We start from the raw sequence: 72089 nt of genomic DNA on the forward strand, positions 1-72089 counted from the left end.
AGGCTTTTAGATGAACACAAGCAATATTTGAGGGAAAATATGTAAGTGCTTTTAGTTCAAAGATCTCAGAATCATTAAATGACTTTAATACCTGCTATTTATAGTGGAAGAATGGGTAGTTACCTCGATTATCACACCACCTACTAAGTCGGTTTATCATACTAGCTTCTGATGACTTCTCGGACACTCCAAACCCAAGTGGTTCTGACGGATTAGAATGCCTGTATCGATCACACTCGAGTGTGGTGCAATTCTCGAGGTGGCCTGGGTAGTTGATTACCTGGGTACCTGTATGAGAGACCGGGTGGAGGAAAAGTACCCGGGCAGTTGGCTTCTGATCCGGGCTATTCAACCGATAACCCGGGTTATCATTAACCCGGGCCTTTTCAGGGGTATCAGGTAGCATCCACGTCTAGTCGAATATGACCAACTGGGGGAGCATGCCATTGAGCTGGCAAATTCGTTGCGGTGGAAGGTCGAGAGATCAACCCTGCCCTCTTAACTAGACGATAATCCTCTAGGAGGCTAGCCACATTGATGTTTGGACATCTTAGTTCATTGCTGTCACTGTTAAAAACATTTTATTTTCGGTAACTCAGTTGGGCTTTGTTCGACTAATTCTATGGGCGAACGACTTTCCACCCTGCCCCCACGTAAATTCGGAAGGAGTTTTAGTTAGGGTGTAAGCGAATCTACCAAAAAGGTTCGCGAGTTTTCGAACTAGATAAAAAAATTTTGATTTATTTTTGAAATTATCGAATTCAAACCAAATTCGAACATGTTAAAACTTCTTTCGACCCGAACTCGAATCCGAAATTATATTGTTCGAGCCTTAATATTTTTTGAAACTCTTCTCCATTACACCATTAGTCATAGTTCATATTGTCATACACATACTTGGAACGGACTCTTATACAGTTTTTTTTTATTAAAAGTCGACTATCACGTTCTAAATGTGGACATGAATAAATTACTTTTGATTAATGGTCGATAAATTCGATTTTTTTCTCTTATCTAACAATAATATTTAATATTGGCAAAAACAACGACAAGAAATTTATTAATCAACAACACACATACGACAACGGTTTTCACTAAAATCGTTGTCGTAGAGCGTGGGTAAAAAACAACGGTTTTTAGGGTCAATGACAACGGTTTTATATGTTGTCTTTGAGCGTTTATAGAACCGTTAATGACAACGGTTCTATACGTTGTCTTTTAGCGTTTATAGAACCGTTGTCTATTAGCGTGTTTTTTGGACAATCGACAACGGTTTTAGAAAACCGTCGCTAAATTTAGCGACGGTTTAAAGGAAACCCGTCACATGTTTTAACTTAGCGACGATTTTCCTAAAACCGTCGCTAAATATAGCGAGGTTATAAGGTAAATTTTTTGGCTTTAATTTTTAGTAAATTTTTAAGTGTTAGTTAAGATCAGGAATATTGTAAGTTTTAGTTAAGATCAGGAATATTGTAAGTTTTTTTAGATTTATTAAATTATTAAAAGTAATTTTTTTTATTTTACCTAAAATATTAGCGACGGAATTCATGAAAAAACCGTCACTAAAATTAGCGACGGACATTATGTGATACCGTCGCTAATTGTAGCGACGATTTAGTTTTGCACAAATCCGTCGCTAATTTTATTTGCGGCGATGTTTTAAAAACCGTCGCTAATTTTAGCTACAACAACAGTGAAAAAACCGTTGTCTTTGAGCGAATCCTTTAACAACAGTTTTAAAAGGGATACGACAAGGGATTTAACAACCGTTGTCGTTGGGCATTTTTTGTAGTGAACTTGTGTGAGACAGTCTCGCAGGTCGTATTTTGTGAGACAGATCTCTTATTTGGATCATCCATTAAAAAGTATTACTTTTTATGCTAAAAGTATTACTTTTTATTATGAATATCGATAGGGTTGACCCGTCTCATAGATAAAGATTCGTGAGACCGTCTCACAAGAGACCCACTCTTGTATAGAAATGTACAAAGTTGATAATACATGAATTTTAGGAATTTTCGCAAAATTATCTACTAGTTCCCGTTAAAATAATACTAGATAAAACAAAATTTCTTCCCTGTTTATCTCATTTTCAGCACTTTGCAATTTGTCAGTGTTTTCTCGCTGAAGAAGGGAAAGAGACGAGCTGCGATCACATCGAGGCCCTAATTGGATCATTGTTGAATAAATTGGAGAAGGCTCACACATCACCTCTAAAGTCTTGCCCTGGTCCGATGTAATCAGAAACCCGTCTGATTCGTCGTTGCTTCTTCTACAGTTCCGACGAATATCCGTCGTTCTGCCGTCGTCATATCGCGCCATTTCAGTACTGCTTCTAGTGTGCCTCTAAACCATAATCTTTATGTTCTTTTCATCATGATCCTTAAATTCATGTGTGAGGCTTAAAATGTAATGAGATGTTGATGTGTGGGCGTTCTGTTTCTTTTTGTTTGTTGAATGCGTTTGGAATTTGGTTTTGTCGTGTCCAAAATATTGCGAAAGTTTTAAAATTTTATTTGAAATTCAAATAATGTATTTGGACAATCGTATGATTTAAACAAATTAAATATTTATAGGGTGTTAATAATTATAATTATTCACTTGACACAAACTATTACGATGTTAGAGGAGATAGCTCTTGTATTATTCCCTGCGAACGTTGTTTTTGAAATCTTCAATCTCCAATCGAGTCCACGACTAGAGTGTTTGTTCATCTTCTAAATTACACTAGAAAATTTAGAAGAAAAATTGTTTTGAGATCAGAAATTATTTGACGGCTCAAACCCTTAATTTTTTTCTTTGAGGTGGCCGAAATATTTGGAGAGGAGATGAGAGTTGTAGTTTAGAAAATATGGAGTAGTGGAGGCTAGGGTTAGTGGTCTCCATACTATATCCTGAACCCTTTACCTAATTTCCTTAATTATAAGTTTAAGTTCTTTAATTAACATTAATGAGCTTATTAACTAATTTTAGTCCAATTAGTTTAATTATTTAATGTATTAAAATCCATTAAAAACTTTAATTAATTAGCATGTTGGAGTTATACTTCTACAAGTACATTATGCATTCTCCTATTACGTTTAAATAATCTTTAATAAACTCAACCTTTGAGTTTAATATTAAATTATCAATTTTTATAAATTCAACTCCTTAATTTAATATCTCCAAATTTTAATTATCATAAATTCAATTCTTTGAATTTATTATCTCATAATTTTATATAAATTCAACTCCTTGAATTTATTTTCTCAACAAGAACAAATGATCTAGTGCTTGTGTGATCCTCGATTGTTCAGGGATACAACTAGCCGTGGGTTCACAACTATTTGTGATTCAGGACATTTTTCTTTATTCGAGCTTACCTTAATTTGACCCATTCCATGCACCAATATTTGATCATGAGAATGTCAGAAACTATTTTCTGATTAAACCATCGAATTATGGTAAGAGCGCCTAGTAGCATTGCCCTATGATTCCTTGGGTATCACTAATAGTGCCTGCAAGAACCAATCAATAATGATTAACGTACAATACGGTCCCTTCATCTCATGTATCCCGATCATATGCAACAATTGGTTCATCGAGGGTTTCATGTTAGATTCGATATCTATATGATACATTCATGAAATAATCATAGTGTCGTCGTCTGCACAACTAGAGTTTCCTTGTCCCTAATGCATATCTTACACTCTGGCCAGAGATTTCATGCACTACTATTTCGTTAGATCACATATGATATCCACACTCTTAGGTGAGCGGTGAATTTCCGACTACAATTCACTGGCTCCTAAACATGTCGTAATTGCACCCAACCTCGCCAACTTGTGACCCTCGCGGAGTTGGTAAACGAGTCAAAACGCAATCCTAGTATGTAAAGCCTCAGTGTTGTCCCAAGTGGTAAGGACTAATGATGTACAATCACAACCACAGAATTTTCCTCTCGATGAATGATAACCACTTGGAAAGTCCGATGGAAGGTTTTTCAGTACAATCATCATATGATTACCCATCTGTATGATTGGATATCTGCATGCCCTTAACATGAAACACGATACACATCATCACAGATGTCAGTCTCAAGCCCAAGCGGCCTTTATCCTTGTTTTTAGGCGGTTGAATCGACTAGAAACAAATTTAGAATATACAGTGTTTACAAATGAATTTCAAGATCGAAGTACAATTCATTTATATTAATGTATAATCAAGGTCTTTATCTATGCCGTTTACATGAGTAAAAAAATAAAGTAAAACGAAATCATGAAACATATATTATATTAAAATAAAGACTGTTTATTACAAGTTAGTCGTTAAATTATTTAGTCGACTGTTGACTTACATATACTCTAACAGGATGTGCTTAAAATTGGTGCAGGTGCGACGATAATAGTCGATGATTTAATGCCGATTGCTACTGTTCATGAGCGTGAAGAGCTCCAAGCTGCGATTACCGTGAGTATTTTTTTGTTGAATTCGGCTTATTTCTTGGTGTTTAGTTATTATTTAAGTCAATTTTGTGTGGTTTGACCAATATGTGCTTGTTTTTATCGCATTTATTTGATTAGGGAAAGGACGTTCTTGAAATTAACTACCCTTCTGGTCCATTTGGAACAAAGGTCCGTATAAATTATCTCGCCATTACGTGTGGATAATAGTCTGAGACAGTATGTACCCTGAGCTATTGAATATATTGTAATTACTCACAGTCTTTGTCGTCAGTGACAAGCTTCAAAAGTGTGTGGTGAAATGTATGATATGATTGCTATAAATTAAATAAAAATGGATGCTTGCGTGGTTTTGGGGTAGGGATATAATTACAATGGTAAAGAATATATAATATGCTGTACAAGTGTTCTTTTTGACACCACACCCTTAACTCCATTTTGCTAACAGATGGAGTGCATTATTTGTTAGTTTTGCGATTGAAACATGGTCGTCCCTTCATGTGATGAAATTCCTAAGGATTTGTATTTAATTTAACATTCCAGAGTTTTCATCTGTCTCCATGAATTTCTCGTAGCTTGTATGTTTGATTAAATATATCATGCTGACCATACAACTGCGGCGTGGCCCAGAGTGTTTTAGCTGCTTCTGCACTGCTAGGCATCATAGCACAATGAAAACGAGTACAAAGGCTTTTACGTGCCTGTTATGTTCGTTTTTGTTTCTCTCATGTACTTGGCTTAGGAGTAGTCTTGAGATCCATCTTAAGAAGCTGTTTTTACGTAACTTAAGTTACTGGCGGTCTAATGTAAACGAGCTGCCACTTAAAAGCCATACCAGGTGTCTGTTTGAGCATGATGTTCATTATGTACTTTTCGATCACGTAGATCTCGCCGTGAATACTGTTCATCCTAGATAAGATATCTGAATGAGCATGATGTGCCTTCCTGTAAATTATTAATCTATTGGTTCTTACTGCGAAGACATCTCATCCTCCCCATTGATACCCAACAGAGAGCAATAGGGAGACAGAGAGAATGAAAGAGGAACCTGAGTTAGGGGAACATGAATCAATGCTCAGTATTCAAGTATTAAAGTGGAAGGGACCTCATGTTATATCATTAAATGAAAGAAAGGAACTAGGGGCAGATGTGTTTCTCATCATATGAATCAATTAAAAGTTTACGTATGATATGACTTCACCGTTGTTGCAGTTCAATCAACTATATCTACTCCTTTTTTTTTTTTCAATAGGAGATGTTATACAGTTAAATTTTTCATGTAATGGCGGTCTCTACATCTGCATCAACATCTTCCGATAGCAATTTGTCATTATTTTCCTGCAGGAAGAACCTGCTGTGGTCAAGTTTTATTATGACAAAAGAATTGTGGGATGCCCTGGAGTTGAAGGCGGTAAGTTTTTATCTGCTGTCATATGCATGTGAAACCATTTTACTTTCTTGTCCATTTAGTTTAGACTTTATTTTAAACATTTGTTCTACACTCCAAAATTCAACAGAGGATGAACACGACGTTGTTTGGTTCTGGTTAGAGAAGGGGAAGCCACACGAATGCTCAGTATGCTAACAATACTTTGTTGAAAGTAAAGATAACTTTTAAATTTTGATAACTAATACATAAATATTACATACTGAACATGGTCAATGACCAATCTTTGTATCGATTGAAAGGTATATGCGTGGTCGTGGTTCTTGAGAAATCTATTCGTTATTCTTCTTTCAGTTCTTCCATGTGTAGTGTAGGGTCCTCTATTGTTTTTTAACATATCTTGTGGAAATTCACTTGCATGAGGTGTGGACACTTTTACAGGAACTCACGTTTTTCAAAGGCGATAAAAGTGTTAATGTGCATGAAGATTAGTTGACTGTGTAACTATAGCGGGATACCTTGTAAATTTAATTGAAAACTACATGAAATATTTCTCTACTTCTGTGAGAACCTCATATTCCAGCAGTAGCAGCAGCTAGCAGATTTCAGTAGAAGCTATCAATTCCAGCAGCAACTCATATTTCAGAAGATGATATTTTCCAGCAGACAAAATCCAGCAGCAGAAGAGTTCAGTAGCGAGATTCCAGCAGATAGCTACTGGTTCTGCTCAGGACTTGTAACTGAAGCATTTAACATGTAATAAAGGCTGTTAATGGCAGATTAATTGGAAGGCTAACAGTCAGATTTTGGCCTATAAATAGCACCCTCAATATCTGAAATGGTTGTTACCAAAATCTTGAGATCACTTGAAATTAGAGCGAAGAGAGTGCATTTTTCGGAGCAGTAGAAACCAGTAGCAAGAACAAACAGATTTCCAGACTTCAACCGAAATATTTAGCAAATTACTGTAAGTGGGCTTATGTATAAATATCTTGAATCCAGTTTGATGATTTATGTTTTAAAGCAAAGTTTCTGTATGATCGATTTCTGATATCTGAATTTTGAAGCACTGAAACATAGTGAACTAATGGTAGGAATATATATTCTGAACATTACTGGTTACTGATTACTGATTACTGGCCTCACCCCTTAGAGGAGAGAACATATAGGGGACTGATATCAGTTTAGCCATGAAATTCACGAACGTGCTTAGTGCTTACTTGTTAAACTTCTGATTTCTGATTACTGAATACCGATTACTGATTCCTGACTACTGAATATTGATTTCTGTTATGAAAATAAGAATTTTTGTATATTATTCGTATTACTGTTTCTATATGAAAACGATTTCGAAAACTGGGAGTTATTCCCGCCCCCGCTTACTGAGTGACAATCATATCACTCACCCACCAAACCCATCTCAGATAAGAACGAGGAAAGTTGTTAGAAGAAGGGGAACAACTTCAGTTTTGAGGCTGGTGATGAAGATCGTTGTTCTTAGTTCTGTTTTGTAATTAGATTCCGCTGCATCTGTTAAGACAGTATTATGTTCGGTTTTACATTTCCGCTATAAGACATTTGTATCGGACAATGATTATTATGAATAAAAGACTGGTTTCTGAATTTTGTACTTCTGAGGCTTGTTGTTTTCGAATGTAAATTTGAGAGCAACGCCGGTGTCAACTAACCTCCGTCCCGGGGCGTGACAGCTTCTAAATGCATGTGTTTTTCCTTTGGTAATGTCAGGTAATATTTTTGACGATATTGTTAACTGTAATGAAGAATAGTCACAGAGAATACTTGGTTTGTCCTGAGATGGGTTTTCTATTGTATTAAATGAAGTTACTCTTATCAGTTTTTAAAGCATACTGATCCTTTGGCAGTGTTGACAATTAAAATCTTTTGGAAGTTAATCAGGCTTCTCTCTGATTATTTTGTTTTGGGCTTAATAAAAGATGAATGATGGATGAATCATTAGCAAATGTATCTGCCTCTGATGTTGAGTGGATGATTCATTTTATGATTAATCTACATAATCTGTTTCTTTTAAATCTTTCCGATTATTTCTATCAAAGGTTAACCGAGCTTTCTTTATTGACAGTTGGAAGTTGTTGGCCCCCGGCGGACCTCCTGAATGGTCATGGAGACGACCATCATCACTAAATCCATTTCTTGTTTGAAGAAAAAAAATTCGAATTTGGAATTTTAAAATTTTACTAAGCTACTCTTAGAAATCATATAAATATAAATAGCCAAAGAAGTTTATAAATTAATAATTTTCTCTATTATTTGTGTTTGTAAATTCAAAAATTAATTATTATTTATTAATCATAATGCACATAAAATAATAATTAAAAAATCATCAAACAAATTTAAAATATGAAAATTTAATTCCAGAAAAATTATCAATAAAGAAACCAAAACAATCTAAAACATCAATAAATTCATCAACAAATCTAATGCATAATCAAATTTATATTTTATCTTAAGATGAGTTGTTCATTTTTCAATTCAACCAGTGAAGACGAGCATGACGTGGAATTCTCAAGAAAAAATTAGCTGCAGTTGGAGTTGATGGTGTAATAAAAATTAAATAGTTGATGGTGTAATAAAAATTAAATTCATTTCGTATGTTTGATAAAATAGATATTGCACTTGAATTGAAATCAGTTGAATTGAACTCTTGAAAACTCAATTTTATTGGAATATGAATTGATTAAAGATCGCATTTATAACAAGACACGCTTTCTTGATTAGGGTTTAAGCAATTATAAACCCTCCCTCGTCGGTTTCGTGGAATCAGTTAGACATGAATTACAGATTCCAAAACCTGGTTGGCGCTCCCTACCGCGGGGGAAACGTCGTCGTTGTGAACAACACCTTGCTCATCTCACCGATCGGCAACCGAATCTCCGTCACAGACCTCTTAAAATCCGAGACCATAACCCTGCCATGTCAGGCCTCCACCAACCTACGCCACATCGCCGCCTCATCGGATGGTGTGTTCGTTTTCACCGTTGACGAGAACAACCGCTGCCTCTTTATAAACGTTCAACGCCGGGTCGTCCTTCACCGAATATCTTTCAAACACCGAATATCCGTCGTGAAATTCAGCCCTGACGGGCGATTCATAGCTGTGTCTGCGGGGAAGCTACTCCAGATATGGCGGTCTCCTGGTTTTAAGAAGGAATTTTTCCCATTTGAGTTGATTCGAACATTTGCCGATTGTAATGATAGAATTACTTGTCTGGATTGGAGTCCTGACTCGGATTACGTAATTGTAGGGTCCAAAGATTTGACTTTGAGACTTTTTTGTTTGAGAAAGGTGAAGAAGAGTGACTCTAAGAAGCCGTGTTTGTTGTTGGGTCATAGGGATGCAATTGTGGGTGCTTTCTTTGGGCTGGATAAGAAAACGAATGGAGTAGCTAATGTTTATAGTTTATCACGGGAAGGAGCGGTTTTTAGATGGGGGTTTAGTGAAGCAGAACTGGATTCTCCAGGAACACCAAAGCAGACTTATGAGCAGGATTTGACAAGTGGGAACGAGACAATTTTGAAGAAAAGAAAAGAATCTGATGGAAAAGATGAGTTTGATGGAGGGAATGGGGTTTTATTGCATAAAATAAAATGGGAACTGATGAAAAAGGATTATTTAATGCAAGCTCCTGCGAAGTTAACATCGTGCGATTATCATCGGGGGCTTGATATGCTTGTTGTAGGGCTTTCTAATGGGGTCTTTGCTCTATATCAGATGCCTGATTTTGTGTGCATTCACTTGTTATCTATTTCAAGAGAGAAGATCACTACAGCTACATTTAACGGCCTGGGAAACTGGTTAACATTCGGGTGCGCCAAGCTTGGTCAGCTGCTTGTGTGGGAGTGGAAATCAGAGAGCTATATACTGAAGCAACAAGGGCACTATTTCGATGTCAATTGCCTTGCTTATTCATCAGATTCACAGCTATTGGCTACAGGAGCAGATGATAACAAAATCAAGGCAAGTTCAACGCACAATTTATGACCACATTAGTTTTTTCCATTTGTTCCTCTGTGCTCGAGCTCCACTATATCGTCTATTTTTCATTTTGTCAGCAACACAACCAATTGACTCTAATTATTCATATATTTTTTTGTTCTGAGTACATAGTACTACTGCTAACTGAGCAATTCTGATGAGGCTTGGATCAGAATTCCTTTAAATTTTTTCGTTTCTGCTCCATTGTGTCCTTGTATCTATTTTTTTTTATAAAGATCAAACTTGTCCTAAGGACAAAGGCGTTAATATATATATATATATATATATATATATATATATATATATATATATATATTGTCTTGCCTATTTTTGTTTTCTGGTATTTCAACAACATAAACGAGAAATTTAAAATTTGTTGGTACAGGTGTGGACTGTTTCAACAGGCTTCTGTTTCGTCACATTTTCTGAACATAAGAATGCTGTTACAGCGCTGCATTTCATGGCTAGCAAGAATTGCCTCCTGAGTGCATCTCTGGATGGGACTGTTCGTGCATACGATTTGTTCCGCTATCGCAACTTCAAAATATTCGTGACCCCTACACCAAAGCAATTTGTTTCTTTAACATCAGATCAGAGTGGTGACATCATCTGTGCTGGAACTCTGGATTCATTTGAGGTCTTGATAACTGCTATTTTTAAGACTTGATATTTTAAATGATACGAAACATATGACTATATAATTTTACTGATAAATTGGTATTGGGCAAATACTTGTAGATATTTGTTTGGTCCATGAAGGATGCACGACTACTGGATGTTCTAAGTGGCCATGAGGGTCCTGTTCATGGATTAACGTTTTCTCCTGCTCAGGTAAAGTTCTTTATGGGAAACAATTTTTCTAACCTACCACTTTTCATCCTCTCGTGATTCATTGAACTCATCATTTATCTTAAATTTCAGCTGTGAATAGATAATGTTCTTTGACGGTGTTTTTTATTTGGAGCTTAGATCGATGGATTGTTGGTAATTGGTCCCTGTTAAGAGTTTTCTAGTTACCCTGCAGGCTATTTTGGCTTCCTCTTCGTGGGATAAAACCGTCCGCTTGTGGGACATTTTCGAAGGAAAAGGTGGAATTGAAAAGTTTGATCATACGCATGATGTCCTAACAGTTGTTTACCGTCCTGATGGTAAACAGATGGCTTGTAGCACGCTAGATGGTCAAATTCATTTTTGGGATCCTTTACAAGGCCTGGAAATGTTCACAATTGAAGGGCGTAGAGACATTGCTGGTGGGCGTCTTATGACCGATCGGAGGTCAGCTGCAAACTCGACTGCTGGAAAGTGCTTCACAACTTTGTGTTATTCCTCTGATGGTAGCTACATATTGGCTGGGGGAAATAGTAAATATATTTGTATGTACGATGTAGCTGACCAGGTTAGTTTGAATTCAAGCCACGTGCTTTACAGGAGCTTTTGTAGGATAATAGTTTATCTCGCTGCAATTTTCTTTATGTTATTCAGTGACATGATTGTGATGAATTATTTTTGTAACAAAATGACATGAGTTACCACTTTCTCTGTAATATACATGCTATATATTATTACATTTAATTCTTGTAAATGTATCAGGTCCTGCTGCGGAGGTTCCAAATCACACACAATTTATCACTAGATGGGGTTCTTGATTTCTTAAATTCGAAAAAAATGAGCGAAGCAGGTCCACTGGATTTGATTGATGACGATGATAGTGACATGGAGGAAGGCGTGGAAAAGCAATCACGAGATAAATTGGCGTATGATTTACCTGGTTCAATGCCAAATCGTGGAAGGCCTGTTATTCGAACAAAATGCTTGAGAATTGCACCAACTGGCCGGAGTTGGGCAGCAGCAACAACTGAAGGAGTATTGCTGTATTCTATGGACGATACCTTCATATTTGACCCCACGGATCTTGACATGGATGTCACTCCTGAGGTTAGTTTCATATTCAAGCTCAATCTCAAGATTTGAAAAAATGAACGATTTGAGATCGATTTAGAGTTTGAATTAAATCATGATTTGTTCAAAATTTAATCATCGAGCTCTCTATCAAGAAATGTTGTTTGAACATCGAATTATACTTGAACATGTTTGTTTTCTGTTTTAATTTGATGGCTTATGATATGAATCAGATAGTATTCTTAGTGGCATTAAAAGCTCACGAGCCGATTAATTTGCACTCAAACCCAGTCCCGTTTCTTTACATTGTACTGAAAATCCTTTGCAATTCATGTCAGTCCTTTGAAATACTCCCATAACAGACTTTTCTGATCCCTGTCTTGTCTTGTTGAGTAGGCAGTTGATGATGCACTGAAAGATGATCAGCCGAAAAGAGCATTATTTCTCAGTCTGCGAATGAATGAAGCTACCCTAATAAAGAAGTGTATTCTCACGGTCGCCCCAACAGATATATCAGATGTCGCCTCGTCAGTCCCTGTAAAATATTTGCAGAGATTAGTGGAAGCACTAGCAGATCTTCTGGAAAATTGTCCACATTTGGAGTTCGTTCTTAGATGGTGCCAGGTTATATAAAAGCTCTCATTAATCGTATATTTATCTGGCAAATGAAAAAACAGCAATTTGAATTGCAGAACAAATGGTGACTGTATTTTTGGCTTTTTTTAGGAACTGTGCAAATTCCATGGCACCGTAATTCAGCAGAATTTCACAAACCTGCGACCTGCTCTTAGAACCTTGCAAAATTCAGTTATTCGGTTGCATAAAGATCTGGCTGATACCTGTTCCTCAAACGAGTATATGCTTCGATATTTATGCTCCACAAGCAACAAAAGATAGCGGTCATCCTTGTGATATCAATTTCCCGTGATGGTAAGAAACTTCTGTTCAATTTCTTTTTTTAAACTTAATATTTCATGGTGGGGCTATAGGTGATCCGACCTTGGAAAGGATACAGGTTTGTGGTGCTATAAATGCCAGCAGCTAGACCCTATTATGTTTCTGTTCGACGGTTCGTTTTTGGCTTGTAGAAATTAGAAAAGAATTGAATCTGAAACCGAAACCAGAATTGTAAATTCATCTTACATTTTAAGGTGGAGCACATATGCGGACAGCTTGATCTGTAATTAACCCACTTCATTTTCACAGGGATTACTGTCCACGAATATTCGAAATCCTTTATACGAGATGTTTTTGAGACTCGTACATAGCTTGAACCTGATGAAACCTGATAAGAATGGCGGCCACAATGAGTATCAGCTTTGTTTCGTTTAAAGATTTTACCGCGCAAAACCATTGTACCTGGTAGAATTGATATGTGGGTGGACTCATCAAACTTCCGAAGTTGTAGAATAATTTACAACCTTTCAATCATTTGAACAGGCTGAAAAGATGTGGTTTTGTCACACAAGATGAACATTATTTGCTGTTCTTCTCTTCAGTTTTCTCAGTATGCCGTGGCAAATTGGTTGATATCACATTGGCGGAAGTTATATCGACGACTTTTTTTTGCTGTCCAGCTAAAATTATTGCATATGTTATGTATGGATACTCTTAACGTGATCCTATATTAAGGCATCGATTGCTGACAAAATTCAATATTTTTGTATCATCTCTTGCATTTAAAGTCGTACGATAATTGAAGTTGATCTCGTGCATTAAAGTTGTATGATAATTGAAGTTGCCAATGATTATGTTATCTTTATCTTTCAATTTATCTTTTAATTATTCGTGATATCATCCCAGTCACGGGACGTTTAACAAAATATCTGATGACTGATATTATTAACGGTTGTGTTTTGATTATATTAAGTACGATAGATTATGTTTCGTATGATCGATAAGTGTCCTGATTAAAAGGAAAGTTTAGAAACAATACATGTTAACGAATTTGATCATTTGCGCATAGAATTAAAGATATTTCAAAGCCGTTTTGTTTAATTTGGATCAGTGGATAAATAATTTTTGTTATAAAATGTCGGAATACGCATAATCCTTTTCCCCATGAGGGAGAGACGTGTTCTATTCTGACGCTACTAAAAAATAGTCCTGATCTCACTCACATCCCAAGTAACTGTAAGGCTACGTGTGGTGGGAGGATAAAATTATGAAATGATTAAAAGAAAAATGATAAAAAGAATGATTGAACTAGATAATGATAAAATAATATTATATTTGGTATGATTGTTAAGAATGAGATAATTCATAATTTTTTGTTGAATTGACAAAATTGCCCTTCCACTTTTGCGGCGGTGGTGGTCGGTCGACGGTGTGATTGCCGGCGGTGAGGCGGTCGGCCGGCTTGCGGCTGCGGCTGCGGCTGCCGCGTCTGCCGGCGACGGCGACAGAAGGAGGGGGTGGTCGGATGCGGCAACGACGGCGGTCGGCCGGCAGAAGGAGGGGGTGGTCGGCAGCGGCGGCGGTGTGGTCGGCAGCGGCGGCGGTGGTCGGCCGGCGACAGGGTGGTCGGCAGCGGCGGGGGTGGTCAGCAGCGGAGGCGGCGGTGGTCGGCCGGCGACGGGGTGGTAAGTCGGTGGTCGGTGGGCGGCCGGTGGAGAGAAGTGGTGGTTAAAAATCCTACCGTGGGTTAAAAATTCATAAACCAATCTTATCCCCGACCAAACACAGCGTAATAGTATTAAAAAAATTTCGGAATACGTTTATCTTTATTATTAAATGAGTAGATATTTTTTAGATGGTCTCACAAATCTTTATTTACAAGACGACACAATCATGTCCATATTTTACAATAAAAAATAATACTTTTGACATAACAAATAATATTTTTTCAAATAAGTCTTTTGTGAGACGGTTTCATGAATCTTTATCTCTGAGACGGATCAACTCTACCGATATTCACAATAAAAAGTAATACTCTTAACATAAAAATTAATACATTTTCATGGATGACCCAAGTAAGAGATCTGTCTCACAAAATACGACTTGTGAGACCGTCTCACACAAGTTTTTACCTATTTTTCATAGATGACCAAAATAAAATATCGATATCTTGAAACATCTTACAAATTTTTTTGCGTTTAATAATACCTTAACCCCATATAAAAATCACTTTTATAATTTTAATAAGTAGATTTAAATTAGACAAAATATAAAGAATATTAATGTAATATTAGCAATATATTTTAAATTCAACTCCTCAACAAGATCTATTTTGGGTTCTATAATTTTTATTTTTTCTACATATCATTTTGTTTTCAATGTTTACGTAAAAAAAAAGTTGAATTTGAATATTAATTTTTAATAAAAATAATTTTTTGATCTACCATTATATTTACATAATATTTATATATTATATGACAAGATGCTAATCTCGATAACTCTCACTCGCTTTTATCTCGAGAGTTCATTAAATTTGTTTGCTTCCCACTCGAAACACGTACGACATTGGAAATAACTAGAACATGAACACTAATGCACCTTTATATATATTAAGTTTACGATACTTAAAATAACTAACTTTTAATGTCATGATCTGTTTTAATACTTATATATATTTATAAAATATTAAAAATTTAATGCAAGTAACATTTAGTTTAACGGATATAGTCTTTGTTACCTAAATTTTGTAGGTTGAATTCCTATTTAGGTTTTTTTTCTATTTTTTATATTTATTTTTTTAATCATATATCAAAATTGTAGTGTAATTTCTAATTATTTCTTATAATTATATTTTGATCTTCATTTAAATATAAACCAAATAAATTGTAAAAAATATTATACTAAACACGCAACACGTACATCGATGCACTAGTATATATAAACACTCAGCAATTTCTTCAATAAAATAAATAATACCAAGCAGATTATTAAATAAATAGATGTCAATGGACTACCGGAATGCCAAATGGAATACGATATCAATAAACCAAACCAAAAGCTACACAAGTATCCAATCGAAAGACATCTTGAACTCAAACCCCATCACCGAAAAACAACAAAATATGCAGTTTTGGTACAATTTTAGATAAGTTCTTCAAGGTTGAAAGTGCAGCAAAGTCCTTAGATTCAGTTCGTCTTGCGAGAGGGGCGGCTTCTCCTGTGCGACGACTTGATGTATTGTGACGGCTTGATCTTGTTCTTGAATTTACTGGCGCATTCCCCACTCTATAACTTTTTTATCCTGAATATGTAGCGTAATTTTCTCTTTCATAACTTGATCTCCATCTTGAATTGGTAGGATCATTTTCTCAGTCATACATACCTCACTGTTGACCTTGAAATCGAGAGGGAATTTCCTCCTCCATTGTTTGACCTATGACTCTGAAATGGTTGGATTGTTTTCTATGGGATAGCTCGATGTTGATCTTGACATCAACAAGGGATTCCCTCATTGACTGTGTGATGTTGGACTTGACTCAGAAATGGTTGGGTTGTTTTTTCTGTGATACATCGATGATGGCCTTGAACTCGACGACGGACTTTCATCGTTATAGCTTGGACTTGAATTATCTGCTGTTGATCTCCTATCGAGACTGTCATATTCTCTTGAGAAATCAGAATCGCTCCCCTCTGTTTCCAGAGATGAGAACACAGAGGCATCAGATAGAGGTAGGCTACCAAATATGTCATCGTCAAAATCAGACATTTCTTCCATAGGGAAATCAAAGAAGGTTCCATCACTCCAAAAATCAGCATCCCCCAACTCATCCCAGCTAGGCCACCCATCCCAGGCATCTTCAAAATCCAACTGGTGTACAAGTGCATCATTGATATCTAGTTGTCGCTCCAATGCTGTCCAGTTTGATTGCCGGATTGCAATGGTTTCCGATGGACGATCAGAGGGATGTTCAAGTCTAGCATGCTTCCTTAGCTCGGTATAATTTCCACTGATATTGCATGTTTCTAGAGAACAGCATCTTGTTTTCGAGTTCATGAACCTCCTTGCAGGCGCTTTGACAACCCACCCTGTGATACATCCACGACAAAGGGGGCAAACGAGGTCAGACTTCTGTCCTGTCGTTGTTGAATATGCAAATGATTTTCGAAATTGATCGAGGCAATTTGAGTGTCGGTAGCTCGTGTCGCACATGAAAGGACGACAACCTTTCTCCTGGGAGGAACATAGTAACAGGACAGCATTGTGTGGATGCTCCATGCAAATGGGGCATCGGGTTTCTTCCCATTCTCTTTCATCCCCAACAAGAGAGGACGAGCTTCCATCATCCTTGCAACCTGTGTCCTTGAAGCTGCAAGAATAAGGAGATACCCTAGCCCGATCAAAAGATCGAGAATTCAACCTTCTTTCTTTTGGCATTTCAGAACTGGAGCAATTTTTTGGAACTTAGTTTGCTGAGCTGGCTGGGGCTGCTAAAAAAATTCAAATTACAATTTCATGAAGAAGTTAGTTATGATTTGTTCATCATTTCAATGCATAAAAGAAACAATAATATTTCATTTCTGTAAAATTCAGACAGTTCAAAAAATTCATTTAGTTAGAAATTAATAAGCCTACATAAGCCGAAGCCAACAAGCAAATTCTAAAAATGCATAACTCGAGAGGTTTAAAAGATTTACGAATAACCGTGTAATTTGAATTTTCCTTGTGCTTCGTTTGGAAAGAATCTCGTTGCAAATTGAACTCCTAGGTTTTATCCATGTAAACAAACAAAACAAAGAATTTTCCTTATTTCTGATATCATTCAACTAAAAACAAAAGAATAAAATTTCTTCGAAATCCGGTACCGGAACACAACAGCTAGTTTCATTTCATTCCGTTCCTCGAAGCTATAATTAATTTCAGAATTTTAACTTTACTGATATCAGAATCGAACAAGAACGAATCATGACGAGTCAACCCTCGAAAATCTTCTCCATGCAAACAATCAAAGCCCAAATTCACAAAGAATTACCCAAATCAAACCACCAAAAAAACAGAAGAAGAAAGGAATTACTCGAACAATTAGAACCCTGAAGAACTAAAAACAAAGAGTAAATAAAAAAATAAAAAAACAGAAATCAACTGAAAACAAATCAAGTACCTCAAGCCCTAAATCGCAAATTGATCGACCTCCGCCGACTAAAACACCAGCGTAACAATCCCCGGCGATTAAATTTCTCAGATTTACACTTGCAGAGAATTAACACGAGATAAAGTAATAGGGCACCAGGATTTGAGAGATGGGAAATCCATACAAACCAGTGAACCGACTCGGTAAGCGGTCCAGTCGGAGGAATTGATAGCTGCGGAAACCAGTGCCCAAAAATGACACCGTAAGACCAAAGGAAGTTCTTTTATAGTTTAACAATGAATGTTTCTACTTGAGGAAAAATACACGGAAAAGGAAGAAATATAGGCAAAATGCTAATTCCTTAAATAACAATATATTGATTAAATTTGAAATAAAATTATAAATTTCTTTTTCAAGAATTATTTAATGAATGTAAGTAAAATTTATACATTAAAGATAATATTCTAATTTTTTATGTAATGATTTGATTGATGTGTGTTAAATAATTAATATATTAATAAATAATAATTGCTACGAACATATCTAATTTTTTTAAAAAGAAGATACGTTGTTTTGATCATGGCTAATTCAATGGGCTTTTTCTAAAAATAATATAAATTAAAAAAATATTTATTAAAATATTGCAAAAGTGAAATTGTTATCAAAATATAGCGATCCGGAATATATTCTTTCGGATTCTAATTTTTTTTAATATATTAATAAATAATAATTGCTACAAACAGATCTAATTTTTTTCTAAAAAAAAAGATGCATTATTTCGAACGTGGCTAATTCAATGGGCTTTTTCTAAAAATAATATAAATTAAAAAATATTTATTAAAAAATTGCAAAAATGAAATTGTTATCAAAATATAGCAATCCGGGACAGATTCTTCTGGATTCTAATTTTTTTTTTTTTAAAAAAAAAGAGGTCACAGATTCAGAATCCGTAACAGAGAGTCACAGATTCTATGTTGCTTTCAATAATAAAACAAAATTATTTCAATAATAATAAAAATAAATTAATACGTTTCAAATACTTCAAAATTACTGATGCTCGATAAACAAACACAACGTAGTCGAAAAACACAACCGAAAACAATGACAACCTTTAAGAATTTTGCGCAAATAAATAGACGAAATGAGCGCAACATAAAATCCGTGACTCTCTGTCACGGTTCCATGACCTCTTTTTATAAAAAAAAAAAAAACAAAGTAGAATCAAGAAGAATCTGTCCCGGATTGCTATATTTTGATTACAATTTCACTTTTGTAATATTTTAATAAATAGTTTTTTAATTTATATTATTTTCAAAAAAAAGCCCTTAATTTAATGTCATCCTCAACAAGAAGGCACCACACATATAATTATAGGATCAGATATTTGTCGTTTTACCAGAAATTATAGATTGAATACTAATATTTTGGCCGTATGGTATTTATGTCATATAAACTTTGCATTTGGAGTAAACATTTGATTTGATTTCTCATGATGTATGTTATAATTTGACTTCAAATTAGATTTTGAGGTGAAAACATTTGTATGAATTTTTTTGTCACTTGTGGTTCAATGCTTCGTCCATGCATCACAGAGCAGAGGCAGCGAGGAATTTAAAATAAATTTACAGACTTAAACATGGTCAAATCCTAACAGTTCCGTGGAGGAATCAGTCACCATTGATCTGATCGGAGCAATAGTCTCTGGCATCAGCAGTCGGCTCTATTTGAATTGAAAGCGGGGTCGTTCCAGAAATTCTTCACGTCGTTCGCCATTATTGTACATGTATGTAACGCATGCATAGAGTATCATTTATCAATATAATTATATCACATCCGTGCGGCATGCATGCCTGTCCTATGTTCGTGTTTCTGATTTCTTCTTTTAGAGGTGACATTTTACGGCAAAAAATAAATAAGAAGACACATGATATAAACTACTAACATCATCATCAAAACTACCGTAATAAAAATTTAAAAGAAAGACCAATCATGGACAAACCAAGCTAGAAAAAGATAAACATCATATGGATTTGAACCATCATGTTGGGAAAGATATAAATCAGGTCCAACCATATGAATCATCGTACAATCCTTGATGCAAACCAACTCAGTAAAATCCACATGTTAATGCATATATTATCCAAAGTTAAATGGCTTGATAGAAATTTACATCTGGAAGATATCATAATCACAATTTAAGGGGAAAAAAGAAAATTTAAAAAATGCTTCCTAACCCATAACCAATGGGCGAAAAAATAATTAGTTCAGGTGATATATATTGATTCGACCGGATAAAAATAGGTGCGAGATGCGTGGGTAATTTCACCGAGTCGCGTTGCGAAAATGATGAAAAATAAAAGCCTAGTGAGATGTGTCCAAACCATAGGCTTTTTCTTCCAAGAAAGACCAGTGGTGACCTGTAAAAACGAAGATAACCACATGAATAGGCGCCAGAGGGATGTCCGCGAGGCCACTTCGATGCTAAAGTCAGCAAATAGGTGAGGAAAAAGCTATGTAGCAAGAGAGATGTTGTAGAAACGCTGGATATTCTTTTTTAAGTAAAATGATGTGGACAAGATATATATATGTGAATGATTATTCAAAGTTTGAGCAAACCTGATATTTATAGCAAAAAAGTCAATGATGACCTGGTTTTCAGTGTCCACTTACTAATTATGGCAAGATGATTGCTCATACCCTACTTTCTGACAACTTCTCTGGCACGTCAAATCCATGTGATTCTGACAGTAATGATTACCAAGATAAGGTATCACACACTTGTGTACTCGAGTACGGTGCTACTATCGATGTAACCCAGGTAGAAAGTCATTGCCCGAGAATTTTTCTGGAAGCCCGGGCTTCTAGTAGTTGGAGGTATATGGACGGATGCTAATAGCCCGGATAGATGATGTCCCGAGCATATATTTGCTCGGTTATTTGTCAGATTGTCCCAAAACTTCTCATAACATGATCCATGACCCGAGATCATCTGATACCCATGACCTGGGCCTCCCCTAGAGATATCACCACTCCCTCTCTAAATAGTCGGGCTAGAGTCATACCCGTTGTCCCGATTAGTCATGCTTGGACTTCTCCGGAAAGATAATTAATTCTTGCTATAAAAGCGTCAGGGCCTCATGTCTCCCGGGCTTACAAAAAGGTACCGAGGCCTCATGTCTTCCGGGCTTGAGATATGGTATCGGGGCCTCATGTCTCCCGGACTTAGAAGATTTTTGTCGTTTCATATTCTCAGGTTGGTAGGGCTGATGTCATGATGGCGTATGCCCTAAAATCTGAAAGGCTCAAAACGCTTCGAATTCCGAGAAGGTGAGCAGTCTGAGATGCTTCTTATTCCGAGCTTGTCCTCTCATATCCATACATAATTTCCAAGATATATCTTTATCGTATTTTTATCTTTAGATCAACGATTGAGATCACTTTCCTTCGCTTATATAAAACGATGAACCCTCCTCACTTGTTAATTTTTCGCTTTCGTATTCTCTCCGCTTTCTTCTCATTTTCCGGCGCACTGCACTCTCCTCCGATGATTAGGGGTGTTCATCGGTCGGTTCGGTTCGGTTTTCGGTTTTTTATTTCGGTTTTTTCGGTTTCGGTTTTAGAAATATATAATCCGATATCCGAACCATTTTTCTTCGGTTCGGTTCGGTTTTCTACCAAAACGGTTCGGTTATTTCGGTCGGGTTAATTCGGTTTTGGTATAATTATTTAAATTAATAATATAAATATATTGTAAAATATAATATGTTAACTTTCTATACGTTTTCTTAATAAAATATTTAAATATAAGATCTAAATTAATTAAACAAACAACAATCAACTAAAAATTGTTCAAAATGGTTTTTCATTCACTAGATATCATATCAAAATATATAATATAAATAAAAATATAAAAAATATTATTAATTTAATGAAATTTCGGTTTTTCGGTTTGTTCGGTTTTTGACATATATAATCCAAAACCGAACCAAATAAATTTCGGTTTTAACATTTGTATCCGAATTACACAATTCGATTTTCGGTTCGATTCGGTGTTCGGTTTTTTCGGTTTGGATTTTCGGTTTTTTCGGTTTTATCCGAAGTTTGAAAACCCCTACCGATGATCACTATCTCCTCCGTCCAACCTCGACAACTCTGTAAGTTTTCTTATCATCTGTTTTTCTTCGAAAATGTTCCATTCCACCTCCTCTACCTCTAGATCAGCAAATGCGCGAGGCTCGTCGAATCTACCGCGATGCGCTTTGATTCCCCTTATTCTCCTCCCAAAAGCGCTCTTCCGCCCACCTTTCCTCAAAACCTAAAAAACTAAAAATCAAACCTTCTGCTTCTGGTCCGTCCTTAGCTCTGAAAAGGGCAAGGGAAAAGCTCAGGCTTCCAGCCCTTCTCACTCCGAGATTCCTAGAGTTCCTTGGTTCTCTTCCATGAACAGCACTCTACACTCGGGAGCCGACGAAGAACTCCGGGCTCTTGGTTCTATCCCTTCTTCTTTCCCTATTTTAATTCTCGGTCCCTCTGATACGGCCGATCACCCTCCCCCTAGTTTCACTACATTATTTCGAGACCAGGTTAGGAATGGTCTTCGATTTCCCGTCCCCTCCTTCTATATCGAGGTTGCCAAGTTTTTTGGTGTTCCCATGAACCAACTGCATCCAAATTCCTTCCGGATTATGGCTTCTACTTATGTGCTTTTTAGGATGAACGATCTTCTCATCACCTCTCTTTTTTTCATTATTTCTTCGTTTTTCGGATGGGGGATAATGCTTTCACATTATCTGCCCAGTTAAAAACTCGCTTCCTTAATGATATCCCTTCTGGGAATAAGGGATAAAAAGGATGGTTCTTCTATATTCGCCTCTCGGCTCCTCTCTCTTGTTTGACCGGTCTCCTTCCTAATCTTCCTTCACAACCCCCTCTTCCCCGGTATTTCAAATTTGAGGAGCCTTACACTCGAAGCCGAGAGTTGGCAGAGGGGCAAAAGTTTTCTTCTTCTTCCCTCTTCTCGGAGGAAAATTTGTTAGCTTACGGGTTGAGTGCCCGAGTAGAGGACCTATTGACTGGGTGATTGACGAAGTGGCTAGCTCGGGCTCTCAACCTGGTAAGTTTTGCCTCCGACCTCTTCCTTTATAATTTCTTAATTTTTACTTTATTGTTGTCTTTATCATCTCTCTTTTGTGCAGAAAATTCAGAATGCAAGAAGCCTTTGCAAGGAGGTGGGCAGCTGAGAAGGCGGCCGAAGAGAAAAAACTGGCAACCCGGAAAGCTGCTGCTGAGAAAAAGTTGGTTCAGGTGGCAGTTGTCAAAACTCAATTGCTCGATGTGGCCGAGGAGGAGGTGTCCAGACAAGAAACTCCAAAGGAGGGGGCAACTACTCGGCCTGATTCCTCGGAGGATTCGTGTAAGGACCTCGTACCTTATTATCGTAAATCATATTTTGACTCTCGATAATTCATGAAATTGTCATCTTATTAAGTGTATGAAGTATATAATTGACAATGAAATTGAGAAAATATGTTGTGATAATGAAATATTGTAGTAGTAATTGATTTGTATTTGAAAAGTATGCTCAACCGCAATAGAAAAATGACACGTGTTACGGTTTTTAGCATGATTATATGAGTATTAGTTCAAATGAAATGAAATCAATTTTATTAGAAAGATACTACATAGTACTAAATCATTTATGTTTTGATTTTTGTCCGAATCCATTTGGAAAAAGGGGCAAAATCATCCCGAAGTATATCGTGTGCATTGAAGTTCCTACACTGACATATTTTGGGAGAATGAGCAAACTCCCGCGTCCAATATCCAAATTGAGTGAGGTTAATGGCAAATGAAATCTAAGACATAAATCTACAACTTTTAAGTTGACCACTTTTGCTAATTCAAAACTTAAAAAAGTGTTTGGGACAGAACGAGGCGCGCTAGTGCGCCATGCGCGCGGCTATGTAAAACAACTTCCAGGCAGAACTCGGCACACTAGTGCGCTACTTCTTTTGCGCCCCAACGCGTACACTTTGGCTGCACAAAATTTAAGGTTGATAAGAATGAGTTGCCGATAAGTTTTCTTCCTCTTTTCCTCTGAACTTTTGAAGGAAAAGTTTGGAATTCAAGTTCTATCTTTTGAATCTACCTCGAAACGTTGTCGAAATTCAAAACAAATTATATATTCGGAATCCTCATGTTGAAAGCATTCTTTTGAGGTAATTTTCTTCTCGATTCAGAACTTTTATTTATTGAATCGCTGGAATAGCGTGTATTTGAAATTGATTTCAATATATGAGATAGAATAACCGACAAGAAACTAATTTTTAAAGTTGGAATTGAATTATGTTATGATTTTAATTTTATATGAAATTTCAAAGTTTCAAAAGATTTTTGAAACTTGAATTGATTGTAAATGATTGAATGTATAACAATGATTGTATAACAACGAGTTATTAGGATTTATAATGCGATATAACTATCCTAATAATGAAAAGGTTAAACTGAATAGCGTAAAACGAATTGATACATTCAAATACACTATTAGTATTGCATTTGAATGAATTAATTGATTGAGATAAATATTTTGATTATGTAAATAGATTTTCTATACTGAAATCCTAAAGCTACATTGAACTGTAAAAGAAGAATTAAGACATATTGCGACCGATAACATACGACATGTATCTGTGTTATATGATATATGCTTGATTGATTTGATTGAAAATTTGTGCATATATGCTTTATTTGTTGAGTTGATGAGGCATACATGACATTCATGATTGTTATATCGATGTATAGAATAAATATTTTGTTAACACACATCATTTTATTCATACATCGATACATGACATGCACGTTGAGCTATGATCATTGGATACCTTTATATCATTGGATTTTGATTCTGGGGTTTGGATCACGATGCTTTGTTGGGAATTATGTGGCCCTTAAAAACGTAGTCATTCGTGGCCCATGTGATTGATTGGTTGAGATATGTGATTTGATAGCGCTTTGCCGATCCTATCATACGGATATTCCCTTGTACTTGATTGAGGTCGGTGTGCCATCTCGAGCATTGATTTGATAAAGATTCGATTGGTTCCTATACTTGCTCAGTGGATGGGCATTTGACCTGATATATCCACGACATGCATGCATTTTATATCATATATCATTGTATAGATACATGTTTTATATATTATGATTGTTCCATACTGAGCATTTTCTCACCCCCCAAGTAAGGCTGTTGTTGTCTTTGTGTGTAGACAATGACAGGTACTCCAGGTTATCAGGAGACCGGAGATGGTACATCTGGAGGTAGTGACATATGAGTTGATATTGAGTGGTCTATCCAAGTGTATATATGCATCTATATACCGGGACATGTCCCGATGATATGAGTTGGTTGTATGTAGTGATTTCAGTCATGTGTGAGCTTATTTTATGATGTGATATGTTTATACGAGACTTTATTATATGTTATTTTTAGTATTATAATTATAGTTGACATATTTTGAGCTCATTGTAAAGAAAATTTTTTACTTGTTTTTCGTTATAATTAATTAACCCTAATCAAATTTCAATGTAATAATGATTAGGAGTTAAGAGCCCCACAATTCGGCAGATCAAGTTCCTCTTATCCAGAGGAAAAGAAAAGCGGCGTCTAGCCCAGAATTGATCCTCATAGAGAAGAATGAAAAAAGAAACCAAGGCACTTCCCGAGCAGCCCAATCCACTCCTCCTTTGACACAACCTCTTACCGAGACCCTCCACTCCAGCCCGCCAGGAGCCCGAGGCAATCTTTTCTTGGAAGGAGCTTCTCCCACTGGGGTCATGCCTCTCAAGAAAATGCTTCTGTCTGCTGAAGAGGCACATTTGAAGGGTTCTCTTCTAACCCCGAAGCTCTTTGAAGGATCTAACCGGCTCCTTTCCATAAGTTCTACTTTTGCTATCTTCTCCTTTCTTTTTTTTTTTTACTAACTCCTGCTGAATAGGGTGTTCAAATGCTGATTTCGGCATTCGAAGAGGTATCCACAGTGGCCACGAAGGAAGGCGGTCGAGCCCAGGCCATCTAAGAAATTTACGAGAAACTTCAAGAGGAAATGTCCCGGACTCGATCAAATCATGAAGAAGCGGTCATCGGCCTCCATGATGCCTTAGACACTGCTAATCAGCAATTGTCAACGACTCAAGTAGATCTGGCTAATCAGAGAGGACGTGGATCCCGGCCTCGCCTAGGAGGAAACATTACAGGGGAATATCTATGTCTTGGAGTCAGAGAATCGTTCTTTGTCAGAGGAGATAGAAAAGCAACAATCCTCGGTGGCTGCTGTTGAGAGTGCCTTGGCGGCATCTGCGTACTCTCAAGAGAAATGGCGAACTTCTTTTCTCCAGTCTCCTGAGTTCAAGACGGTAATTAAGGATCAGACTTAATCTTTCTTCCGAATCGGCTTTGACAAGTGCCAAGAGCAATTTGAAGAGGCTGGGCTTCTCTCGGAGGATAGGGAAGGCTTTCCCAGTTTTGAACGAGCCATAACGTCCCTTCTTTGGAGACTTGAACTCGTAACCTCGCTCTGGTACCAACTGTTAGGATCAAACTCTTATCACTGGGTCAAAAGCTATAAATTTTAGCCAATGCACAACTTTATTTTCTTATTCTCGTGTTAGCGCATAGTACGCCTAATTAAGTGCTAATAGGTCGGATTTTAGGTCAATGAATTTGGGGACACTACAAGAAAATATGCCTTCAACAATACTCAAAAGACAACGATGTGTTTTTAATTTTAACAACGATTTTAACAAAAATCGTTGTGGATTAGCGTGTTTTTTGGACAAACGACAACGGTTATAGTTAAAACCGTTGTCAATTAGCGTGTTTTTTGGAGAAACGACAACGGTTTTAGCGAACCATTGTTAATTAGCGACGGTTTTAGAGAATATTTAGCGACAGTTTTAATAAAACCGTCACAATTTTAAAAATAGCGACGGTTTAAACAAAAATCGTCACAAATTGTCTATAAATATTCGCGTTTTCGGTCCAATTTCCTCAACACCGCTTTACATCTAATTTTAGCAACAATTTAAGATAAACCGTCGCTAATGAGCGACGGCTTAGTCAAAACTCGTCGCTAAAATTAGCGACGATAAACCATCGCTAATTAGCGTCAATGATTATTTTTGAAAAATCGTCGCAATATGATAGATATGACAATGGTTCGTTGAACGCACTTTCAACAACACTGTCAGTTACAACCGTTTTAAATGATATACGACAACAGATTTTATCCATTGTCTTTAGCGTTTTTGTTGTGGTGGGAGGTGTGTATCTATATGTTGATGTTGCTTCATATCTATTACAGATTATTCTTAACATCTCCCTATCATCAGCCGTGTCCCCAGCAGAGATAGTATTATTCATTAAAATCTAACGTAACTCTTTTACGGCCACCCAGCCAACTAGATCAAGCGACGCAACATCAGCAACATAACTTACACGAACTTCTCAGGAAGTCACAAATTATAATACTATTCTCACTCGTGCACGCTTAACCCAACATCCCCTCTCAAGAAATATAGAAGTATGTTTATTTGGAGAGTTGAACTCATGATCTCGCAGTGATACCAATTATTAAGATAAATCGATTACCTCTAAACTATAACTATAGTTGTTAGTCAAAACACAAATTTATTTTTTTATACTCGTGACAACGCAAAATGCATCTACTTAGGTGCTAATGGATCATGCTTTATATTCATAAGTCTGGATATATGTGTATCTATATGCTGGTATTTTATATCATTTAAATATCAGTCTTACTATTTTCGCACAGTATGTCTTATCTCTAATACAGACAATATTACTTCTTAAGATTTAAAAGTACTATTTTACTATCTGTCTAACTAACCAAACCAAATAACACAATATCAACAATGAAACCTGACTCACAAAAATTTCCCAATAAATCACTCACTACAATAATAAGAACTCATCTCAATATACTCTCATTACGCTGAATGTGTAGTTAAAAGAGTTTTTTTTAACATTTTTATATATCTTTGTTTTTTGGCTACTCGAGACCATAAAATACATAGATACATAGATTCTAGGTCATAAAGTACATAGATTCTAGGTATGGAGCCTTAATCAATATGTTTGAATAACCTTTAAAAATATGTTTTAACATGAGAGTAATTTTTTAAAAAATTATGTTAAAACCATTGCAAAATATTCACTATGAGGAATTTCAACATTGGTCCTGATAATTATATCAATAAGAAAGAGTAACTGCTAATACTAACAAAAGTATGTCTCTTGTGAGACGGTCTCACGATTCTTTATCTATGAGACGGGTCAATCCTACCGAAATTCACAAAAAAAAGTAATATTTTTAGCATAAAAAGTAATATTTTTTCATGGATGACCCAAATAAGATATCCATCTCACAAAATACGACCTGTGAGACCATCTCATACAAGTTTTTGCTTACAAACACATATTAAAAGTATTCAATAACTTCAGTTTTCGTTAAATTTTTCCCAACCATCAGTCCATCAAAAATCAAATAATAGACAGTAAATTTTCATAGGTATAAATTAAAATAAGTCTTTTGTGATACAGTCTCTTACAAATCTTTATCTGTGAGACGGATCAATCCTACCAATATTCATAATAAAATATAATATTCTTAATATAAAAAATAATATTTTTTTCAGATGATCCAAATAATAGATGAATCTTTCAAAATACAATCCATGAAAACTTCTCATGCAAATTTTTACCAAAAATTAAGTACTTAATAGGTAGAACAAAATTAAGTACTTAATAGGTAGAACAATAAAAAGGGTTCACATCGGTTTTGTGAAAACCACTGCTGCTGATAATATGAACAGTTTCAAGAGTGATCCTCACATTCATATCGTCCTAGCAGCGGTTTGTTTAATATTTAATAGATAGATACAGGTTCAAGTCCAACCCTAAAAAAATTAAAACAAATAACTGTTGAAAAATTATTCAAAACAGAGTTTCAAGAATAATTTTAAGCATGGTTCGCCAAAACGGTTGCGGTGCATGGAACGGCAACTACCGTTCCAGTTCCAATGTTATGTTGCGGAACGGTTGCGGAACGATCGTATAAAAAAATTAATAAATTCAAAAAATTGGTAAAAAAATTTTAATATAAATTACATCATACTAAAAAATAAAATATATGAAGTTATTACAAATTAATATATCAATACAAAACTATTTTACAATAATAGCACAATAAGAAATACACACTAAAAATTATAACATACCAAAGCTAATACCATGAAGAATGACGCGGAGGAGCGAAATCATTGTTATATTCTTCATCATTATCTCGTAGATTAAATTGATTTTGAACATTTGGATATTGACATGATTGTCCATAGAGATATTGATTAGATTGGGATGACGAAAGATCATTTGAATGGGATGACTAATTTTGTAATAGCATTTCGTCACAACGATTATAGTATCCGAATCCACGATATGCAGTAGAACTATCAGCTGTACTTGAAAATCTATACTTGGGACCATGACGTCCAACACCCCGCCATATTGATGATGAAGATTCATTGTATCTATCATCAATATATTGAGACGACCCATAATCAAATCCACGATGTCTAATTCCATGTGTACCAGATGTTGAAAAATCAAATGATCTATCAAAACATGAAAGTTATAACCTTATATCTTATCTTTCTAATGGAAGTGGCCTCACAACAATTGGATCAATATACAAGACATTATACTAAAAATCACAACTATTGCCACATTTTTTATACCGTTTCTGCACTTCTATTTTCTATTTCTATTTGGCTCAAGATCAATTTTCTATTCTACACATTCATTTCTATAATCATCAACTATGAAATATAATACCAATAACATAACCATTCTATTACCGTTCCAATAAACATAACCATAAACAATGACCATCTACAATAACCATTACCATACCTTACCGTAATGAACCATGAATATCTCATAACCATATTTTTTAAACACCAAACCGTTCCGCTCCGCCATTCCGTTCTGTTTCGCCGTTAAATCGCCGATAAAACGTCGAAGAACAGCGCTACAAAACGATCACCATTTTGTCCTGGAACTTTGGAACGGCAATCACCGTTCCCGTTCCGTTCCGGCCGCATAACGACCGTTCCGGCTAACCATGATTTTAAGCGAACTTTAGTCATTGATCAGTAAAAGAAATTTGTAGAAACGATACATACAAACCCGTGCAAATGTGTTCGTGAAAAAACTTTTCAACAGTTGTTGAGACAAACCCGTGCAAATGTGTTCGTGGAAAAACTTTTTAACAGTTGTTGAGATAATGTACATAAACCAACAAACTTCAGTCGTTGGATCCCAATTATTAATCCAGCATTTCATTAAGACGACGTTATTGGTGTACAAAACACAAAACCTCGCCCTCGAACAAGAGCATAGAACATATTCAAGGGACGAGGATTTCTTGCACTGCATGTAACGAAAAACAAAACATCTAAAATCAAAGCACTGATACTCTACTTCTCCACACCTCCCTGGCGGCCCTGCTCCGTGGCGACGCCACCCATGCCGAACGTATTCTTCACAGCATCCGCCGCTCCTCTGGCGATCTGCTTCACCTGTTCACCAGTCTGCTGCATGACCCCACCGGTCTTCTCTTTCCCACACTGTGCAGTTTCCTTGCCAGACTCAGTCATTTCGGATGCCTTATCCTTGGTTGCTTGAGCTGCACCAGAAGCCTTGTCCTTCGCGGCTTGAGCCGTTTCGGAAGCCTTGTCCTTCGCGGCGCCCACGTGGCCGCCGGTTTGGTCTTTGGATTCGTGGGTGCGGTCCTGAGCCGATCGAGCAGCTCCCGAAGCCTTGTCTTTGGCTTCCTGGGCTTTGTCTTTCATCGTGTCCATTCCATGCTGCGCCTTCTCCTGGAGAAGGCGAAGTTTCAACATGGTTAAGAATAATCTTCTAAGATATACATTAACGGTAAAGAATATCATGTATATATTCTACATACATACAGTTTCACTTGCTTATATAGATACGTCTTTATATATATTTTCAACGTATATGATTGAAATGTATAATATGCATATTTGTGTATTTACCTGGGCTTGACCTTTAGTTTCACCAGCTTTATATCTTTCATCTCGTGACGCCATTGAAGAAAGAACACCGAGCAGACTACTTGAATTCGAAAACGCTTGTTATTACAGAGCTCGAAATTCCAAACACCGTACGAGTAAACAGATGAAAATTTCACTGATAAAAGTAAAGTAAAAAGGATCTGTGAGTTTATAGAACTTGAAAATAGATAAGAAGCTGTCACGTGTTCAGTTTTAGCGACGCGTGTTAAAGCTACGTGGCATTCAGCAGGGAGCTTGCTGGGATTTTCCATGGGTGTATGTGCCAGTAGTTTTTTATTGTTGTTTTCGTACGTACATGCAGGTAATTCATTTTTTAAAAACTCAATTTGAAACTCATTTTGGGCAATTTGGAAAAAAAAATATATCTTGTCATTATTTATTTAAGATTCACTCTTTATCAGTTTTTTTTTGTGTTTGAATACCTGATAAGTGTCCAAATTAATTTTACTTCATGTTTCATGTGTTTTTACTTTTTATCCTTTTTTAATTAATAAAAAATTGTGTGAATCCCTATTTTTGTTGGTTATATTATCTTTCTACTCTTTATTCCCGCTTTTCACTCCTTTTCTCTTCTGTGCAAGCAATCATTTTTTTCCTTTCAATTTCCTAGTCGCCATTATCTATGAAACCCTTTCTCGTTCATCATCGGCACAATTTACCATATTTTTCGCAGGTCTATGTAACTGAAGCTTCCAACAAATCTGTCGCTCAAAACCGTAAATCTGTGTAACCAAGCGTAGAAAACTCCCAGCAAAGCAGAATCTATACCAGCGCAAACCACACGTCCTAGCATCAATTGTCGTTTTGTTGCCGGAAACGTTGCAAAAACCAGAAATTCTAGGTCGAAGCAGTGTAGCTGAGGAGGAGAAAATAGACGCTTCATTTTCAGATTTTCGTGGAACTACCACCCTATAAAACTAATAAAGGACGATTGAAGGGTACATATTTCAATTTTCGTTTATTTGTCATCATTTTTGTAGTTGAAAAAGTTTTTGCGCGTAAAAAAAATTTATTTTCTTCAATCCCATTTTCAATACACAAATGGATTTATGACATTGTATGTTCGTAATAGGATTGTGATTTGCGGAAAGAACCATCAGCCACATAAAATACATCGGAAATGAAATAGTTGAAGAGGACACGAAACAAAGTTTAGGGCTGCGATTTGCGAAAAGATGCTTGAATTTCCGGCAGAGAATTTGCTCAGACAAACACCATTTGCACGAAGAAGGTTGAACAAAATAATATGCTTGATTAAATCCAATTTAGGGTGTTTTTTTGGTTAATAAATTTTGGTCCATTATTGTGAAATTTAATTTTAGCCCATTATTCTGAAATTGAATTTTGTTGTTTTCACCGAATACGGACATTAATTTGCATGATTTTGGGAACAAGTTTTGTTTAATAGAATGTGTTAGTTTAGAGAATATGATTGGAATGATAGTTATGTGATATTAGTTCACTTGTCAAAATGAGTTTGTTTTGGTTTATTTTGATAGAATGTGTTTGGTTTGGTTTGGTTTGGTTTGGCAGAATGAGATTGTTATTTGATATTAGTTTTCGCGTGTAAGATCATTTATCATATTTCCACATGTAAGACCATTATGTACTGTCATGAGATATTTATTTGAGATTGGTTGTTCATGTTTGTACCAACTTATTTGTCTAATTTCGTGAGTTATTCGTGTCAATTTACTGTGACATTTTTTGAGTTATTATTCGTGTCTAAGATTGTAATTATTTTTATGTGGATTATAATGACGAAGACTAAAAAGAATAGTAAAGAAAATACGGTTGATAATGATGGAGATATTGGACCCTCTGTTAAAGAGGGTTACTCATGGTGTTCGCCAGCAAAGTTTTTAGCCGTGATGGAGCAGTTGGTTCCTAAATTGGGTGAGTTACAATTGAAGAGAATAGAAGCTTCACCTCTCGCACCTTGGTTGAAGATCCAAATGCTTTCTATAAACACATCAAGAGTCTATTCAATGCTTAAACGCTTTGAAGTAGAGACATGCAACTTTTGTTTTGGAAGCAATACCGTGGTGTCATTCACTTCGATGGAATTCTCTATTGTTATAGGGTTTTCGAGCGTTGGTCAACCCGTTAACATCGATTTAAAGTTGGGTTCAAACTTCCTTGAGTGTCATTTCAAGGGAGTAACTGTGTGCAGTGAAATGTCATAATAGAGAAGTCATTTTAGTTGGCCGGAAATGAGCTTGAGATTGATTATTTGTTCAGATTTTTTATTTTGATACTTTTTAATTGTGTTATATTTCCTATTAGTAATTTTGGAACACCAAAGTTTATTTTTCCATACTTGGAGAATTCGGAAACTTTTTTTGGATATGGTTGGGGAGATGCAGCCTTTAGGTTTTTGCGTGATGAAATTGAAGATTATCTTGGATTCTCTAAAGTGAAAAAGAAGAAGAAGGTAAAAAGTATAATGGAGGTTGCATAGTTGGATGGATGGTTTTTTTTTTCTTTTTCAAACTTATATATGTTATTGTTGTTTGTAGTAAATGGTAATCATTTTATTTGTAGAGGTTTGGGTGTATAAAAGAGTTCCTATGCTTGGTGAACCTCGTGTTTTACATTGCTTTCCTCGTTTATTCAAGTGGGGAGAGAGCAAGATTCCCGTGAATCCTAAAGGCGCAGAGGCTGCATTAATGGCTGTAAGATCAAACAAGGTTTGTGCGATTTAATCTACATCATCCTATAGTTTTGTGTACATGTATTAATAAAACTAAAAATTTGTCTTTAAGTTGTTAGATTGTGCCGATCAAACCATTCAAGGAGGAAAAAAAACTCGTTGATGATATAGAGAGGATTGTTGAGGTAAACATTTGTAATTGATGATAGTCAATTTACTAATAGCATACTATTTCATGAATTACCATATTTAATAAGCACTTATATTTTCAGGTTCAGTCTCGATACAATGATCCAAAATTGTTGGATCAGATAAAAAGGCTTAAAAATGAGATTAAAGTGTTGAAGGAAAAAAAATGAAGTGGTTGAAGATGATACAACCCGATTTGTCTTCAAGGATGCGACACATATGTATGATGAAGGTCATACCGAGCAAGATGTGGATGGACATGTTGATGCTGCAGTTGAAAGTTTGAATGAAGTGGTTGAGAACAAAGTGAAAACGAAGACAAAAGACAACGTTAAAGAGGAAACATCCTAACTATATGACACCTTCTAGTACGACCCCAAAGCACAAGAGAAAACAAGAATCATCACTCGTCTTCGATCTGGTAATTTAAAATCCATTTGTTTGACGATACCTAAAAATAATTTATATTTTCAATGATTTGTTAGTGCTTAAATTTAGTTAATGAATTTCGGATTTGCATATTTCTTGTTTTTATGTAGGATGATATTGATGTTAAATGTATAGCTGAATGTACCGTAGAGGAATCTTTGCAGAAGTTCCGAGGAAGACAAGACTATGATGGTCATGATCAGATATAAAAGAAAGAGAGAAACATTATGAAAAGTACATATACGGGGCTATTTGGTGTAAAAAGATCTTGTTATTTTAAATTTTTTCGAAATTATAATTTGTAATTTTTTGTTTGTTTGAGTTGTTAGGTTTGTTATTTTGGTTTTGTAGTGGTGTAGTGTGGCAAGATGATGACGTAATATTGCATAGGCACGAGTTACTGCTTTGTTTGTTTGGCAGCGAACTACCATATGACCTTATTCATTCTTATTTCAATACTTTGAGCAATAAAAAACATAAATATGGGCATGAAATATACTGTATGTCTCCCAATGTCCAGGTACAAATTGTTTATGTTAATTAAAGAATATTTTCATCAAAAGGATAGTTAACAAATAATTTTTAAAATTTGCATAGATTAACATGATTCGGATGCTCGAGAAAATGAAACAGAAGAGGGTGAAAGATAAATATTTTTTAGAATTTACATCACAGTTGGACGGGAGTACATTGAGCAAGTTGTCCGAACTAAACAAAGAGGTTCTGGAACGCTGTAAGCACATAATTTTCCCGATTAGTTACAGAGCACATTGGATCTTGCTTGGGTATACTCAAGGTGATAAGTATTTCACACTAAGAGATTCTCTTAGTGGTCCTGTTTACAAAAGTGCAACAAATAAAATTGTAAGTCGGATACAAAAAAAAAACTTTTTGTTTTAAACAAAAGTGCACAACACACATCTTTTATGATTTCTTGGAAAACTAATATTGATTGAATTGCTTTTTTAGACCAAATTTATGTCTGAATATTTGGAATGTGAAAAATTGTGATATTAGCAAAGGTGAAGTGATTGCGTTAAAATGTCAGCAACAATGAAATGATTCGAATTGTGGTGTTTATGTTTGTCTATGGGGTGAATGTTTTGCTAGAGATAACCCGACATTTTGGAATGAAGAAATGAATACATCAGTGGAAAGGTATAGAGCTCGGATTGCTTCGGCGATTTTGTCTGATGAACGAGGCTTGTTAAAGGTTTAAAATGATTTATCCATGAGGTGAATGATGAGTGATGAGGATAACAATGTTGGTTTTTGTAATGTTCTCCTTTCTTGGAGTTAGTTCTCCTGTCATCTCCAATGTTTTTCTCGTATTTTGTGCATCGTGGTCATTATTTGAATTCGTATATTATCTATCATACCCACAATAGGTAGATATCGCGCTGGTTTTACACAATTGTTCCAGCTTTCAACAATATTATTATTAATGACACCTCATGGCTCACCCACAAACATAGAATTGGCCCAATTTTCTGGGGACACGCTCACCAGAAACTCCTGGACAAGCGGCATCGAATCGATTATGCTTTTGAATGTTGCAAAAACTCATGTCTTGATGGGGTATACGCATCTTTCTTCAAAACAGAAGACCAATGTTTCTTGTTATGGAGAGGATACCTACGCAATACCTACAAAAATTAAATTTAAAAGCATTAAAGATAATAACTAACTGATAAATAATAAACAAAAACAAATGGCTAAACTATTGAAAAGTCAACATAATACAAACTTACTTGACAAAGTTATCCACCAGATGTCTTAAACAATAAGAATGATGACTACTAAGGAACACAGACTGAATATCTTTGATCAGTCCAGGATGTCGGTCAGAGAATAAAATGTAGCTGCGGAATATCATGATGTATTGGGATGGCAAGACATGTTTTAACTGGTAGCAAAACTATTCCCAATTAGAATTGTTTTCTGCATCAACAACTGCATACACAAGTGTAAAAATATCATCATTCGCATCTTTTGACACAGCGCCTAATAAACATCATTTGTACTTGTTCTTAATGTGAGTTCCATCCAAAAATATTAATGGCCGACAACCACTAATAAAACCAACAAGACATGCGTGAAAACATATGAATAACCGTCTAAATGTCTTTGTTATCGAATCGATTTCACATTCAACAAACTCTCGAGATTTGTTTCTTTAACAGCATGACAATACCATTGTACTTTATCATACGACCCCTTATCAATTCCATTAATATCATGCATTGCAATCTCTTTACCCACCAAAACTTTATGATACTCAAGTTATACTACATAATCTCTTTCAATGTCCTTCATCATTGTACATGGGCGATATGATGGCTCTTACCTTAACTTCTCATTCACAATATTAGCTACCTAGGATGAATCGGCTTTAGGGTGACCTCTACTCCGCAAATTGTCATCCCCACAACTATGGCTTAGGTTGCACTCTCTTATGCCGAATGAATCGTTCGATTTATATTTGTAGGCATAAATTTTCCACTCACGATTCTCTTTGCTGCAAACAACTAAGATATTACCACTTTCATTTTTCCTATAACTAAAAGATCTTCTACTGGCAATAACATAATTTTTAAGACAAATTCTGAATTCGACTGCATCTTTAAATTTTTGCCCAACACTACTTATGCAATAAATCCAAGAATCAATAGAATTGGTTAAAGATCCAACATCAAGCTTGTGACCTCCGTCTGAACAAACTTCATTATCAAAATCAAACCTAACCATTTTAATACAAATCAATAAAATATATGAGGAAACACATCAATATTTTTTTACCTAATTTAACTTGAACTATAAAATATAACAAATAATACTCAAGTACTGCACATTAGTAAAAAAAACAAGCAATAACTCATTTATCAACTTTGGAATTTCTGAAATTTGCAAACAAACAATAAAAACAATGCAAACAAAAAATAACGAAGTTACCTCGCAACATTTATGTTGACCGGGCTCTGATCATATTTTGGAACTGATATCAAATTGATTATATTTAATTTCAAACAACTATGAAGGTTTTATCATATTTCGGACATCATCATCTTCAATCAGGGTTACTGCAATCTGCTCATGGGATGCCATGTATTACAATATCGTTAATTCAGAATTAATAGCCGCACATTTTCATCATAAACTTGGGAATATCTCTAATAGAGTTGTGCCATTATGAATTGAAATCAAATAAAGACCATTGACGTAGCGGCAACTTCCAAGAAACGAAAATATTGCGCTCCCGGAACCGACTTCCATCAATTATAAATTGATCGTGGAATATCTAAATATTAAAATTTGCTTCTGCCGATTTAGGCGTAAAAAAAATGGACATCCAAAAAAGAAAATTAATTCTACATTTTCTTACTTTTAATAATAATTCAAATAATAGGGATAAATGAATTACATAAAATAAAATCACAACCGAACCAAATCGACCTTTGTGCTCAAACAATATTGAAGCAGAAAATTTTCTATTCACATTATATTTCAACAAAATCGCCCAAATATTTCGGTACTCATTTTAGAAATATTTTACTACAAAATCATCGTAATAATTCAACAATTCTTTTCAAAATTGTTTGATAAAAGGTAAGTCAAGTCACACAAAAAATCGTTCCCAAAAGAAATAAAGTGGAAACATGACAATGATCTTACGTGGAGAAACTAATATCAAATAATAATCTCATTCTGTCAAACCAAATCAAAAAAATTCTGTCAAAATAAACCAAAACAAACTCATTTTGACTAGCCGAACTAATCTCACATAACTATCATTCCAATCATATTCTCAAAACTAACACATTATGTTAAACAAAACTTGTTCGCAAAATCATGGACATTAATGTCCGTATTCGGTCAAAACAACAAAATTCAGTTTCAGAATAATGGGATAAAATTCAAGTTTACAATAATGCACCAAAAATTATTAACAAAAAAACCCTAAATTGAATTTAATCAAGCATATTACTTTTTTCAACCTTCTTCGGACAAATGTGTTTGTCTGAGCAAATTCTCTACCGTAGATTCAAGCTTTTTTCCGCAAATCGCAGCCCTAAACTTTGCTTCTTGCCCTCTTTAACTATTTCACTTATGATGTCTTTTATGGGGCCGATGGATCTTTCCGCAAATCACAATCCTATTACGAACATACAACTTCATAAATCCATTTGTGTATTGAAATGAGATTGAAGAAAAGAAATTGTTTTTACGAACAAAAACTATTACAACTACAAAAATGATGACAAATAAACGAAAATTGAAATGTGTACCCTTTAATCATCCTTTATTAGTTTTATAGGGTGGTAGTTCCACATAAATCTTAAATTAAACGCCTATTTTCTCCTCCTCGGCTACGCTGATTCGACCCAGAAATTCTGATTTTTGCAACATTTCCTGCAATAGGACGACAATGGATGCTGAACGTGTGGTTTGCGCTTGTAGGGACTCTGCTTTGCTGGGAATTTTCTACGCTTTGTTACGCAGATTTACGGTTTTGAGCGATAGATTTGTGGGAAGATTAAGTTGCATAGAGCTGCGAAAAATATGGTAAATTGTGCCACTGGGGAACGAGAAAGTGTTTTATAGATAATGACGAGTAGGAAATTGAAGGAAAAAAAACGGTTGCTCGCACAGAAGAGAAGAGATTGGGAAGCGGGAAGGAGGAGTAGAAAGGGAAGATGACCAGCAAAAATAGGGATTCATACAATTTTTTATTAATTAAAAAGGGTAAAAATGTAAAAACGCATGAAATATGGAGTAAAAAATAAGTTGGACTTTTGTCAGGTATTAAAACACACAAAAAACTAATGGGGACTGAATCTTAAATAAATAATGGTCAAATGTATTTTTTTCTCCAAATTACCGACTCATTTTCCTAAATCACATCATTTTGTTTTACTTTATATTATATTTTAAAATTATATGTAGTTTATGGTCGGAACTAAGCAACTATATCATCAATTTTTCTCTACATTTATCTGTGTTTTAATATTTTTCGAGAAAATCAACGAGTCTTTCGACAAAAAAAGCCATAATGAGACAAAAACAATTTGATTGATCTATTGATTTTGAAAGTAGTTATGCCGTTGCAATTACATTTCCAAATTTAGATTTCTAGCTAGCTATCCCCACACTACAAACCAGCATTTCATATTACATCGGACGTCTGCAGTCACCCTAGTCCATAACAGACGAACAAAATAATTTTTTTTTGTAAACTTTGATGTTTTATTTGTAATTAATTTACTTAATTTATTTTGTTAATTTCAGCTTTACTTCTCCATTTCATTTTCTTATTTTTCTAATTTTAATGTTTTTTATGTGACGTTGACATATACTATGCCCCATGTAGCAAGGATACATTAAATTTTTTTTTTGAAGTATCGGATATGGATATGACACGGATACAAATACGACACGCGGATACGCGTGTCGGATACATCAAAATCTGTGTCGTTGACTTTGTTTAGGGTTGACCAGCCAAATACGTTTTGGACACGGCGGAGGCACGCCATGGATACGGCGTGGATATGTTTTTCGGATACGTTTGGGCAAAATTGCAAATATTTAAAAGTTTTAGGGGTTAATTAAAAAAATTAAAATTTCAAAGGACTAAAAGGAAAATAATTTAAAATAAATTGGGCTGAGCTTTTATATCCCTAAATACATTTGTCCGTCTCTTTCATTCTATTTCTGCTCAAGCGGCTCTTAATTCAATCGTGTCGCCCTTCTTCTCTCTTTATGCCGCTTCTGATGTCGTCACCTTCGCCGCCGCCGTCGCCGCCACCGAAGCTGCCATCGCAGCTACAACTGTCGTCGCCGCCTGCAGCCAAGAGGATAATAATATTTTTTGCATCTCTCTTACCATAAATAAATTAACTTTAATTTTTTTTTATGAAATCTCTTGGCTATACAGTGAATTTTCTATCTCTTGTTTTACTATTGGAAAATAATTTTCATGCATCACAAAAGAGTTCAATGTTATAACATTATTTGTAAGAAAGAGGCTTAGAAGTGTTTGTGTTTGCTTCGTTCAGTTGGATTAACTAATCTAAGAACTGTTTGATTAAGTATTTAATTCCGTAAAGATTTCTAACATATAATTCATAACAAAATAAATTTTTAAAATGAATTATCCAAAGTTTTTGACTTTTGTGATGTAAATAAAATTTTAATTACATTCTTATCGTTTAATCGTCTGAGAATTAATAATTTTGAACTATTTGTTGTAAGTTAGAATTTGGTCAATTTGGATGACACAGCGTATTCCATGGGCCATGGCTGACTTTATATTTCTTGCTTGTCATAACTTCAAACAGCCTATTTTCAATCAAAATTTTTCAAAATGAGAGTATACAAGAAGATGTAGATGATTATTCTCTTTTTTGAAAATTTTTAACGAAGATTGAAAAGGGAGCTGGTGGAGGAAATGTTACTTGTTCGTGTAACATATGTACTAAAGTGTGAAAGGGATCGTACTCGAGGGTGTCACACCTATTAAAACTCAAAGGACTTAGAATTGATGGTTGTGTGACTGTTTCAATAGATCAAATAAAACATATGCAACAACTTGGATGACGTAGAATCGAGAAGGAAAATTGCTAAACCGAAAGAAGTACAATTGTCTTCATCATCTACATCATCAAACATGGCTTCAAAATCCTCATGCAGTGGTCCTTTCTCTTTGCAAAGTGATGATCCAACAAAGAAGAGGAAAGGAACACTTGTCCCTCTTGAAAAAGCTTTTAACTTGAATGCGAGAGATGAGCTGCATTCTGAAATTACGAGGTTGTTTTACACAGGGGGATTATCTTTCAATATTGCTAGAAATCCTCATTATATTTGTGCTTTCAGTATGGCTACTCAACGAACGATTCCAAGTTATCTTCTACATGAGTACAATTTATTGAGAACTACACTTCTTCAAAGAGAAAAAACTCATATTGAAAAGTTGTTGGAGCCAACAAAAGCTGCTTGGAAACAAAAAAGGTGTTAGTATTTGTAGTCATGGGTGGTTAGATGTACAAAGAAGACAACTTATTAATATCATGGCAGTGTGTGAAAGTGGTCCTATGTTTCTAAAAGCAATAAATTGTGAAGGTGAGTACAAGGATAAAGGTTTCATCTCTAAATTGCTCAAGATGCCATAAACGAAGTGGGATGTCAGAATGTTGTCCAAGTGGTCACAGATAATGCTCCCGTATGTAAGGCCGCTGGGTTACTTGTTGAGGCAAAGTACCCACACATATTTTGGACACATTGTGTTGTGCACACTTTGAATCTTGCTTTGAAGAATATTTGTGCACTGATTGACTCCGTACAAAACAAAGAAGTCTTTGAAGAGTGCAAGTGGATAGCAGAAGTATCAGATAATGCTTCGATGATCAAGAATTTTATAATGAATCACAATATGAGATTATCGATGTTCAACGATAACTCGAACTTGAAAATGCTCTCACTTGCACAGACTCGATTTGCTTCCACGATCATTATGCTTAAAAGGTTCAGGCAAATCAAGAAATGTCTTGAAAACATGGTGATTAGTGAAAGATGGGATCTGTACAAGGAGGATGATGTACTGAAGGCTAGAGCAGTGAAGTACAATATATTAGATGATCAATTCTGGGAAAACATTGATTATATACTTTCTTTCACAAGTCCAATTTATGATATGCTAAGGAAAGCAGACATTGATCAACCTTGTCTTCATTTGGTATATGAGTGGTGGGATGAAATGATAGAGAAGATTAGGGTTGCTATCTCGAAAGGGCCTCACATTGGAGATTCAAAGTTTTATGAGATTATTCGTGATATTCTGGTGCAGTGATGGAATAAAAGCAATACACCTCTACATTGTTTGGCGCATTCTTTGAATCCGAGGTAAACTCTAAAATATTTAACTAAGTTTTAGCAAATTATATATATATCAGTTCATATTTAATTATCAATATTTTTATATAGATATTATAGCAATGAGTGGCTCCAAGAATCTCCCAATCGTCTTCCTCCTCATAGGGACATCGAAGTTTCAAGGGAAATAAAAAAGTGCATTGAAAGATATTATTCTTGTTCATCAGAACGAAGAAGTGTCAACGAGGAATTTGCCTCTTTTTCAGCCGCCATTGATTATTTTTCTGATAATGATACAATGCGTGATCGAGGTTTGATGTATCCAACTAAGTGGTGGGTTATACATGGTGCTTCCACACCAACTCTTCAAATTTTAGCTTTAAAGCTACTTGGGCAGCCTTCTTCTTCTTCTTGTTGTGAGAAAAATTGGAGCACCTACAATTTCATACACTCACTGAAGAGAAACAAAATAACACCACAAAGAGCAGAAGATTTGGTGTATGTTCACAACAATCTTCGTCTTTTATCAAGGAGGAGTCCACATTATAGTGAATGAGAAAGTAAGATATGGGATGTTGGAGCAGATGCATTCGATTCCATTTACATAGAGGGTGTTGCTATCCTTGAAACTGCCAATTTGTCTCTTGATGAACCTGAATTGGAGTCAGTCTTATTTACTGATGAAGGCAGTGTTGGTTATGAAACCGATATGGATGTTTGATTTCTTTTGAAAAAACGTTGTCGTAGTTTCTAATTTTTTTTAAAAAATTGGTTAATATTTAGCGACGGTTTATACAATACCGTCGCTAAATTTAAATTTAGCGACGGTTTTAAAAATCCGTCGGTAAATTTAGCGACAGTTCCAGCCTGTTCGTCGCTAAATTTCGCAACGGTTTTTAGCTCACCGTCGCCGATTTAATTTAGCGACGGGTTGTTCGTCGCTAAATTTAGCGACGGTTGTTAGCACACCGGCGCCGATTTACTTTAGCGACTGTTTATGCAAATTCCGTCGCTACTAGCGACGGTTTTTTGCAACAACCGTCGCACGAATGTCTATAAATATCCGCATCCTTTTTTTCGTTTAACTTCTCAAATTTTTTTTCTTTCCACGTTTTGTCCATGATTTTCCTTAAACTTAAATTTTAAGTTAAAGATTATAAATATATTACTTTAGTAACATTGTTAATTTATTTTGTTAGGTTTATAAAATTATAACCGTAATTTTTTTTTATTTTTCGGGAAAACATAGCGACGGAAAACGTAAACAAGCTGTCGCTAATTAGCGACAGTGATCATAATAAAAACCGTCACTAACGAGCGACTGACAAAGAAAACCGTCGCTATTAGCGACGGAATTGTTTAGAAAAACCGTCGCAAAATTTTTGTTTTACAACGATTTTTCAATGATTCGACAACGGTTTTTCACCGTCGTCTTTAGACGTCTACGACAACGGTTTTTCACTATTGTCTTTGAGCGCGCCCTTTTAACCACAGTACCTTTAACAACGGTTTTACAAGACCTACGACAACAGTTTTTCACCGTCGTCTTTGATGTCTACGACAACGGTTTTTCACCGTTGTCTTTGAGCGCACCATTTAACAACAGTGGCTTTAACAACAGTTTTTTTGACCTACGACAACGGGTAAAAACCGTTGTCTTTCGCCTTTTTTCTTGTAGTGATATATATTAATGATTGTCGTATCCTAGCCGTATTGTGTCTTATATTTTCAAAATTTGACATGTCTCCGTATCCGTATCTTATTCGATACGATACTCGTACCCGTATCCATGCAACATAGACTATATCAGGGAACAATCGGCGGATTCTTCTTTATTATGAAGTTCGCCGGTCCATCAAGAAATTTAACATCCAAAGGACGAGGATTAATTAAGATTTTTTAATCTATAGACTGACAAGCACCAGGTTAGAAAAAAGAAAATGCATGTAATTTTATTACAATAATTAGCAAGAAAATGATATGTTAAAAGACAGTGTTAATCAGGGTCCTTAGTATATATCACCAAATCAATTTTAGCTTTTCATTTTGCGTCAAATTTTGGTGAAAAAAATTTGAAAATTATTAAAAAGAAGTATTATTAATAAGATTTCCAGTTATATAAGTTAATTATCTATTTGGATATAATCATTTGCGAAGAGGAAAGAAATAAGCGTCCTTACAGATGAATCAAGAGAGCAATCGAAACGTAATAATGAAAATGTTTTAGAATATATAAGATTTAACTTGTTGGTCAGTTTATAAGAGAGGGCTGCAATGGCTTTTGATGCATGAAGATCGACTAGTGTTGAAGCTGAAAGGAGATGGAAGGGAATAAATAGGAAGCTTCCTGTCACACAAATTTCTAATAAAACATATAATTTACATTAATTGATTTTTATATCTTCGTTTCAAATCCATTTTCAAATTCTAATTTCGTTATCTTCGCAACAATTACATTGAGATCAAAATATTTTCGAATTTCACAAACCAAAATTACTATTTAAATAGACTATGATCATATATATTTTCGGGAAAGAAAATAAAAATAAATTAATAGTGTTCGCTTAGAAAAATGACAGCAATATTTTCATGATGTTTATAGAAAAAGTAAAAATTTGTGTGAAACAGTTTCACGGGTCGTATTTTGTGAAACAAATCTCTTATTTGAGTTTTTCATGAAAAAATATTACTTTTTATGGTGAATATTGATAGGATTGACCCGTCTCACAGATAAAGATTCGTGAGATCATCTCACAGGAGACCTACTTTATAAAAAAATATTCAATTTTGGGAGTATGAATGATCGTTGAGTAAGATTTTTTGTACGGTTTCACGGGTCCTCACACGTGAGATTGATCAATTTTACTATTTTTACACTTAACAATAATATTTTACAACAAAACGTAATATTTTTTTTATGAGTTATCTGAATAATATATTTATCCCACGATATTTTGATATCAACCTGATTCAAATGAGTTTTTTTTTTAAATCATTTGTACAATTTTAAAAGAGAAAAAGAAAACCTCAACAATGTAGCAATCTTCAATCCATACATAGTGCATAATTATCTATTTAATAACAACATTATACACATAAAACTACGTTTAACGATATTTTTAAGAAAACTAAAAAAAAAAAGATTGCTCAAAAGAGAAAGAAAAGTTGGAAAAATATAATTTACTGAAATTTAAAAACACGATAATTTTCTTCGATCTCACCGAACTCCAAATTAAACACCACCACCACCTCTGTTTCCGTCGAGATGATCACGTGGAACCCACGCGCAGCCGACCTCTCTGGGGACGTTACATCAGGCGCTTACCGGGTCTCGAGGGAGGCAGGCGGCGTCGGCGGTTGTTGTCGTGTTTGCCAAAGGCACTGCAAAGCCCACAAGCAGAAACCTTAGGAGACGGCGGCTCAATCGCCGGAGACACCCTTCCAGTACGAAATCCTCTTGCGCCGCCGTTGGATCGGCTCCTCTCGATGGTTAATTGAGGCGGCGAAGGCGAGTTGTTGGTGGGCAGCGCGGCAGGTGGATCTTGTTTGGCCTCAGCTTGAAGTTTATTGTTCTCTTCCTGTTGATTGATGAGTTGAGTCAATTTGTCGTCCCATACTAAACCTGAAGATCCTTGTCTCCTGAAAGATACTACAGATCTCTGCAAGCCTGCCATCCACTAACTCAGCTTTACTTCTCTCTCTTCTCTTCGGACTAGTAATGTAAATGGTGGTGCCTGTCGTATGAAGCGTTTATTGGAACGTCGACTGTGCAATGTTTTATATTAGTTATTATGGGCACGCGATATACGTGTACAATTTATTTTATCATTGTCGATAGACTAAAAGTGTAATTTGACATTTTATAAAGTGACTAAAAATTGATATTTGAGTGGTTGAAATAACAGAAATAAAAAATAAAAGTATGTGTTAAAAAAAACAAAATAACAAAAAACAAAAGTATAATATTAGTATCATATAAAGGTAAAAGTGGAAAAAAAAATTGATGTCCTCCTAGATAGTTATTATCATGTGCTCAATCTTAATAAAATAGAATAGATATAATATATATATGGGGTATTATGTTTAACATATGCAATATAAAAAGTTTTGTGTGTGAAATTTAAAATATTATATCAAATATTGTAATATTTAGTGACAACACGAAGCAGAATAATATAACACACAAATAAATGACTTAAATTAAAATAAATCAGAATTAATAGTGCACATGTATAAATACTTGCACGATGTCTTAGGTCTAAATAATCACAAGAAAAACCAATTTCAGTTTACAAAAATCAAACTAGTGATTTTAATCGAAAACTAATTTTCTCAACACGTAGAAAGCACACTACATATTCAAGAAAACAAAAATACGATTTCGAAAATGAGATTAATAAAAACACGATCTTCAACCAACACTTCAACGTGTGTTGTCTGCAGATGTCTTCAACAATCACGACAACATGTAACACAACACTCTTCAAAACAACGACGTCTTGTGAATTATTTTTAAAAAAATTTCACAGGGTGCAGAAGTGCAAAAGTGAGCAGCAACCGAACGTCGTAACAAAAGTCAAAAGTCTTTTTCCTTAGCTTGCTTTTCTTATTTAGTTTCTTTCTCTCCTAAAAAGAATCTTACAAGATATGAAAACCAAGAATTTTATTAGAAGTAAATACTTTTTAAACAATAAAATCATATCATAAAAATCTTATCATAAATATCATATTTAGAAAGACAAGGTTTTAATTAAATATTCACACAATCTTATCAATAAAGAAAATATATTTAGAGAAAAAATTATCAAAGAATAAATGATATTGAAACCAAGACTATTTTTTCTTTCACACACATATATATATATATATATATATTAACGTGTGAACAACAATATTATGTCACTCCCCTTCAGATGAATAATTTTCTATGATTTATCACATTAAATAGATCAGTAACATCTCATCCATACTTGGACAAATATATGGTAGTTATACAAAATATGCGAAATGATTACTCTATAGTTTATTGTATAATTTTAATTTATTTAACTGATGTTAGACTCAATATATTATTCGTATATATTATTTCTATGGCATTCATCATTCAATATCCTACGAGTCAAATAATAATTTATAGAAATTCAAGAACAAGATGGTTGATGATCACGTGAGAAATTTGAGTATTGAAATCATAATTTCTTGATTTCAATTGCTTTTATCGATGATATCTTCGACTTTTTTTTTTGCCTCAATATTCAATAAAAGTGGAGAAGATGATTTAGTTGTGCCGAACTCAAACTCTTCCAGAAAAATCTAACTCGATCTATCACATGTTAGTTGACCCACAAAGACACAAAGATTTGATACCATGAAAATTTATGGATTTGAGAAAATAGTATTTGTCTATTGTTATTAAATTCCCCGAGCATAATTTGATTAACTATCCAATTAACGATTCATCATTGACTAGAAATTGGGGGTACTCGATGATGTTACTACCAACGATTCGATAAGTATGTTATTATCAATGAAAATATGAAAGATATCTCTATAAATGAAAATAGATAAGAGTTGCTGATTTTTAAAATGGAAAAATTATTTTTTCCGGTTCTCTAACTCGTCAAATTTTGGGTTTTCTTCGGTTAAAAATGAGACTTGGACCTAACTCAACCTCAAAAAGTAACTGAAGAGGAGAGGATTATTCAAGTTCATATATGTAAATCCCAGGGTGATACCCCCCGTAAGAGCCCGGGTCATGGATGACCCGGAATATCAAATGGATTCTCAAATCCGAGTGAGTCTGCAGATGGATTATTCTGGAGCCGGGCAGGTGCAAGCCCATGCTCTACTCTCCGGGCAGTCATAGTCCTGGGCTCTTGTATAAATCTCCCGGGAGGCATTCTACCCGGGCACCTCGATAACAGTGCCGCATTCTAGTGGTTCAGAAGATAAGATCTTGTCTCGAGAAGCGCACCTGACAAAATCCTATTGATATGACTTGATGGAAAAGTAGGGTGGCGTGACAGGAAGTGGCAAGTAGTAGGCACTGAAAACAAGGTACCTACTACCTTTTCTCCTATAAATAGCAGGTATGTAATTCATTTGAGGGACTTTTGGCTTCCTCTTCTTCTCTTGTGCTGGAGAATGATTCATTCACCAACACATGTTAACGCACATATTTACACCAGTAGCCTTTACTTTTATCTAAGGGTTATCATCTTCACCTGCTGACTTAAGCATCGGAGTGGCCACGCCGGACACCCCTCCGGCGCCATTCACGAGTTCTTTTCTTATTTGCAAGTTACATCGGAAGCCATATTGCAGAGATATATCTTCGTCACAGATATAGTTCTTGCTCAGTTTCATTCATTATCTTGATAGCAGATCCGGTGGAGCACCCGACTCTGCTCATCCATTTCACCAGGATCGCATCATTGGCGCCGTCTGTGGGAACTTGAGCTCAAGACGTAGATATGGTTTCCATTCAAAAGTAAGTCCGACCTTGCTCGGCACCTCAGTAAGCCCAACTCTGCTTGACAAACATACAAGTTCGACCAGCTCGGCACTCAGATCTTATATGTGGATTTCATATGGGCTCAAAGCTCAGCAGCTATCCCGGATTGGCATGAAGAGCATTTACTATGCACTCAGTAGCTTACAGCTATATTAGTCACCTAATTTAGCTCAACCAGAGAAGTTTCACTCTACCGAAAATGAATTCGGATTCAATATTTCCAGGTTAGTGATTCGATTTTTAATAAAACTAAAACAGCAGGTAAAGCAAAATCTCTTAAGCCCGGGAGGTACGAGGCCCCGGCACATTATCTCAAGTCCAGGAGGTATGAGGCCCCGGCACATTCTTGAAAGCCCGGGAGGTACGAGGCCCCGGCACATTATCTCAAGTCCGGGAGGTATGAGGCCCCGGCACAGTCTTCAAAGTCCGGGAGATACGAGGTCCCGGCACATTATCTTAGGTCCGGGAGTTACGAGGCCCCGGCACATTATCTCAAGTCCGGGAGATACGAGGCCCCGGCATCTTATGCAAAGCCCGGGAGGTACGAGGCCCCGGCACATTATCTTAGGTCCGGGAGTTATGAGGCCCCGGTACATTATCTCAAGTCCGGGAGATACGAGACCCCGGCACCTTATGCAAAGCCCGGGAGGTATGAGACCCCGGCATCTCATTCTTGAAAGTCCGGGAGATACGAGGCCCCGGGACATTATCTTAGGTCCAGTAGTTATGAGGCCCCGGCACATTATCTCAAGTCCGGGAGATACGAGGCCCCGGCACGTTATCTTAAGCCCGGGAGATATGAGGCCCCAGTTATTATCTAAAGTCCAGGGCTCTGTACCCTGGCTCGGGGCTCCGCACCTCGACCATTCCCAAGTCCCGGGACATGCTGCCCGGCCCAAGGCTCCGCACCTTGGTTATTTATAAGCCCAGGGTTCTCAAACCTGGCTCGGGGCTCCGCACCTCGACCATTCCCAAGTCCCGGGACATGCTCCCCGGCCCAACGCTCCGCACCTTGGTTATTTATAAGCCCAGGGTTCTCAAACCTGGCTCGAGGCTCCGCACCTCGACCACTCCCAAGTCCCGAGACATGCTCCCCGGCCCAAGGCTCCGCACCTTGGTTACTTATAAGCCCAGAGTTCTCAAACCTGGCTCGGGGCACCACACCTCGACCATTCCTAAGTCCGGGAGATATGAGGCTCCGACATCTTATGCAAAGTCCGGGAGACATGAGGCTCCGGCATCTTTGCAAAGACCGGGAGGCACGATGTGGCGCCCCAAACCTCGCCACGTAATCATGCTCTGATACCACCAAATGTGGCGCCCCAAACCTCGCCACGTAATCATGCAACATGTGACGTCATTTGCATAAAATTTTTCTTTTCGACGACGTAATAATATAATGCATATACGACAAAATAGTGCAATCACCACACTATCTACGTCAGTGTAGCAGAAACAGTATAATAAATACACACATACAACTCAAATAAGACAATAAACTATACTGTCTCTCTCTACTATCAACTACAAGACTGTTTGACTAGACACACCTAGTCCTTCACCACTATCCTGTCTCACGCATAGTTCTGTAACCTGCCCAACAGAAACAGCCCTCAAAGGGTGAGCATATACAACAATCATCATCGCAATACATAACAGTTATATTAACAACAACATAAGATATAACTGAATGATAACAGAAATACCCCCTTTGTCGTTTCTGGACAATCAACCATCAACAACCTCAACAACATCACACTGCAACAATAACATCGACGATACGTCACACCCCAACTCCGGCGACAGCAATATCGTCGAACGAACAACAACATCGACGATACGTCGCAACCCAACACCGGCGACAGCAATATCGTCGAACGAATAACATCAACGATACGTCGCACCCCAACTCCGGCGACAACAATATCGTTGAACGATCAACATCAACGTGACAACATCAACGAGACGTCTCCCAACAACGATAGTCAACAATAATAAACAACAACAAATATAATATCAAATCACCCAATTCCGGTGATTTGTCATCGTTCAACGCAATAGTATTCATCAATACTAAACAATAACAAAATATGCTCGTACGTCAACACGTACCTGATAATCGAGTATATATACAATCTGGCTATTTCTTTGATCCTGAGGCTTGTGATGTATCTAAATAATTCAACAATAATTATCAGATCATTGTCACCGTATCAACACAATCATAACAGCCTCAATATATAACATCAAATAGCCCAACAACAATTAATTCAACAAAATATAAAACTCGATTATAAATTATTATCGCTCAATATTTTAATATTCTGGTGTATTTAATTCACAATACTACCATCAAATACACCCTAATTAATTTAACATCAAATAATAGGCTATTTTACAACATCCGTCAAATTGCGAAAACTTTATATCAACGTGTAGCCTATACTTCGTAGACTCCGAATATATAATCAGAATTAATAACAGCTGACAAACAACTCACCAATTTCAATTCAACGATTAAAAATGCCTAATTAAAACAAATTAGGAATAATCCAAAATAACAACACAATAATCTTCTCTACTTCGTTAAGATCATACACTATTCAACAATCTTCAATTTCAGTATGATTTAACAATTTATCGGATTTATTCCAGAAATCGACGAATTTCAAACATCACCAAAAATATAAAATTTATACCTCAAATCGAAGACCTCGTGTCAACGATTCCAAAGCTGAAGTCGGTTCGTCGATTGGATAAACCGATAAGTCGCAAGATCGAAAAGAAAATCGAAATTCTATTTCCTCTCACCTCTCGCCTCGCGTCTCTGTCTCCTTGCCGAGTTCGGTGGAATTCATATGCATTTCTTTTTTTTTTTTTATTTTTTTAAATATTATATTATATTATATATTATATTATAATAATATAATATAATATATAATATTTAACATTTTAACACTGGTATATCACTTTAAACTAGTCAAATGATCAAATTTTCCAAAACTCAAAACATGAAACTTCTATATCTTTCAGTGTTCTACGTTATATCCAAATTTCAAATCATTTGGACTTCATATGACCAAGATATCGCATATTTCTATCGTTAAAAATCATTAATTATTTAGTAATATCACATTACTAAATCCATAACTTGTGATATTTACTTCAGGCATTACATTTATACCCCCCTTAAATGAATTTCGACCCCGAAATTAATCAACAACAGTAATAAAATGCATAAATAACAAATACGTCATACCATCAGAATAAGTAGGGGTAGAGCTCCCTCATATGCCGCTCAGTCTCCCAAGTGGCCTCTTCGACACCTCTATGTTCCCACTGAACCTTCACCATCGGTATAAGCTTACTACGAAGCTTCCGTTCAGATCGATCCAAAATACAAACTGGTCTCTCAACATAAGACACATCAGGATCTAACTGAACTTCAGAAATATCCAATACATGTGAAGGATCCGGTTCATACTTCCGCAACATCGATACATGAAACACATCATGAATACCAGATAAAGATGGAGGTAGAGCCAATCGGTAAGCCAAAGTGCCTATCCGCTGCAATATCTCATACGGGCCAACATATCTCGGTGCTAACTTTCCTTTCATACCAAATCGCACTGTTCCACGAAAAGGAGAAACTTTCAAAAATACTCGATCGCCCTGTTGAAACTCTAAGGGTCTTCGTCTTTTATTTGCATAGGCGGCCTGTCTATCTTGAGCTGCTTTCAATCGCTGCTGTATCAACTTTACTTTCTGTTCCATCTCAAAAATCATATCAGGACCTGTGACTGCAGCTCGATCAACATCATCCCAGTATAATGGAGATCTACAACGTCTCCCATAACAATGCCTCAAATGGAGCCATCTGAATACTACTCTGATAACTATTGTTATACGCAAACTCTACCAATGGAATAGATGACTGCCGACCAAATTAAAAATCCATAACATAAGCACGCAACATATCCTCCAGCGTCTGAATAGTACGCTCAGTCTGACCATCTGTCTGGGGATGATAAGACGTACTCAATCTCAACTCTGTCCCCATCGAAGTCTGCAATCCTTCCCAAAAATGAGAAGTAAATCGAGGATCTCTATCAGAAATAATAGACACTGGAATCCCATGCAACCGTACAATCTCTCGTATATACAACTGTGCCATCGTCAAGTACGTACTACTCATGCTATAGGGTATAAAATGTGCAACTTTCGTCAATTGATCAACAATCACCCAAATAGCATCAATAGTTCCAGTGCTTCTTGGCAAATGAGTCACAAAATCCATCGATATGTGCTCCCATTTCCAAGTCGGCACTTCTAAACTCCTCAATTCACCTCCCGGCCTTCTCCTCTCAGCTTTGATCTGTTGACAATTAAGACATCGACGTACAAAATCAATCACATCACGTTTCATTCCCTTCCACCAAAACTGAGAGCGTAGATCCTTATACATCTTCTTGCCACCAGGGTGGATAGAATATCGACTACAATGTGCACGCCGCAACAGGCCCTGGCGCAACTCAGATATATCAGGAACTACCCATCTATCATTCATCCTCAAACTGCCATCATCAGCCACTCTAAAACGAGTATCTTGTTTCTGAGAAACTAACTCCCTCCATCGCTGAACTCTCTCGTCTTCCATCTGTGCATCACGAATACAACCATATATATCAGGTTCAGCTAATAAGGTAGATACCTGGATAGGAGTCGTCGAGATATCAAAATTATATCCCAAGGAACAACAAGACATCATCATAGCTGATAAACGACTCACATCCTATGCAGTACAACTCACTTTACGGCTCAATGCATCAGCTGTAAGAATGGCTCGACCAGGATGATATTCAATCTCACAATCATAATCCTACAGCAAATCTAACCATCGTCTCTGTCTCATATTCAACTCTGTCTGGGTAAACAAAATTTCAAGCTCTTATGATCAGTATAAATCGTAAACGAGGTACCATATAAATAGTGTCGCCATATCTTCAAGGCAAAGATAATGGCTGCCAACTCCAAGTCATGCACAGGGTACCTTGTTTCGTGTGGTTTCAGCTGTCTCGAAGCATATGCCACAACATGTCGATCCTGCATCAAAACACATCCCAACCATGTAATGATGCATCAGTATAAACAACAAACCTCTCATTTTCTGTAGGAATTGATAACACCGGTGCAGTCGTCAGTCGATGCTTCAACTCCTGAAAACTCCTCTCACATGCTTCAGACCACTGAAATCGCACACCTTTCTGAGTCAACTGTGTCAAAGGCCTAGAAATCTTTGAAAATCCCTCGATAAATCGACGATAATAACCTGCTAAACCCAAGAAACTACGAATCTTAGGTACAGATGTAGGTGCAGACCACTGTAACACGGCTTCGACCTTCGTTGGATCAACAGAAATCCCATCTCTCGATATAACATGACCCAAGAAGACCACTCGATCCAACCAAAACTCACACTTACTGAGTTTGGCATACAACTGTCTATCTCGCAACACCTGTAACACTGAACGCAAGTGCCCTGCATGCTCAGCCTCACTCCTGGAATATATCAATATATCATCAATAAACACAATAACAAATCGATCGAGATAAGGCTGAAATACCCTATTCATCAAACTCATGAACACAGTTGGAGCATTCGTCAACCCAAACGGCATAACTAAAAACTCGTAATGCCCATATCTGGTCCTGAATGCTGTCTTCTAAATATCCTCCTCTCTAACTCGTATCTGATGATATCCTGACCTCAAATCAATCTTCGAATATACTGAGGTTCCCTGTAACTGATGAAACAAATCATCAATACGAGGGAGGGGATATTTATTCTTAATCGTTACCTTATTCAGCTGTCGATAGTCGATACAAAGCCGCATAGTTCCATCTTTCTTTCTCACAAATAAGACTGGTGCACCCCAAGGCGATACACTAGGGCGAATGTATCCCTTGTCCAGCAAGTCCTGCAACTGGGCTTTCAACTCTCTCAACTCTGCTGGTGCCATTCTGTAAGGAGTACGAGAAATAGGGGAAGTATCTGGCATCAACTCGATCCCAAACTCCACCTCACGAGCTGGTGGGAAGCCTGGAATCTCATCAAGAAATACATCGGCAAACTCAGCAACTATAGGTATCTCCTCTATTCCTACCTCCTTCTTCTTTTCTGTCACATCTACAGCATAAATAAGATAACCCTCATGCCCATGCTCCAATAACCGAGACATCCGGATGGCAGATACCAACGGAACACGGGGACGAGAACCCTTCCCATAAAATGTCCAACGCTCTTTCTCATCTGTATAAAAATATACCACCCGCTGATAACAATCAACTGTCGCACAATATCTCCTCAGCACATTAATTCCCACAATACAATCAAAATCAGTCATCTCTAGAATAATCATATCAGATCTCAGCTCATAGCCCTCATAAGAAATAATACCATCTTATATCATAGATACAACTGATATATCAACTCCAGAAGGTGTCGAAACAGAAAGAGGCATAGACAATGGAGACGAGCGCATATGATGCTCAACCACAAACCTCTTCGATATAAAAGTATGCGAGGCACCAGTATCAACAAGAATATAAGCAGGATAAGAACATAAATAACACTTACCCGCTATCATCTCCTCTCGTGCCTCCTCTGCCTGCTCTCGTGTCAAAGCATACACCTGTGCTTGAGGTGGACCATCTCCCTGCATACGTGGCTGTCCTCTAGAAGGTCGTGGTGTAAACTGCTGAGGCTGTCGTCCTCCTCTCTCTGAGGATCTACCTCTAGCACTCCTAGGCTCTCGCTGTCCCTCACGACTAGGACACTGTCTCGCCAGATGACCAACACCGCCACACTCAAAACAGGTGATCTCGGTCTGTGTACACTCTCTGATCAGATGAGGTCCCCCACAACGATAACATCTCACTGCTCTGGACTCTCCTCTCTGCCTCTGAACAGACTGAGAACTGCCCCCACGACTCTTAACACGTCGTGAATCAAATCGACGCTTCCCAGATGATGCCGAAGAAGAAGATGAACCCTTCTGATATTTAAAAGATTGTCCCTGTGGTCGCAATGACTCCCTAGTCGGCTCTGATAATCGTCCCTGAGCCCCATACTCCTGCATCACCAACTCAGCCATCTCAGCTCTCGTCACTGCATCCTCAAATGATATTGGGTTGTTCGATTGCACACGATCAAATAACTCTAACTTCAACCCTTTCAAGAAATACCTCATCTTAGCATGAACATTCGTAGCAATATGTGGCACATATTTCAGCAATGCAGAATATCGAGTCTCATACTCAGCAACAGACATACTACCCTGTCTCAAATCCTCAAATTCTTTCTCTTTCTTTTGTCTGGCTGCTATAGAAAAATATTTATCAAGAAAACGAGACCGAAACACATCCCAATCAACAGTACGGCCCTGAGCTCTCAATCCGGCCTCAGTCGTCTGCCACCACAATAGTACATTCCGCGAAAGCTGAAATGTAGCCAATCGTAACCAAGCAGACCTAGCACACGGTGCAGTCACAAATATCTGCTCTGTCCTCTCAATCCACTCCTCTGCTCGCTCACCGGTCTCAGAACTATCAAATCTCGGCGGAAGATAACTGCTAAACTGTGCCAAAGTCAACTCACCATGCAATAAAGGCTGATCTGCTGGTTCCTGTCCCATAGGAGGAGGTGGCAATGGATTTATCTGTCCAAATCCACTGTCAACCTCGTCTGTTTCCTCGTGTGGATGTACCTGTTCTCTAGCTGCCATCACTGGAAATCAAATTGTTAATCATAACATTTAACAATTACAATCCAGTAATCATCATCACACCTTTCGCACGAAAGTACACGCAACTAAAGAACAATCAATCGTATCGAGAAATCATCAATAACAAGTCAAATGCACAGACACACGCAGATAATATCGTCATCCAACTCCCTCATCACAAACCCAACTCTTAACCATCCCAGACATCTAACATATGCTCTGATACCACCAAATGTGGCGCCCCAAACCTCGCCACGTAATCATGCTCTGATACCACAAAATGTGGGCGCCCCAAACCTCGCCACGTAATCATGCAACATGTGACGTCATATGCATAAAATTTTTCTTTTCGACGACGTAATAATATAATGCATATACGACAAAATAGTGCAATCACCACACAATCTACGTCAGTGTAGCAGAAACAGTATAATAAATACACACATACAACTCAAATAAGACAATAAACTATACTGTCTCTCTCTACTATCAACTACAAGACAGTTTGACTAGACACACCTAGTCCTTCACCACTATCCTGTCTCACGCATAGTCCTGTAACCTGCCCCACAGAAACAGCCATCAAAGGGTGAGCATATACAACAATCATCATCGCAATACATAACAGTTATATTAACAACAACATAAGATATAACTGAAATGATAACAGAAATATCCCCTTTGCCGTTTCTGGACAATCAACCATCAACAATCTCAACAACATCACACTGCAACAATAACATCGACGATACGTCGCACCCCAACTCCGGCGACAGCAATATCGTCGAACGAACAACAACATCGACGATACGTCGCACCCCAACACCGGCGACAACAATATCGTCGAACGAATAACATCAACGATACGTCGCACCCCAACTCCGGCGACAGCAATATCGTTGAACGAACAACATCAACGTGACAACATCAACGAGACGTCTCCCAACAACGATAGTCAACAATAATAAACAACAACAAATATAATATCAAATCACCCAATTCCGGTGATTTGTCATCGTTCAACGCAATAGTATTCATCAATACTAAACAATAACAAAATATGCTCGTACGTCAACACGTACCTGATAATCGAGTATATATACAATCTGGCTATTTCTTTGATCCTGAGGCTTGTGATGTATCTAAATAATTCAACAATAATTATCAGATCATTGTCACCGTATCAACACAATCATAACAGCCTCAATATATAACATCAAATAGCCCAACAACAATTAATTCAACAAAATATAAAACTCGATTATAAATTATTATCGCTCAATATTTTAATATTCTGGTGTATTTAATTCACAATACTACCATCAAATACACCCTAATTAATTTAACATCAAATAATAGGCTATTTTACAACATCCGTCAAATTGCGAAAACTTTATATCAACGTGTAGCCTATACTTCGTAGACTCCGAATATATAATCAGAATTAATAGCAGCTGACAAACAACTCACCAATTTCAATTCAACGATTAAAAATCCCTAATTAAAACAAATTAGGAATAATTCAAAATAACAACACAATAATCTTCTCTACTTCGTTAAGATCATACACTATTCAACAATCTTCAATTTCAGTATGATTTAACAATTTATCGGATTTATTCCAGAAATCGACGAATTTCAAACATCACCAAAAATATAAAATTTATACCTCAAATCGAAGACCTCGTGTCAACGATTCCAAAGCTGAAGTCGGTTCGTCGATTGGATAAACCGATAAGTCGCAAGATCGAAAAGAAAATCAAAATTCTATTTCCTCTCACCTCTCGCCTCACGTCTCTGTCTCCTTGCCGAGTTCGGTGGAATTCATTTTTCCACCGACTCCATGCATTTCGTTTTTTTTAAATTTTTTTTTAAATATTAAAAATATAATATAATATAATATATAATATTTAACATTTTAACACCGGTATATCACTTTAAACCAGTCAAATGATCAAATTTTCCAAAACTCAAAACATGAAACTTCTATATCTTTCAGTGTTCTACGTTATATCCAAATTTCAAATCATTTGGACTTCATATGTCCAAGATATCGCATATTTCTATCGTTAAAAATCATTAATTATTTAGTAATATCACATTACTAAATCCATAACTTGTGATATTTACTTCAGGCATTACACACGAGGCCCCGCCATCTTATCTCAAGTCCATAAGACATGAGGCTCCGGCATCTTATGCAAAGACCGGGAGGCACGAGGCCCCGGCATCTTATTTCAAGTCCATAAGACATGAGACTCCGGTATTTCATCCCATTTCTGGGAGACATGAAGCCCCCGATGCTTTTATAGAACAAGATTGATGATCTCTATGGGAATCCAGACATGACTGATCGGGACAGCAAGTATGACTCTAGCCCGACTATTTAAGGGATGTGTGATGATACCCGTAAGAGCCCGGGTCATGGATGACCCGTAATATCAAATTGATTCCCAAATCCGAATGAGTCTGCAGATGGATTATTCTGGAGCCGGGCAGGTGCAAGCCCATGCTCTACTCTTCGGGCAGTCATAGTCCCGGGCTCTTGTATAAATCTCCCGGGAGGCATTCTACCCGGGCACCTCGATAACAGTGCTGCATTCTAGTGGTTCAGAAGATAAGATCTTGTCTCGAGAAGCGCACCTGACAAAATCCTATTGATGTGACTTGATGGAAAAGTAGGGTGGCGTGACAGAAAGTGGCAAGTAGGCACTGAAAACAAGGTACCTACTACCTTTTCTCCTATAAATAGCAGGTATGTAATTCATTTGAGGGACTTTTGGCTTCCTCTTCTTCTCTTGTGCTGGAGAATGATTCATTCACCAACACATGTTAACGCACATATTTACACCAGTAGTCTTTACTTTTATCTAAGTTACACTTGTTATCATCTTCACCTGCTGACTTAAGCATCGGAGTGGCCACGCCAGACACCCCTCCGGCGCCCATTCACGAGTTCTTTTCTTATTTGCATGTTACAGCGGAAGCCATATTGCAGAGATATATCTTCGTCACAGATATAGTTCTTGGTCAGTTTCTTTCATTATCTTGATAGCAGATCCGGTGGAGCACCGACCCTGCTCATCCATTTCACCAGGATCGCATCACAGGGATTTTATTTAGCCGATGTGGGACACAACTAACACACCCTCCCACGGCCAGGAATGAATATATGGAGCGTGAAGTTTACAAATAACCAAATTATGAACATAACATGTGACCCAACTAGGGACGATCCAATACATAACGGTAGAACCTGAGCTCTGATACCATGTTAAAAATGAGATTTGGACATAACTCAACCATAAAAGCTAGTTCAAGAGGAAATGATTATTCAAGTCTATATATGCAACTCCATGGATTTTATTTAACCGATGTGAGACAACTAACATCTTTTATTAAATTTTCAAAATTTTGTTTTGTTACACTAAGTTTTAACTTTTGACTACTTTAGTCTTCTATCAGACGTGACATTGGATATGAGAATAATTTATGATGTCACATCTATATTTTTCATGAGATATCAACATTTTTCAAAATTACATCAATATATAACATAAATATTTGGAATACGTATGTGTGGCACAACTTGGTGCTAATATCTATCATTACAAAGAAGATTGGCATTAAAAAAATTATTCTTTTTCCATTATATATATATATATATATCAACGTCATATTATGTTTTCTAATGTGGAAGTAATTGTCAATGAGTGTCTAGAATTGTGTATTGCCTCTTTTATGATGGGTTCAATTATTAAGCCTTTGAATTATTCCAAAATCTCGATCGTTCAACATAAGGTCACACTATTTATTATTTATTCTATATATATTGCTAAATATCAACACTCAAAATTTACCCAAACATCACTTAGTATACCAATCGGAGTTTAAGTTTCATAAATGGTTAGTAATTTTCAATCAAATTATGCATAATTTTATATTTTACTTAAATATATCATGTTAATACTTAAATCCAGAGAAAAAAATAATAAGAAAATAATATTTGAAAGTAATTTTGGTTGCATCCATAAGTATTGAGGTTAATTTGAAAAAAAAATAAAAACTTGTGTGAGACGGTCCCAGGGTCGTATTTTGAAGACATATATTTTATTTGGCTCATCCATAAAAAATATTATTTTTTATGCTAAAAGTATTACTTTTTATTGTGAATATCGGTAAGATTGATCACCCGTCTCACAGAAAAAGATTCGCGAGACCATCTCACAAGAGACCTACTCTTGAATAAAACTTATATGCATAAAAATAGATACCTTATAAGTTTCAAATATATACTAATAAGTTATTTATAATAATTTATTAACAATTTATAACATATATGAAATTATTTCACTATTTTTTTCCTAATTTTTTTTTTGAGATTTGTTTAGTTAAAATAGTAAAATCAAGACACTTTATTTTTTAAGATCATAAAATGAATGGAAACGCATGGGTATTTAAAATGCTATCTTTGCAATTGAGCCACCCCTCCATTGATAATTCGAGCTTTAAAATCCACTCGCTAGAAGTTTTATATTGGCCCTTGCAAAATGACTTTTGTTGCTATCGCGATTGCGAAAATCTTCCGATGTTCAAGTCAGAACTATCCGAGAAAAAATTCCAGAGATCAAGTCACTACGAATGAAAAATGAGAGCGTATTTTGAAAATGAGATATTGACATATTTATAGAGCCTTGAAAGATTTTCTGTGATTCAGTCTTAACGTGAGCTTAGCTTAATTTAATGTTGTTAATAAAGAACAAACTCGATCGAATGTTTAAAATATATAAATATCTCTTAAAACGGATAAGTATCCGATCTCAATTTAAATAAACAAACGCATTTTCAATTATGAAAATGTACAATAATTTATTAACTTTTCAATGGAGTTGGTATGATTTTTTCATTTTTCGTAACTGAAATAACAAGCAAATCCACGAGTCAAAACTTGATCGTGTCCTTAGTTTTTAAATGGTTCAAAGTTGATATAATACTACTTGGTATAAGTGATTTTTTCTTTTGGGTTAAGTGGGAGAGGTATGGATTCCATGCCATGCCAACTCACAAATTCTCTCCCCAACTTGGTAATAGAAAAAAAAAAAACATAGAAAATACTAAACGACCATGTCAGAAATTAAGCTGCATGAATCTTCCCTTCAGAATGTTGACGTGTATATATGCTAAAATTTTTGAATTTTTTTTTAAATAAAAAAATGGGCCACTTAATGAAACATGCATGACTTAGAGCATGATAATAATAAGGTAACTTTATGTCGGCGTCAGCCTGTGGCGGAGCCACCGTCAATGACACGGACTTTAATCTGGGTGATTCAAGTTTTTTATACGAAATTTATATGTAAATTTTGTATAAATTTGGATTAATATGATATAAATTCGGATAAATCAATTTAAAATATTAAAATATTTTACGGGTAAATTCATATTTTTGGATCTACTGTTAATGTTAGCGTTCATAACTTGATCGTATTTTTGTAAAGTGATGAAACGATGTTGAAATATTAATTTTTTATACAATTTAATAATTTGGTATTTAAATTTAAGATTGTGTGTAAAATAAAATCAAAACTATTGATGAGATAATTGTTGTTATCCTTCAAATGTGTAGAATATATACCATGTCACAAAATTGTTTATGAATGAGGATTTAGAGGAAGTTACTTAATTTTGAAAAAAAATATTTCTCGTTGTTTTTATTGAATTTGATTTAAAAATATTTATTTATCACATATTAAAAAATAATAATAGATATAGCTTCTCGGAAATTAAAGAACTAAATATGTATTTAGGATGGTAGTCGACATTAATATATTAAGCACGATAAGAATCATGTCATTGTCTTACACTAATACAATTAATCGACATACATTGTATTTGTAATGTCTGAAGTAAATATCACAAGTTGTTGATTTGGTAATATGATATTACTAAATAATTAACGATTTTTAAAGAATGAAATGTGACATATGTTGGTCATATGAAGTCCAGATGATTTGAAATTTGGATATAACATAGAAAACTCGAAGATATAGAAGTTTTATGTTTTGAGTTTTGGAAAATTTGATCGTTTGACTGATCCAAACGTATATATCGGCGTTGAAAATCTTAAATATTTTATATTATATTATATTATTATTTTATTAATATAATATAGTATTAATAAAAAAACTAAATTTGATTTTAGTCACCAAACTCAATGAATGGAGGATAGAAACGAACGACACAACAGAGGAGAGAAGAAGAAATAAATATAGGATTTTCGGATTTTCTTTCCGATTTTGCGACTTAACGGTTTATCCAATCGACGAACCGACTTCAGTTCTGGGATCGTTGACACGAGGTCTTCGATTTGAGATACGTCACAAGCCTCGGAATCAAAGAATTAGCCGGATTTTATATATACTCGATTATCAAGTACGTGTTGACATACGAGCATATGTTGTTATTGTTTAGTATTGATAAATACTATTGTGTTGAACGATGGTAAATCACTAGATATGGGTGATTTGATATTATATTTGTTGTTATTTATTATTGTTGATGTTGTTGGTTATCGTTGTTGGGAGACGTCACGTTGATGCTGTTCGTTCAACGATATTGCTGTCGTCGGAGTTGGGGTGCGACGTATCGTTGATGTTTTTGTTCGTTCAACGATATTGTTGTCGTCGGAGTTGGGGTGCGACGTAATGTTGTTGTTCGTTCGATGATATTGCTGTCGCCGGAGTTGGGGTGCGACGTATCGTCGATGTTATTATTGCAGTGTGATGTTGTTGAGGTTGTTGATGGCTGATTGTCCAGAAACGACAAATGGGGTATTTCTGTTATGATTTCAGTTATATTTTATGTTGTTAATATAACTGTTATGTATTACGATGATGATTGTTGTGTATGCTCACCCTTTGGGGTCTGTTTCTGTTGGACATGTTACAGAACTATGTCGTGAGACATGATAGTGGTGAAGGACTAGGTGTGTGTAGTCAAACAGTCATGTAGTTGATAGTAGATAGAGATAGTATAGCTCATTGTCTTATTTGAGTTGTATGTGTGTATTTATTATACTGTTTCTGCTACACTGATGTAGATAGTGTGATGATTACACTATTTTGTCGTATATGCATTATATTATTACGTCGTTGAAAAGAAAATTTTTATGCATATGATGTCACATATTGTATGATTATGTTACGAGGTTTGGAGCGCCACATTGGTGGTATTAGAGCATATGTTAGATGTTTGGATGGTTAGGAGTTGGGTTTGTGATGAGGGAGTTGGATGGCGATATTATCTGCGTGTCTCTATGCATTTGACTTGTTTTTGATGAGTTCTTGGTATGATTGATTGTTCTTTAGTTGCGTGTCTCTATGCATTTCGTCGGTATTGGGTTTGTTAAATGTTATTATTAACAATTTGATTTTCCGGTGATGGCACCTAGAGAACATGTACATCTACACGAGGAAACAGAAGAGGTTGACAGTGGGTTTGGACAGATGAATCTATTTCCACCTCCTCCTATGGGACAGGAACCTGCAGATCAGCCTTTATTGCCTGGTGAGTTGACTTTGGCACAGTTTAGATGTTATCTTCCGCCGAGATTTGACAGCTCTGAGACTGGCGAGTGAGCAGAGGAGTGGATTGAGAGGATAGAGCAGATATTTGTGACTGCTCCGTGTGCTAGGTCTTCTTGGTTACGATTGGTTACATTTCAGCTTTCGAGGAATGTATTATTGTGGTGGCAGACGACTAAGGCCGGATTGAGAGCACAGGGCCGTATTGTTGATTGGCATGTGTTCCGATCTTGTTTTCTTGAAAAATATTTTTCTATAGCAGCCAGAAAAAAGAAAGATTGAGAATTCGAGGATTTGAGACAGGGTAGTATGTCTGTTGCTGAGTATGAGATTCGATATTCTGCATTGTTGAAATATGTGCCACATGTTGCTACGAATGTTCATGTGAAGATGAGGCATTTCTTGAGATGGTTGAAGTAAGAGTTATTTGATCGTGTGCAATCAAATAACCCGGTATCAATTGAGGATGCAGTGACGAGGGCTGAGATGGCTGAGTTGGTTATGCAGGAGTATGGGGCTCAGGGACGATAATCAGAGCCGACTAGGGAGTCATTGCGACCGCATGGACAGTCTTTTAAATATCAGAAGGGTTCATATTCTTCTTCAGCATCATCTAGGAAGCGTCGATTTGATTCACGACATGTTGAGAGTCGTGGAGGAAGTTCTCAGTCTGTTCAGGGGCAGAGAGGGGAGTCCAGAGCAATGAGATGTTTTCGTTGTGGGGGACCTCATTTGATCAAACAATGTACACAGACCGAGATCACTTGTTTTGTGTGTGACGGTGTGGGCCATATATCCAGACAGTGTCCTAGTCGTGAGGGACAGCGAGAGCCCAGGAGTGATAGAGGTAGATCCTCAGAGAGGGGAGGACAACAGCCTCGGCAGTTTACACCACGACTTTCTGGAGGACAGCCACATATACAGGGAGCTGGTCCGCCTCAGGCACATGTGTATGCTTTGACACGAGAGCAGGCTGAGGAAGCACGAGAGGAGATGATAGCGGGTAAGTGTTAGTTATGTTCTTATCCTGCTTATATTCTTGTTGATACAGGTGCCTCGTATACTTTTATATCGAAGAAGTTTGTGGTTGACCATCATATGCGCCGTCTCCATTGTCTATGCCTCTTTCTGTTTCGACACCCTCTGGAGTTGATATGTCAGTTGTATCTATGATATCAGATGTTATTATTTTTTATGAGGGCTACGAGCTGAGATCTGATATGATTATTTTGGAGATGACTGATTTTGATTGTATTGTGAGAATTAATGTGCTGAGGAGATATTGTGCAACTGTTGATTGTTATCAGCGGGTGGTATATTTTTATACAGACGAGAAAGAGCATTGGACATTTTATGGGAAGGTTTCTCGTCCCCGTGTTCCGTTGGTATCTGCTATCCGGATGTCTCGGTTATTGGAGCATGGACATGAGGGTTATCTTATTTATGCTGTAGATGTGACAGAAAAGAAGAAGGAGGTGGGAATAGATGAGATACCTGTAGTTCTTGAGTTTGTCGATGTATTTCCTGATGAGATTTCAGGCTTTCCACCAGTTCGTGAGGTGAAGTTTGGAATTGAGTTGATACCTGGTACTTCCCTTATTTCTCGTGCTCCTTACAGAATGGCACCAGTAGAGTTGAGAGAGTTGAAATCCCAGTTACAGGACTTATTGGACAAGGGATACATTCGTCCTAGTGTATCACCTTGGGGTGCACCAGTCCTATTTGTGAGAAAGAAAGATGGAACGATGCGTCTTTGTATTGACTATCGACAGCTGAATAAAGCAACAATTAAGAATAAATATCCCCTCCCTCGTATTGATGATTTGTTTGATCAGTTGCTGGGAACCTCAGTATATTCGAAGATTGATTTGAGATCAGGATATCATCAGATACAAGTTAGAGAAGAGGATATTCAGAAGACAGCATTCAGGACCAGATATGGGCATTATGAGTTTTTAGTTATGCCGTTTGGGTTGACGAATTCTCCAGCTGTGTTCATGAGTTTGATGAATATGGTGTTTCTGCCTTATCTCGATCGATTTGTTATTGTGTTTATTGATGATATATTGATATATTCCAGGAGTAAGGCTGAGCATGCAGGACATTTACGTTAAGTATTACAGGTACTGCGAGATAGACAGTTGTATGCCAAACTCAGTAAGTGTGAGTTTTGGTTTGATCGAGTGGTCTTCTTGGGTCATGTTATATCGAGAGATGAGATTTCTGTTGATCCAACGAAGGTCGAAGACGTGTTATAGTGGTCTGCACCTACATCTGTACCAGAGATCCGTAGTTTCTTGGGTTTAGCAGGTTATTATCGTCGATTTATCGAGGGATTTTCAAAGATTGCTAGACCTTTGACACTGTTGACTCAGAAAGGTGTCCGATTTCAGTGGTCTGAAGCATGTGAGAGGAGTTTTCAGGAGTTGAAGCACCGATTTACGACTACACTGGTGTTATCAATCCCTACAGAGAACGAGATGTTTGTTGTTTATACTGATGCATCATTACTTGGTTTGGGATGTGTTTTGATGCAGGATCGACATGTTGTGGCATATGCCTCGAGACAGCTGAAACCACACAAAACAAGGTACCCTGTGCATGACTTGGAGTTGGCAGCCATTATCTTTGCCTTGAAGATATGGAGACACTATTCATATGGTATCTCGTTTACGATTTATACTGATCATAAGAGCTTGAGATTTCTGTTTACACAGACAGAGTTGAATATGAGATAAAGACGATGGCTAGATTTGCTGAAAGATTATGATTGTGAGATTGAATATCATCCTGGTCGAGCCAATCTTACAGCTGATGCATTGAGCCGTAAAGTGAGTTGTAATGCGGAGGATGTGAGTCGTTTATCAGTTATGATGATATCTTGTTGTTCCTTGGGATATAATTTTGATATCTCGACGACTCATATCCAGGTATCTACCTTATTAGCTGAACCTGATATATATGGTTATATTCGTGAGGCACAGATGACAGATGAGAGAGTTAGGCGATGGAAGGAGTTAGTTTCTCGGAAACAAGATACTCATTTTAGAGTAGCTGATGATGGCAGTTTGAGGATGAATGGTAGATGGGTAGTTCCTGATGCATCTGAGTTGCGCCAGAGCATGTTGCGGCGTGCACATTGTAGTCCATATTCTATTCATCCTGGTGGCAGGAAAATGTATAAGGATCTACGCTCTCAGTTTTGCTGGAAAAGAATGAAACGTGATGTGATAGATTTTTTTTAGGGATGTAATCGAGTCGAGCCGAGCCAAACTCTTGAATGTTTGAGCTTGGTTCGTTTATAATCGAGCCGAGCTCGAGCTTTATTTAACGAATATATGCACGGCTCACGAGCTTATTCAAGCCTTTATCGAGCCTAAACAAACTTAATAAATATGAATTATACATTTAAATTTTCATTAAATTAATTAAAAAGTAAATTATATATTTAAATAAAAATATATTATTCTTATTAAAATTTGAAAATTTATTATAATAAATAAATTTAATAGATTTTTCTATATATTTCATAAATAATATGCAAAATCAATAAATCAAATATCAAAACTATTATTTTTTCATCTAAAAGATTACTCATGAACTTACCAATGAACATGTTCACGAGCTAACGAGCCGAATACTGTAAAGCTTGAGTTTGGTTTGTTTATCTTAACGAGCCTCATTAAACGAGTTCAAACGAGCTTTTATCGAATCGAGCTTCGAAGAGCTCATGAACGGTTTGGTTTGTTTACATCTCTAGATTTTGTACATCGATATCTTAATTGTCAACAGATCAAAGCTGAGAGGAGAAGGCCAGGAGGTGAAATGAGGAGTTTAGAAGTACCGACTTGGAAATGGGAGCACATATCGATGGATTTTGTGACTCATTTGCCAAGAAGCACTGAAACTATTGATGCTATTTGGGTGATTGTTGATCGATTGACGAAAGTTGCACATTTTATACCCTATAGCATGAGTAGTACGTACTTGACGATGGTACAGTTGTATATACGAGAGATCGTACGGTTTCATGGGATTCCAGTGTCTATTATATCTGATAGAGATCCTCGATTTACTTCTTATTTTTGGGAAGGATTGCAGACTGCGATGGGGACAGAGTTGAGATTGAGTACAGCTTATCATCCTCAGACAGATGGTCAGACTGATCGTACTATTCAGACGCTGGAGAGTATGTTGCGTGCTTAAGTTATGGATTTTAAATTTGTTTGGTAGTCATCTATTCCATTGGTGGAGTTTGCGTATAACAATAGTTATTAGAGTAGTATTCAGATGGCTCCATTTGAGACATTGTATGGGAGACGTTGTAGATCTCATTTATACTGGGATGATGTTGATCGAGCTGCAGTTACCGGTCCTGAGATGATTCTTGAGATGGAACAGAAAGTAAAGTTGATACAACAGCGATTGCAAGCAGCTCAAGATAGACAGGCCGCCTATGCCAATAAAAGACGAAGACCCTTAGAGTTTCAGCATGGCGATCGAGCATTTTTGAAAGTTTTTCCTTTTCGTGGCACAATACGATTTGGTATGAAAGGAAATTTGGCACCGAGATATGTTGGCCCGTATGAGATATTGCAGCGGATAGGCACTTTGGCTTATCGACTGGCTCTACCTCCATCTTTATCTGGTATTCATGATGTGTTTCATGTGTCGATATTGCGTAAGTATGAGCCAGATTCTTCACATGTGTTGGATATTTCTGAGGTTCAGTTAGATCCTGATGCGTCTTATGTGGAGAAACCAGTTTGTATTTTGGATCGATCTGAACGGAAGCTTCGTAGTAAGCTTATACCGATGGTGAAAGTTCACTGGGAGCATAGAGGTGTCGAATAGGCCACTTGGGAGACAAAGCGGCATATGAGGGAGCTCTACCCCTACTTATTCTGATGATATGACGTATCTTTATTTATGCATGTTACTACTGTTGTTGATTAATTTCGGGGTTGAAATTCATTTAAGGGGGGTAGAAATGTAATGCTTGAAGTAAAATATCACAAGTTGTTGATTTGGTAATATGATATTAGTAAATAATTAACGATTTTTAAAGAATGAAATGTGACATATGTTGGTCATATGAAGTCCAAATGATTTGAAATTTGGATATAACGTAGAAAACTCAAAGATATAGAAGTTTCATGTTTTGAGTTTTGGAAATTTGATCGTTGGCTGGTCCAAATAGATATATCGGCGTTGGAAATCTTAAATATTTTATATTATCTAAAATCTGATAAATCTATGGCATTTGAATCCAGTGAAAATCAATTTATCCATATAATGCAGATGCAAGATGCACAAGATCCAGAGGATGATATTCATCAACTCTCTCAAATTGATGATATTTTTGAAAATCTGAAAAATTCTATAAAGGACAATATTAAAGATGATTAAATTATTCATCTTTAATAATTGATGGTGGTGGAATCTCACTATTCATAGTTGGTGGCATATCACATCAATCAGTGGTGGAATATCACAATCATACTTTTGAATTTTGTAATTATGTTACTATTTGCTTTAATAAAGTATTGTATTGTTTATATTTTTAGTTGGAATCCGGGGTTTCATGTCCGGCTCTTCCATCTATTTATAGGTTCATTTTGTGTTCTTAGGAGAACACTGTCGAGTTTGCTTCCCTCTATTTTCTCTTGTAAACAACACTTCTGAAGTATATTAATAAAATTTTCAAGTTCTGAACACAACTCTGTAAGTTTATATTGTTTTATTTTCTGTTTTTATTTTCTGTTTTTAATTTCATATTTCATAGATTAGCCTGAATGACAGGCTAAAACACTCGTACTAAATTATTACCTTACTATGACATGATCTATATTTATTTGTAACTTGGAATTAATTTGAGAGAATAAAAGATCTATTTAAATTTTAGAATTTAATGTAATATAAGGGTTGGTTGGTTAGAACATAAGATAAAAAGATGAACCATGAAATGATAAACACAAGATTCGAGTTTAACCAGGAAAATCAAATTCATGTTGTAGCCCTTCAGCCTGCTTAGCCAAAAATGGCGTTTAAGGCGTTTATCGGTGATTTTTATGAATTTATGTTACTATGGGATCTCGGTAAAATCCTATGTTGTTTAATTTCTTTGGTATATCTTTAATAAATCCTTTTATGTTTTGTAAAAGTTTCAAATAAGAACATTATATTCATTATTATTCTGGAATTTAAATTCCTCCTTTTCTTAGCTCAGTTTGAGTTGAAGATGGTATTTAGGCTGGAAACCAATAACTTCCATGTGTGCGAAAGTCACTAAGGAAAATTCCTCCATTATATTGATGTTTTTGTTCGTTCGATGATATTGCTGTCCCCGGAGTTGAGGTGCGACGTAGCGTCGATGTTATTGTTGCAGTGTGATGTTGTTGAGGTTGTTGATGGCTGATTGTCCAGAAACAGCAAAGAGGGTATTTCTGTTATGATTTCAGTTATATTTTATGTTGTTAATATAACTGTTGTGTATTACGATGATGATTCTTGTGTATGCTCACCCTTTGGGGGCTGTTTCTGTTGGACATGTTACAGGACTATTCCGTGAGACATGATAGTGGTGAAGGACTAGGTGTGTCTAGTGAAACAGTTCTGTCGTTGATAATAGATAGAGATAGTATAGCTCATTGTCATATTTGAGTTGTATGTGTGTATTTATTATACTGTTTCTGCTACACTGATGTAGATAGTGTTATGATTGCACTCTTTTGTCGTATATGCATTATATTATTACGTCGTTGAAAAGAAACTTTTTATGCATATGATGTCACATGTTGTATGATTACGTGACGAGGTTTGGGGCGCCACAGTATTTAAGAAAGTTTTTCAAAATTAACGAAAAAATAGTTTTTTTATTTTTATTTTTTATAATTATATTATTTTTTTACAATTTAAATATCTATTATTTTTTATAATAAATAATTTTTAATAATATTGTCCCGTACATCGCACGAGTTAAATACTAGTTTGTAAAAACACATTCATATTTTTTTTTTCCAATTTTGAATTGTTTTTTTGATTTTTTTATATTATTTATAATTAATTAAAAAACCAAAATAAATAATAAAAATGATGATGTACACTTCTTTGTGCGAAGACTTTCCATATATTAAGGGGAAGCGTCTTAATCAAAACCATGTAATATCTTAAATTATCTCTCAAGTTTCTGCAGATTAATGTTGGAGACTTCAATTATATAATTATTGCACAATCAAAATTAAAATTATTTTATCATTTATATTACTTAGGCAATGTTTGCAACCTTTAAAAAATAATTATTCATTTTTCTCTCTTTGTTGTATTTGTTAACCACAAATTCTGATTATGCTCCGGTTCTACTTAATTTAATTCAAATCCAGAAGCTGACTTGTATTTTAGTAAATAAATAAAATTTTTTGGATAACTCTTATTCCTAATTTTTTGTTTAATTCAAAATTACCCTTCACAATATATCATCAAACCTATCATTTATTAGAAGCACTCCAAAAAAAGAGCTAACCACCTGATTTTATTAGTTAATTGTTGATGACATTGTTTTCAAGCCCAATTGTTGTGAAAGGGCTTGATTACGAAATAAATGGGCCGGCCAAGTGCATTACTATTTATAGTTTGTAATCTCCCAGGTTCGACTCGAGACGAGCTTGAATATCACACTACTCGAACTCGACTCGAAAAAAATTCAAAATATTCGATCTCGAGCTCGAATCGACTGGAGTAATAATTTTCAAACTCGAGCTCGACTCGATAATGTATCGAGTTACTCGAGATCGAATAACACGATTTTGTATATATATATATATATATATATATAGACACACACACACACACAAACACGTATCAAGTTACTCGAGCTCGAGGTCGAATAACACGATTTTGATCTCGAGGTCGAATAACACGATTTTGATTTTGATTTTGATTAATGATTTGTTTCTCTAGATATAATTAATCGTATTTTTGGGAATTGTTCAATATAATTTAAGAAATTATCCATAAGATATAATATATCAATCTTGTGTAGAGTTTGATTATAATAAAACTCTTGTTTCCTTGTTTATAGGTATGGAGCATCTATGAAGATCTAGATTAAGAACTGATATAAATAT

At 36.1% G+C, this 72089-nt stretch overlaps 6 protein-coding genes and 1 long non-coding RNA gene across 12 annotated transcripts; 3 read left to right on the forward strand and 4 right to left on the reverse strand.

Annotated features, from left to right (window-relative positions):
• The first annotated feature begins 2055 nt into the window (after nt 1-2055).
• On the forward strand, nt 2056-6290 carry LOC142548159 (cytochrome c oxidase subunit 5b-1, mitochondrial-like). 2 transcript variants are annotated; one of them, XM_075656490.1, is made up of 5 exons: nt 2056-2338; nt 4373-4449; nt 4563-4613; nt 5787-5853; nt 5960-6290. In XM_075656490.1, exons 2-5 carry the CDS (start codon nt 4399-4401, stop codon nt 6025-6027), a joined length of 237 nt encoding a protein of 78 aa, XP_075512605.1. In that variant the 5' UTR covers nt 2056-2338; nt 4373-4398; the 3' UTR covers nt 6028-6290. The 2 variants fall into 2 exon arrangements, 1 of the variants encoding a protein (XP_075512605.1); XR_012820921.1 differs by lacking the exon at nt 4563-4613 and having other exon boundaries at nt 2062-2338.
• A 2276-nt stretch (nt 6291-8566) lies between these two features.
• Nucleotides 8567-13504, forward strand: LOC142549299 (periodic tryptophan protein 2). 4 transcript variants are annotated; one of them, XR_012821157.1, is made up of 9 exons: nt 8567-9826; nt 10230-10481; nt 10583-10675; nt 10869-11240; nt 11435-11779; nt 12140-12367; nt 12470-12673; nt 12950-13427; nt 13465-13504. XR_012821157.1 is itself a non-coding variant. In XM_075658165.1 (8 exons), exons 1-7 carry the CDS (start codon nt 8639-8641, stop codon nt 12638-12640), a joined length of 2649 nt encoding a protein of 882 aa, XP_075514280.1. In that variant the 5' UTR covers nt 8567-8638; the 3' UTR covers nt 12641-12673; nt 12895-13449. The 4 variants fall into 4 exon arrangements, 2 of the variants coding, with proteins under 2 accessions (XP_075514280.1, XP_075514279.1); XR_012821158.1 differs by lacking the exon at nt 13465-13504 and having other exon boundaries at nt 12950-13144; nt 13243-13449; XM_075658165.1 differs by lacking the exon at nt 13465-13504 and having other exon boundaries at nt 12895-13449.
• A 2147-nt stretch (nt 13505-15651) lies between these two features.
• LOC142549300 (uncharacterized) lies at nt 15652-18072 on the reverse strand. Of its 2 annotated transcripts, none has more exons than XM_075658168.1 (2): nt 17800-18072; nt 15652-17125 (listed from the first exon to the last, which is right to left on the reverse strand). In XM_075658168.1, the coding sequence occupies exon 2, from the start codon at nt 17073-17075 to the stop codon at nt 16149-16151; it is 927 nt and encodes a 308-aa protein (XP_075514283.1). In that variant the 5' UTR covers nt 17076-17125; nt 17800-18072; the 3' UTR covers nt 15652-16148. The 2 variants fall into 2 exon arrangements, with proteins under 2 accessions (XP_075514283.1, XP_075514282.1); XM_075658167.1 differs by having other exon boundaries at nt 15652-17128; nt 17800-18071.
• Nucleotides 18073-30156: 12084 nt separating this feature from the next.
• LOC142548160 (uncharacterized) lies at nt 30157-31056 on the reverse strand. Its single transcript, XM_075656491.1, has 2 exons — nt 30904-31056; nt 30157-30723 (listed from the first exon to the last, which is right to left on the reverse strand). Exons 1-2 carry the CDS (start codon nt 30955-30957, stop codon nt 30322-30324), a joined length of 456 nt encoding a protein of 151 aa, XP_075512606.1. The 5' UTR covers nt 30958-31056; the 3' UTR covers nt 30157-30321.
• A 14331-nt stretch (nt 31057-45387) lies between these two features.
• On the reverse strand, nt 45388-45753 carry LOC142550217 (MAPK kinase substrate protein At1g80180-like). The gene has a single exon (XM_075659455.1). The coding sequence runs from the start codon at nt 45751-45753 to the stop codon at nt 45388-45390; it is 366 nt and encodes a 121-aa protein (XP_075515570.1).
• Nucleotides 45754-50447: 4694 nt separating this feature from the next.
• Nucleotides 50448-58209, reverse strand: LOC142548161 (uncharacterized). The gene is made up of 3 exons (XR_012820922.1): nt 58162-58209; nt 51293-51397; nt 50448-50765 (listed from the first exon to the last, which is right to left on the reverse strand). It is a non-coding gene; the product is annotated as an uncharacterized LOC142548161 (long non-coding RNA).
• Nucleotides 58210-68253: 10044 nt separating this feature from the next.
• Nucleotides 68254-68817, forward strand: LOC142550218 (uncharacterized). The gene has a single exon (XM_075659456.1). The coding sequence runs from the start codon at nt 68254-68256 to the stop codon at nt 68815-68817; it is 564 nt and encodes a 187-aa protein (XP_075515571.1).
• The last annotated feature ends 3272 nt before the right edge of the window (nt 68818-72089 follow it).

This window comes from Primulina tabacum, chromosome 6, assembly GCF_025594145.1.
Source record: "Primulina tabacum isolate GXHZ01 chromosome 6, ASM2559414v2, whole genome shotgun sequence".
Taxonomy (NCBI): Eukaryota; Viridiplantae; Streptophyta; class Magnoliopsida; order Lamiales; family Gesneriaceae; genus Primulina; species Primulina tabacum.

Bases quoted from the DNA above. Each gene is read 5' to 3' on its own strand.
- LOC142548159 (XM_075656490.1), top strand. From the start codon at position 4,399: ATGCCGATTGCTACTGTTCATGAGCGTGAAGAGCTCCAAGCTGCGATT. The intron at 4,450-4,562 runs GTGAGTATTTTT...TTATTTGATTAG, and splicing joins AGCTCCAAGCTGCGATTACC to GGAAAGGACGTTCTTGAAAT. The intron at 5,854-5,959 runs GTAAGTTTTTAT...AAAATTCAACAG, and splicing joins ATGCCCTGGAGTTGAAGGCG to AGGATGAACACGACGTTGTT.
- LOC142549299 (XM_075658165.1), top strand. From the start codon at position 8,639: ATGAATTACAGATTCCAAAACCTGGTTGGCGCTCCCTACCGCGGGGGA. The intron at 9,827-10,229 runs GCAAGTTCAACG...TTGTTGGTACAG, and splicing joins CAGATGATAACAAAATCAAG to GTGTGGACTGTTTCAACAGG. The intron at 12,368-12,469 runs GTTATATAAAAG...GGCTTTTTTTAG, and splicing joins TCGTTCTTAGATGGTGCCAG to GAACTGTGCAAATTCCATGG.
- LOC142549300 (XM_075658168.1), bottom strand. From the start codon at position 17,075: ATGCCAAAAGAAAGAAGGTTGAATTCTCGATCTTTTGATCGGGCTAGG.
- LOC142548160 (XM_075656491.1), bottom strand. From the start codon at position 30,957: ATGGCGTCACGAGATGAAAGATATAAAGCTGGTGAAACTAAAGGTCAA. The intron at 30,724-30,903 runs GTAAATACACAA...CGCCTTCTCCAG, and splicing joins AAACTAAAGGTCAAGCCCAG to GAGAAGGCGCAGCATGGAAT.
- LOC142550217 (XM_075659455.1), bottom strand. From the start codon at position 45,753: ATGGCAGGCTTGCAGAGATCTGTAGTATCTTTCAGGAGACAAGGATCT.
- LOC142550218 (XM_075659456.1), top strand. From the start codon at position 68,254: ATGGCTCCATTTGAGACATTGTATGGGAGACGTTGTAGATCTCATTTA.